The sequence below is a fragment of the Bufo gargarizans genome, chromosome 6, assembly GCF_014858855.1.
Source record: "Bufo gargarizans isolate SCDJY-AF-19 chromosome 6, ASM1485885v1, whole genome shotgun sequence".
Classification (NCBI taxonomy): domain Eukaryota; kingdom Metazoa; phylum Chordata; class Amphibia; order Anura; family Bufonidae; genus Bufo; species Bufo gargarizans.
This window is the reverse complement of record NC_058085.1, coordinates 240,664,672-240,736,760: the sequence shown is the minus strand read 5'-3', so window position 1 is coordinate 240,736,760 and position 72,089 is coordinate 240,664,672. Positions and strand designations below refer to the sequence as shown.

General features: G+C 43.8%; 1 protein-coding gene across 3 annotated transcripts; it reads right to left on the bottom strand.

Annotated features, from left to right (window-relative positions):
- Positions 1-11,580: 11,580 nt before the first annotated feature.
- On the bottom strand, positions 11,581-67,650 carry LOC122941338 (gastrula zinc finger protein XlCGF26.1-like). Of its 3 annotated transcripts, none has more exons than XM_044298480.1 (9): positions 67,548-67,650; positions 66,058-66,194; positions 61,320-61,481; positions 61,153-61,234; positions 36,690-36,778; positions 36,104-36,218; positions 34,206-34,748; positions 31,578-31,634; positions 11,581-13,733 (listed from the first exon to the last, which is right to left on the bottom strand). In XM_044298480.1, exons 2-9 carry the CDS (start codon positions 66,136-66,138, stop codon positions 13,009-13,011), a joined length of 1,854 nt encoding a protein of 617 aa, XP_044154415.1. In that variant the 5' UTR covers positions 66,139-66,194; positions 67,548-67,650; the 3' UTR covers positions 11,581-13,008. The 3 variants fall into 3 exon arrangements, with proteins under 3 accessions (XP_044154415.1, XP_044154416.1, XP_044154417.1); XM_044298481.1 differs by lacking the exon at positions 67,548-67,650 and adding an exon at positions 66,394-66,659; XM_044298482.1 differs by lacking the exon at positions 31,578-31,634.
- Between the last annotated feature and the right edge of the window lie 4,439 nt (positions 67,651-72,089).

Genomic DNA, 72,089 nt, shown 5'->3' with positions numbered 1-72,089 from the left:
GCCCAAAAGCGTGAGAAGAAGTCTGGGATCCAAATGTCAAAAAATGCCCTCCTAAAAGGAATTTGGGCCCCTTTGCGCATCTAGGCTGCAAAAAAGTGTCACACATGTGGTATCGCCGTACTCAGGAGAAGTTGGGAAATGTGTTTTGGGGTGTCATTTTACATATACCCATGCTGGGTGATATAAATGTTTTGGTCAAATGCCAACTTTGTATAAAAAAATGGGAAAAGTTGTCTTTTGCAGAGATATTTCTCTCACCCAGCATGGGTATATGTAAAATGACACCCCAAAACACATTCCCCAACTTCTCCCGATTACGGCGATACCAGATGTGTGACACTTTTTTGCAGCCTAGGTGGGCAAAGGGGCACACATTCCAAAGAGCACCTTTAGGATTTCACAGGTCATTTTTTACAGATTTTGATTTCAAACTACTTACCACACATTTGGGCCCCTAGAATGCCAGGGCAATATAACTACCCCACAAGTGACCCCATTTTGGAAAGAAGACACCCCAAGGTATTCCGTGAGGGGTATGGTGAGTTGGTGAGTTCCTAGAATTTTTTCTATTTTTTGTCCCAAGTTAGCGGAAACTGGTTATTTTTTTTTTTTCTTACAAAGTCTCATATTCCACTAACTTGTGACAAAAAATAAAAAATTACATAAACTCACCATACCCCTCACGAAATACCTTAGGGTGTCTTCTTTCTAAAATGGGGTCACTTGTGGGGTAGTTATACTGCCCTGGCATTCTAGGGGCCCAAATGTGTGGTAAGTAGTTTGAAATCAAAATCTGTAAAAAATGACCTGTGAAATCCTAAAGGTGCTCTTTGGAATGTGTGCCCCTTTGCCCACCTAGGCTGCAAAAAAGTGTCACACATCTGGTATCGCCGTACTCGGGAGAAGTTCGGTAATGTGTTTTGGGGTGTCATTTTACATATACCCATGCTGGGTGAGATAAATATCTCGTCAAAAGACAACTTTTCCCATTTTTTTATACAAAGTTGGCATTTGACCGAGATATTTCTCTCACCCAGCATGGGTATATGTAAAATGACACCCCAAAACACATTACCAAACTTCTCCCGAGTACGGCGATACCACATGTGTGACACTTTTGCAGCCTAGGTGGCCAAGGCAGTATAACTACCCCACAAGTGACCCCATTTTGGAAAGAAGTCCCCCCAAGGTATTTTGTGATGGGCATAGTGAGTTCATGGAAGTTTTTATTTTTTGTCACAAGTTAGTGGAATATGAGACTTTGTAAGGAAAAAAAATAAAATAAAAAATCATTTTCCGCTAACTTGTGACAAAAAATAGAAAGTTCTATGAACTCATTATGCCCATCAGTGAATACCTTAGGGTGTCTACTTTCCGAAATGGGGTCATTTGTGGGGTGTTCGTACTGTCTGGGCATTGTAGAACCTCAGGAAACATGACAGGTGCTCAGAAAGTCAGAGCTGCTTCAAAAAGCGGAAATTCACATTTTTGTACCATAGTTTGTAAACGCTATAACTTTTACCCAAACCATTTTTTTTTACCCAAACATTTTTTTTTATCAAAGACATGTAGAACAATAAATTTAGCGAAAAATGTATATATGGGTGTCTTTTTTTTTTGCAAAATTTTACAACTGAAAGTTAAAAATGTCATTTTTTTGCAAAAAAATCGTTAAATTTCGATTAATAACAAAAAAAGTAAAAAATGGCAGCAGCAATGAAATACCACCAAATGAAAGCTCTATTAGTGAGAAGAAAAGGAGGTAAAATTCATTTGGGTGGTAAGTTGCATGACCGAGCAATAAACCGCTAAAGTTGTGGAGTGCCGATTTGTAAAAAAGGGCCTGGTCACTAGGGGCGTATAAACCTGTGGTCCTTAAGTGATTAATTGATGCACAACACATTCTTTCATTCAATGCTGAAACTTTAAAAAGTTGTCCCACATTTAAGCTTTAATACTTTGTCCCATATTTCCACTCTATCATTTTAAATTTGAAACAATTAATCCTCCCTTTGATGTGGTCTCTCTTTCTCATGCTCCCTCTCCGGCGTGGAATCCTGATTCGCCAATAACCATGATCAACATGGTCAGCTCAGAAAAGAACATCGAAAGTTGATAAAGAAGATATCCAAATGGACCTTTCCGAATAAATATAGACTAGCATTGGCAAATCTATTTCTCGCTACAAAAATGTCCATCACCTGTAATTGGAAAAGCAACATTATCCTGTCACTATCAGAGATACTCCAGAGAGTTAACACTACATTTATGTATGAAAAAACCTTATCCTAAGTGAATCCCCAGATGGCCCTCTGAAGGCCTGGTCCAACTCACCATATTGTAACCTCACTTGACTGCTGTATGCCCGCATACCTTTATTGTACGATTTCATATCTCAGAATTGTGCTTGTGCCGTTATTCTTCTTGTTACCCCCTATGTTTATTACCTTTTACTGATTGTTCCCACAATATTATGTAAAATGTAATTGCATTTTAAGACTTGATGTTTACATATGTCAAAATACAACTCCTTTAAAAATGTCAATAAAAAATTATTGATAGAAAAAAAATAAGATATCCAAATGGATGGTGAATGTCACAGGGATGTGCGATCAGGCAGAAGTTATCTAGAGTCAACAAAACAGCAGCAGGGCCTCTCCTGTGTAACGTTTACAAATCATAAATACCAGTGACATTCTCTATAATTTTTTATTAATCATTCCAATAACAGGGCATCTTAAGAGTCCTGTATTGTTATTTATCGTCACTACCGCCCCAAGTCAGGAGTGGGTAATTGCCTCGCTCCCCCTCCTTAAAGGGGTTCTGCACCTTCATTTAACTGATGATCTATCCTCTGGATAGATCATCAGCTTCTGATCGGCCGGGGTCCGACACCCGGGACCCCCGCCGATCAGCTGTTTGAGAAGGCAGCGGCGCTCCAGCAGCGCCGCGGCTTTCTCACTGTTTACCGCCGGGCCGCCCGCCCACTGACGTCATGACTGGTATCAACTAGAGTGGGCGCGGCTAAGCTCCATTCAAGTGAACAGAGCTTAGCCGCGCCCACTCTAGTTGATACAAGTTGTGACGTCAGTGGGCGGGCGGCCCGGCGGTAAACAGTGAGAAGGCCGCGGTGCTGCTGGAGCGCCGCTGCCTTCTCAAACAGCTGATCAGCGGGGTTCCCGGGTGTCGGACCTCGGCCGATCAGAAGCTGATGATCTATCCAGAGGATAGATCATCAGTTAAATGAAGGTGCAGAACCCTTTTAACTTGAAAACTTATGCTTCAATACTTTGTCCCACATTTCCGCTCGATTACATTTAATTTCATCCATTGACCTGCCTTGCATGTGGTATCCTTTTCTCAGGCTCCCTCTCCGGTGTGGAACCCCGATTCCCCGCCACCTGTGATCACCATGGTAGGCGCATAAAAGAACATCGAAAGTTAATAGAGCAGATATCAAATTGGATTGTGAACATCACGGGGACGTGCGACATGGTGGGGCAGTAAGTGTGCACACGCCTACACAAACTGACTGACAGGGGTCAACTCCTGCAACTTCTCGGTCTCCAAATTGGAAACATGGGCTGAGCTTGACCTTTACCCCTTGGAGGTGCTGGCCTGCCCTGCAGCCAGTGTATTGTCTGAAGGTGTGTTTAGCACGACTGGAGGGGGGGTTATCACAGGTTATATTTCCCAATGTTTTGGGGTGTACCCTAATTTAAAAAAATTAAAATAAATGTAAAACCAAAACGCAGTGTAGGCAACCGCCTCCTCCACCACCGCTTCCATATACACCGCCACATCCACCGCCTCCTCCATATGGATCTCGTCCTCCTAGATCAAGATTATTATTTTGTATTTTAAGATATTTAAAGTAATTTCCCTATCCACATTTGTTTGAAGAGCACTTGCCATCCTCTTAACCACATGTTTATGCCATTTGCAGCCCTCTAGCCCTTTCCATGACATTTTTACAGCCATTTTAGTGCTCAAAAGTTTGGGTCCCCATTGACTTCAATGGGGTTCGGGGTCAAGTTCAGGTCCCGAACTCAAACTTTTTTGTGAAGTTCAGCCAAACCCGTCGAACCCGAACATCCAGGTGTCCGCTCAACTCTAACTATAACCTATAATATTACACTCCAGAAATACATCCAGGCCCCTTTTGAACTCTTTTAGCGAACTCACCATCACCACCTCCTCAGGCAGAGAGTTCCATAGTCTCACTGCCCTTACCGTAAAGAATCCTTTATGTTTGTGTACAAACCTTCTTTCCTCCAGACGCATAGGATGTCCCCTTGTCACAGTCACAGTCCTGGGAATAAATAGATGATGGGATAGATCTCTGTACTGACCCCTGATATATTTATACATAGTAATTAGATCTCCCCTCAGTCGTCTTTTTTCTAAAGTGAATAACCCAAATTTTGATAATCTTTCTGGGTACTGTAGTCCCCCGTTCCAGTTATTACTTTAGTTGCCCTCCTCTGGACCCTCTCCAGCTCTGCTATATCTGCCTTGTTTACAGGAGCCCAGAACTGTACACAGTACTCCATGTGTGGTCTGACTAGTGATTTGTAAAGTGGTAGGAATATGTTCTCATCACAGGCATCTATGTCCCTTTTGATGCAACCAATTATCTTATTGGCCTTGGCAGCAGCTGCCAGACACTGGTTTCTACAGCTTAGTCTACTTTCACACTCGCGTTTTGGCTTTCCGTTTGAGAGATCTGTTCAGGGCTTTTACAAGCGGTCCAAAACGGAACAGTTCTGCCCTAATTCCTGCTGCTTGCAGCGTTTTGGTGTCCGTCTGATGAAACTGAGCCAAACGGATCTATCCTGGCACACAATGTAAGTCAATGGGGACGGATCCGTTTTCACTGACACAATATGGCACAATAAAAAACTGATCCGTCCTCCATTGACTTTCAATGGTGTTCAAGACGGATCAGTCTTGGCTATGTTAAAGATAATACAAACTGATCCGTTCTGAACAGATGCAGACGGTTACATTATCTTAACGGATCTGTCCATGAGGGATCGGCACAAAACACAAGTGTGAAAGTAGCCTTAGGCTCCTTTCACACTAGCGTTCGCTGGTCCGCTCGTGAGCTCCGTTTGAAGGAGCTCACGAGCGGACCCGAACGCAGCCGTCCAGCCCTGATGCAGTCTGAATGGAGCGGATCCACTCAGACTGCATCAGTCTGGCGGCGTTCAGCCTCGCCTCCGCACGGACAGGCGGACAGCTGAACGCTGCTTGCAGCGTTCGGGTGTCCGCCTGGCCGTGCGGATCCGTCCAGACTTACAATGTAAGTCAATGGGGACGGATCCGTTTGAAGATGCCACAATGTGGCTCAATCTTCAAGCGGATCCGTCCCCCATTGACTTTACATTGAAAGTCTGGACGGATCCGTCCGAGGCTATTTTCACACTTAGCTTTTTTTTTGACATTTTAATGCAGACGGATCCGTTCTGAACGGAGCCTCCGTCTGCATTATTATGAGCGGATCCGTTCAGAACGGATCCGCCCGAACGCTAGTGTGAAAGTAGCCTTAGTTTGCTCTTCACTAAAATTCCTACTCCTTTTCCATGTCAATGTTACCCAGTGTTTTACAATTAAGGCTACTTTCACACTAGCGTTCGGGCGGATCCGTTCTGAACGGATCCGCTCATAATAATGCAGACGGAGGCTCCGTTCAGAACGGATCCGTCTGCATTATATTAGCAAAAAAAAGCTAAAGTGTGAAAATAGCCTGGGACGGATCCGTCCAGACTTTCAATGTAAAGTCAATGGGGGACGGATCCGCTTGAAGATTGAGCCACATTGTGGCATCTTCAAACGGATCCGTCCCCATTGACTTACATTGTAAGTCTGGACGGATCCGCACGCCTCCGCACGGCCAGGCGGACACCCAAACGCTGCAAGCAGCGTTCAGCTGTCCGCCTGTCCGTGCGGAGCGGAGGCTGAACGCCGCCAGACTGATGCAGTCTGAGCGGATCCGCTCTATTCAGACTGCATCAGGGCTGGACGGCTGCGTTCGGGTCCGCTCGTGAGCCCCTTCAAACGGAGCTCACGAGCGGACACCCGAACGCTAGTGTGAAAGCAGCCTTAGTATGTACAGGTGACTTGCATTATACCTTCCCATGTGCATAACCTTACATTTGCCAGTGTTAAACCTCATCTGCCACTTCTCTGCCCAAGCCTCCAGATCCATCTGTAGCAGTATACTGTCCTCTTCCGTGTTAATTACTTAACACAGTTTAGTGTCATCTGCAATTTTTTTTATTTTACTGTGCAAGCCTTTTACAAGATCATTAATAAATGCATTGAAGAGGATAGGGCCCAATACTGACCCCTGAGGTACCCCACTAGTGACAGTGACACAATCTGAGTTTGTACCATTAATAACCACCCTCTGTTTTCTATCATTAAGCCAGTTACTTACCCACATACAGACGCTTTCTCCCAGTCCAAGCATTCTCATTTTATATACTAACCTTTTATGTGGTACAATGTCAAATATTTGGAGAAGTCCAGATATACGACATCCATTGATTCGCCGCTGTCAAGTCTAGAACTTACCTCCTCATAGAAACTGATTAAATTAGTTTGACATGACCGATCCCTCACGAAGCCATGCTGATATGGTGTTATTTGCTTATTTTCATTGAGGTACTCCAAGATAGGATCTCTTAGAAAACCTTCAAACAGTTTACCCGCAAAAGATATTAAACTTACCGGCCTATAGTTTTCGGGCTCTGTTTTCAGACCCTTTTTGAATATTGGCACCACATTTGCTATGTGTCAATCCTGTGGAACACTCCCTGTCAGTATAGAGTCCTTAACTGTCAGAAATAAGGGTCTGGCTATGACATTAATTCTCTTAGTATACGGGGGTGTACGCCATCTGGTCCTAGCGATTTGTCCATTTAAATTTTTTTAAGACGTCGCTGTACTTCTTCCTGGGTCAGACAAGGCACTTTTAATGGGGAACTTACTTTTACATTCTGCATTTCATCTGACAGTTTATTTTCCTCAGTGAATACAGTGGAGAAAAAAAATATTTAATAGCTTTGCTTTCTCCTCATCGCTCATTACTCTGTAAAGGGCCGCCACCTTCAGATTTATACTTTTTACCATTTATATAATTGAAGAACATTTTGGGCTAATTTTGCTCTCTTTGGCAATTAATCTCTCGGTCTCTAGTTTGGCTGCTTTTATTAGTTTTTTACATATTCTATTTTTTCCCTTATAGTTTATCAATGATTCCTCGCGATCCTCCTGTTTTAGTGCTTTAAATTCTTTTTGTCATTTTTTTGCTTTCTTTACAGTTCTATCCACATTGTTTTTTTTCCTTTTTTCCTTAACCCTTTATTCCCATAAGGTATGTACCTCTCAATTAGATTTTAGGATGCTTTGTAATGTAAATTGAAGAATAACTGTAGGCAAGGGGTATGGCTACAGGAGACTTTACTGTGCCTGTCAGCCTAGCTATTGAGACCCCGTTTACATGTTAATCTAAACCAGAATTGATTGGATGAAAGCAGAAGCCACGGTCTTCAAAGACAGTTTTGGAAGGCCAGACAGTAACATAATTTGTCGTCCCCGATTAGAAACCGGAGAGCCATTTTGTCAGGGATGGAACTAAACTCAGTTTACAATGTCTGGGAATCACAAGTCTGGTAGCCTAAATAAAGAATCCCAGGATGCTTTTTTAGTGTATATATTCCCTGGCACTGGCAGCATAAATAGGAAGGTTATAGAATAGTTCTAAGTAATCTGACCATCCATGACCTGTGAGTATAGTTCATTCTGCCAGAAGGTGGAAATTCTGCAGGACCACCATGTGCAGGCTCGGACTGGCCCACAGGGGTACAGGTGAGTCCGCCGATGGGCCCCTAGTCTCCGACCCCCTGCACAAGTGGCACACAGTAGACTTACTGCACTACATACATATATTCAAATGTACAGCTCCTCAACCAGCCCATGTTCATATAAAAAAAAAAAACTGATGGATAAAAAAATAAAAAATTCCCAGTATATTATTATAGACACGATCAGATAGCTGAGAGGACTTCTCTAGAGAAAAGCTAGCCAGTGTCCTCTTTTCCCCAGGATCTACCTTCTCAAAGTTGCTGCAGGGTACCCTATATTCAATCATCTGGTAGCATAAATATATCTGCATAAATCACCAGTTTACATGAGGAAGCATCTTCACCCATTTTATGGATTTACCGACTCTCAGAGCTCTAGCCAAATATTTCAGAGCTAGGATATACAATAGAGACAGGGCTGAATAGTCAGAGAATTTTACATTTTCTTTGAGCTCAGACTCTGGGGTCACTACATTTACCTGAAAATGAGTTTAAAGAGGACCTTTCACTGCTCCTGACATGCCTGTTTTAATAGATACATGCATTCCCAATGTAATAACAATTCTGGAGCATCTATTCTCATGGCTCTATGTTATGTATGAATTGTTAGCAGTCTGCAGTAAGGGTACAGAGGTGTGGTAACCAGTTGGGGGTGTACCTGCATAGTATGAAAATGGCAGCACTGATTGGATAGAGTCAAACTGTGCAGGTACAACCCCCCCCCCCCCCCCCAAACTGGTTACCACCCCTCTGTACCCTTACTGCATACTGCTAGCAATTCATTCATAACTATTAGCAGAAATAAAAAAGGAAGGGCACAACATAGAGCAATGAGAATAGATGCTCCAGAATGGCTATTACATGGGGAAGCTATTAAAACAGGCATGTCAGGAGTGATGAAAGGTCCTCTAAGTTTCTTAACAAGAATAGAGCTCTTGCAGAATATCTTTATTTGTATGTATCCTACCTTTGGACTAGATATGTAAATACATAAGTCATATATAGTGTATTGGTGTATACTTTGCTTTTCATATGAATCCCATAGTTGTATGTAATAGGTAGAGAAAAAAATATAAATATTTGTTTGCCAACAAAATTGACATTAAAACTATTGTACTATATAAAACATGTTTTATTAAATAAATATATAGAAACTTTTACATCTTCCATCAGTTATACAAAACACTTCACTTCATAGCACTAAGTACACTATATTAGCACATCATTTAACATATAATTTTTATAGTCACACTAAATTCATACTGCTTCACTTGATGTTGTTATATGTGTGGCATGTGAAAACTGCAAGTTTGAGTAGCATCGATTATTCAATGACTCAGTCTCCTTAAAAAAATAACATGCTGAAATACTATTTTATTACACACAAAATTCTACAAGTTCTTTTAATAAATATCATAGCAATTTAAAATCTATAATTGCAATTGGACTAAACCCTGGACAGACGAATTGTACCATGAAGAGGAACTAATCTATTGCATACATTGGTTACACATTCTAGAAAAAAAAAGAAATCACTACACTGCACTGGAAGAAATTTTGATGGTCTGCCATTACGATCTAATAGACTAATACAAAAAAAAAAATAATAATTGAGGATGCCTTATATTTAACCTGTAATATTCAACGTGGTGTCTGAGCTGCAGGCAGCATGTTCTAGTGCAGGAGAAGCGGAGCAGATAGAGACAGTCTGGTCCATAAATATTTGGACTTCAACACAATTCTAACATGTTTGGCTCTATACACCACCACAATGGATTTGAAATGAACAAGATGTGCTTTAACTGCAGACTGTCAGCTTTAATTTGAGGGTATTTACATCCAAATCAGGTGAACAGTGTAGGAATTACAACAGTTTGCATACGTGCCTCTCACTTGTTAAGGGACCAAAAGTAATGGGACAGAATAATAATCATAAATCAAACTTTCCCTTTTTAATACTTGGTTGCAAATCCTTTGCAGTCAATTACAGCCTGAAGTCTGGAACGCATAGACATCACCAGACGCTGTGTTTCAACCCTGGTGATGCTCTCTCTGCCAGGCCTCTACTACAACTGTCTTCAGTTCCTGCTTGTTCTTGGGGCATGTCCCCTTCAGTTTTGTCTTCAGCAAGTGAAATGCATGCCCAATCGGATTTAGGTCAGGTGATTGACTTGGCCATTGCATAACATTCCACTTCTTTCCCTTAAAAAAACTCTTTGGTTGCTTTTGCAGTATGCTTTGGGTAATTGTCCATTTGCGCTATGAAGCGCCGTCCAATGAGTTCTGAAGCATTTGGCTGAATATGAGCAAATAATATTGCCCGAAACACTTCTGAACTAATCCCGCTGCTTTTGTCAGCAGTCACATCATCAATAAATACAAGAGAACTAGTTCCATTGGCAGCCATACATGCCCACGCCATGACACTACCACCACCATGCTTCACTGATGAGGTGGTATGCTTAGGATCATGAGCAGTTCCTTTCCTTCTACATACTCTTCTCTTCCTATCACTGTGGTACAAGTTGATCCTGGTCTCATCTGTCCATAGGATGTTGTTCCAGAACTATGAAGGCTTTTTTAGATGTAGTTTGGCAAACTCTAATCTGGCCTTCCTCAGGCATTGACATACTAGGGGACATTATGTATGGGCACAGGCATTATTACCTGGAGCACAATATATTGCATTATTATTATGGGGGGCACTCTAGGGGACATTATAATTGCTGTAGACACTATAGGGACCTTTGGGATAATTTATCAAACTGGTGTAAAGTATAACTGGCTTAGTTGTCCATAGCAACCAATCATTCCACCTTTCATTTTTGACAGCTAATTTGTAAAATGAAAGGTGGAATCTGATTCAGTTCTACTTTACACCAGTTTGATAAATGACCCCAACTAGGTCTACTGGGGTCACTATTTTTTCAGCCGTATAGTATAGGACATTGGGGAGCAGAACGGGGACAGTACTGGGAGTGGCACCAGAATGGGGAGGTTGATGGAAAAATTGAGAAATCTAACATGTCTGTGTAACAAACTCTGCAGAGATGAGATGCAGCTGAAAGAATTAGTCATGGCGGTCTGGATCAAACGGAGAAGAAGAAGAAAATGAAATAGAAAGTCTACATGATGTATGTAAGAGGTATGTGTTGCTGTACTCTCTAGAGATGGCTCACTACTGTGACCTGCATCTCATCTCTTCCTCCAAGTCATTTTTATTATAATCATATGTATTTTAAATTTGGCAACTAAAAATTTTATTTGTAGATGTCACCTGCAGCCCTATGTAACAGCCCAGATAACTGTGATAACTTTGTGTGCAGACAATGTAGTAGATGTTCGCTGCAGTCCTATGTAACACCCCACACAACACAATAATTTACTGTGTTATGTGGGGTGTTACATAGGACTGCTGGCAACATTTATGACATCTGTACTCAGAGCTATGAGATGGTGGGGGTCCGAGCTGTTTGAGGAGACCGCGATGTCCCAGTGAGCGCTGCAGCCTCTGCTCCTTACCAAGCACAGCTCTGTCCATTTGATAGCACTGCGCTTGGTATTACAGCTCAGCCCAAATCACTCAAATGGGACTGAGCTGCACCTAGACCACGTGAACGATGAATGTGATGTCATATGGCCTAGGAATAGACTGTGGCGCTCACGAGGCACCGCACTCTCTTCATACAGAAAAAAACACGACCTAAAATGGAGGGAGGGGCCCAAGTTGGGTAGACAGCCCCGAGCCTATCATGCACTTAATCCGCCCCTAGCTCTGTATACACAGTCATTGAGGGAAGCCTCATCTCACCTGTTCTATAACATGCTGCCTATAGATTGAACTGCACTTTCAGTGTGACAAATTGGGCTTAAGTTAATGGAAGTGTCAGCTCTTGTTCTAAGTGCACTTTTCAATTAAAGGATTTGTCCAAGTTTAATAAAATGTCTGGCAACCCCTGTTAATATGCTACAATAACAGATGAGAACAATACGAGATACCTAGCCCCTTTTTCCCCCTGCTTCTTCCAGCGCCATGCTCGGGTCCTCAGGACTTTAAAATGATATGGTTGTTTAGAGGACTAAAACTTAGGCCTGTTTCACGCTGCCATTGTCTTACAGTAGGCTGTTCTGGTAGAGAACAGCCTGCCAGAGAGCTCTGTATCCGGCATTGCCGGATGTTACCAGAATACCCGTTGGCCAAATTGATTAGAAGGGGGTCCAGCTGAGATCCGGCTCCTGCCCAGCAAATCTGCGGGAATTTGGCCAGACAAAAAACAGAACTCATAATGGCAGTGTGATACAAGCCTTACATTATAATGTTGGTCTCTTGCATCTACCTTAACTGCCTGTTACTGATTGTCTTTGTCTATACCGATAGCAACAAATCACATAAGACCATTTGTAAAGGGAAAGCAGCATGTCTAATATCATTAAAATGTTCTAACTTGGTGCATGTAGTTTTAAATAAAATCACTATACCTACCCAACATTTTGGCACAAATTATGTTACAAAGCCAAACAATAGAGAATATAAAGTCAATCAAAAAAGTCTCTAGCCCAGGCATGTCCAAAGTGCCGCCCCCCAGCTGTTGTAAAACTTCAACTCCCAGCATGCCCTAATACCTGTAAGCTATCCAGGCATGCTGGGAGTTGTAGTTTTGCAACAGCTGGAGGGCCGCACTTTGGACATGCCTGCTCTAGCCACTCACCAAATTCATCATCCAGCTTGAGCTGCAGTGAGAAATCTCCCACGTCTTTAGTAACATGCGTACTGCAGGACGTGCCGAACTTCTTTTTCAAATACCAATTATTTACACATCCACAAATTTCTCAAATATCGGACATCAGACTTTAACAGTTCATTAAAACATCATGGAATATCCAACCGACCGTGGTTAGTAGGCAGTCCGTAAGTAGCATCCAAAAGCAGTTAGAATTCACCTGGAGGCATTGCCGGTAGTCACCCCTCATTACATGCAATGCTCAGCACATATGGCCTCCACACTTATTCTCCTTAAGCAACGTCTCCAGATGAATTATTTGGATCTGTAATATCTATGCCTAGTAAGAGGAATTTAAAAAATAAGTTCCACGCATCCTACATTTCACATGTTGGTGGTTGATGTTGTGACCAGTTTTATAAACAGTATTTATTCCTGTTCCAACCAAATGCCATAATTGGCACATTTAAGTTGTCCATTTTCACTCGGTTATGAATTTTCTGATGCTTTTTAAGATCAGGTCGGTGTGTAAAGCATTTTCCACATTCTAAACATGCAAAGGGTTTCTCCCCTGTGTGAAATCTCTTATGCCTTAAAAGAGCTGAATTCTGGGTAAAGCATTTCCCACACTCAAGGCAATTAAAAGGTTTCTCTCCTGTGTGAGTGCGCAAATGTTTAATTAAATCGGCTTTCCGCGTGAAACCCTTGCTGCATTCTGAACATATAAAGCGTTTCTCACCCGAGTGGATTCTCTCATGCTGAATAAGGTTGGATTTTTCAGTAAAACTTTTCCCACAGTAGGAACATGAAAACGGCTTTTCACCTGTGTGACTTCTTTGATGTGTTAGAAGTTTGGCGTACTGAGTGAACAATTTATCACATTCCAGACAGGGGAATATTTTGTCACTTTTTGGAGTAGTACCACAGGCAGCAAAATCAGATTGATCAGGAGAACCGTCCTTACGAAAAGAAAGATCACCAATGATATCTGCATCCTGAAGGACTGGCTGCGTATTGGCAAAACTAGCATTTTCTCCTGCAAATCTTTCAGGTTTATCTTGTATTTTAGGTTTATCTTGTATTTTAGAATCTCGAGATAAGATAAGTTGGTCTTCCAAGGTATTCCTGATATGGTGTCCATCTGTTGGGAATAATAAAGCTATCAGTATGGGTTTTTAAGAGAAACAATGAAAAACAATTGTAATACTAGTGATTTTTTTTTTTTTAGGCTACTTTCACGCGCGTTTTGGCTTCTGTCTCTGAGATCAGTCATGGACTCTCACAAGTGGTCCAAAACGGATCAGTTTTGCCCTAATGCATTCTGAATGGAAGAGGATCGGCTCAGAATGAATCTGTTTGCCTCAGTTCAGTCTCCATTCCGCTCTGGAGGCGGACACCAAAATGCTGCCTGCAACGGTTTGCTGTCCGTTTGATAAAACTGAGCCAATCCTGGCACACAATATAAGTCAATGGGGACAGATCCGTTTTCTCTGACACAATCTGGCACAATAGAAAACAGATCCGTCTCCCGTTAAATTTCAATAGAGTTCAAGACGGATCCGTCTTGGCTATCTTACAGATAACACAAACGGATCCATTCATGACAGATGCATGCGGTTGTATTATTGTAACAGATCAGTTTTTGCAGAACCATGACGGATCCACCAAAAACGCGAGTTTAAAAGTAGCCTAAATCAGCATGTTATTATTTTAAACTATAATTAAATTAAGGAATTCAATGGGCTGTCCAGGATTTAAGAAAGTCAGCAAGAAAAGACAAAAAAATTAATATAAAATTCACTTTTGGTGGCACCAGTTTTGTTGACTTGTCTTGCAGTGATGACATGTACACTTGACCACTGTGATCACAAGTGCATATAGATTTAATTAATTGTATTACTAAAGCTGTGGTCCAGAAAAAGCAACACCTGTGCTGGCAAATGGGGGCCCTGTGGCCCACACCGTTATGGGGGCCCTGTGGATGTCTTTTAACCACACACACAAACTACAAATTAAACAGATCAGTGCAAGGCAGGGCCAATCAGCTAATATGTGTGTATATATACAGGTCCTTCAAAAAAGATTAGCATATTGTGATAAAGTTCATTATTTTCTGTAATGTACTGATAAACATTTTTTTTAATATATTTTAGATTCATTACACACCAACTGAAGTAGTTCAAGCCTTTTATTGTTTTAATATTGATGATTTTGGCATACAGCTCATGAAAACCCAAATTTCCTATCTCAAAAAATTAGCATAGTTCATCCAACTAATAAAAGAAAAGTGTTTTTAATACAAAAAAAGTCAACCTTCAAATAATTATGTTCAGTTATGCACTCAATACTTGGTGTGAGGAATATGGATTAATATTTACTGTCAGCCATGTCCTCACACCCCCCATTTGCTGACAGACAGCAGAGGTACGGAAAATCCACAGGATTTCCCTGCTTCAAAGCCCCCCAGCCCTGATTGTAATTTTATGCACCTCTTGGCATGATTCAGTGTATATGCAAAATAAGTTTCCACCCCCCCCCCCCCAGCCATCTGAGTGTCAGTGGGCCAGGAAGATGCCCCAGGGGGTCCAAGCTTCAAGGAGAAGTTCACACCTCCAGGCACCAGTTTGGAGCCACCTGAATCCGGCAGGAAAACTCTCAGCAGGGGGTATCTGCTCTTGCCCGGATCAATGAAACTTCCCAGACATGTTGGCACCTACCTCTCATAAGGAATTCTGAAGCGCCCGGCCATCGCAGGCGCAAACCGGATACATATTTGTGTCCCGGTGGCCACGAGGTACGGTCCCATGGTCTTTGTTTACTCGTACCCAGTCGGGGTAGGGAGATACCCATATCTCCCCATAGAAACCATCTACCGGTACCAGGTTTGGGCTCTACTTGTAGGCGGAACCCAGGCAGGTCCATTAGTCCCAGAACCATCTCCCTGTGACCCTCTGGTCTGGAGCTATGAACCCTAAAAGGGTTTTGTGGGTCATTCACCGTCAGCCCAGAAGAGGGGGAGTTGACCCCTCCCTGAGGCAGGGAGGGGATGGGCCGGCTACAGGTTAAAAGCCTGGTGCCAGCAAGTAGGCGCGGTCTTTCTCTGAAGAGGGGTCACATTCTACACATGTGTTTAGAGGGACCCAGGAAATAGCAGGAGATCACAGCCCTTCATGTGGCCTCCAGCTCAGGACATAACAAGGAACTTTCATCATACTTGGTAACTTACTTTTACACTGCTTCACCCTGTTGTACCCATATAATCTGTATCTGTAACCTCAGACCACTGTATATATTGTCTGTGTATATTGTGTCATATCTAGTGTGCTCTTACAGCGATTAAAATCTATAATTTAATCTTGTGCTATCTTGTATCTCGATCACGAATCCCCACGTCCGTGTTTTGGCCTAGTTATAAGCTACCGCGGGTTGGTTTCTGACCCTATATAATCCCGTTAGCGGACCGGGCTTATATCAAACGAGAAACTGGTGGCAGTTACCCGGGCTGAGTGTGGGTTGTTTTCACTGTGGCAGTGAAAAGGCTCTCCCAGCTTTGCCTCTCTGTGCCCGCGTGGACAGGAGGTGTGTGTGTAAACTATACCAGCCTGACCTTACGTGCTCCTCTGGAGGGCGTAACTTCACGTTTTTGGTAAACCCTGTGATCATACCGGGTCTCGTGAGCTCGACGTGGTTGACGTCAGCGGGCACGAGGGGTGGTATTCATCACACTTGGTCAGGAATCCTTTTGCAGAAATCACTGCTTCAATGCGGCGTGGCATGGAGGCAATCAGCCTGTGGCACTGCTGCGGTGTTATGGAGGCCCAGGATGCTTCGATAGCGGCCTTAAGCTCATCCAGAGTGTTGGGTCTTGCGTCTCTCAACTTTCTCTTCCCAATATCCCACAGATTCTCTATGGGGTTCAGGTCAGGAGAGTTGGCAGGCCAATTGAGCACAGTAATACCATAGTCAGTAAACCATTTACCAGTGGTTTTGGCACTGTGAGCAGGTGCCAGGTCGTGCTGAAAAATGAAATCTTCATCTCCATAAAGCTTTTCAGCAGATGGAAGCATGAAGTGCTCCAAAATCTCCTGATAGCTAGCTGCATTGACCCTGCCCTTGATAAAACACAGTGGATTCAGCAGCTGACATGGCACCCCAGACCATCACTGACTGTGGGTACTTGACACTGGACTTCAGGCATTTTGGCCTTTCCCTCTCCCCAGTCTTCCTCCAGACTCAGGCACCTTGAATTCCGAATGACATGCAACAGTCCAGTGTTGCTTCTCTGTAGCCCAGGTCAGGCGCTTCTGCCGCGGTTTCTGGTTCAAAAGTGCCTTGACCTGGGGAATGCGGCACCTGTAGCCCATTTCCTGCACACGCCTGTACACGGTGGCTCTGGATGTTTCTACTCCAGACTCAGTCCACTGCTTCCGCAGGTCCCCCAAGGTCTGGAATCGGTCCTTCTCCACAATCTTACTCAGGGTCCGGTCACCTCTTCTCGTTGTGCAGCGTTTTCTGCCACACTTTTTCCTTCCCACAGACTTCCCACTGAGGTGCCTTGATACAGCACTCTGGGAACAGCCTATTCGTTCAGAAATTTCTTTCTGTGTCTTACCCTCTTGCTTGAGGGTGTCAATGATGGCCTTCTGGACAGCAGTCAGGTCGGCAGTCTTACCCATGATTGCGGTTTTGAGTAATGAACCAGGCTGGGAGTTTTTAAAAGCCTCAGGAATCTTTTGCAGGTGTTTAGAGTTAATTAGTTAATTCAGATGATTAGGTTAATAGGTCGTTTAGAGAACCTTTTCATGATATGCTAATTTTGTGAGATAGGAATTTTGGGTTTTCATGAGCTGTATGCCAAAATCATCAATATTAAAACAATAAAAGGCTTGACCTACTTCAGTTGGTGTGTAATGAATCTAAAATATATGAAAGTCTAATGTTTATCAGTACATTACAGAAAATAATGAACTTTATCGCAATATGCTATTTTTTTTTAGAAGGACCTGTAGTCCGTGTGCAATCAGCATTTTTTACGCAGACCCATTGATGGAATTGGTTTCGTGGTCCGCATTTTGCAGACCATAATAGGACATTATATTTTTTTCAGAACAGATGGATGTGAAAAGCACAGGGATGGCGTTCATGTGCTTTCTGCATCCGCATATTTGGCAAAAGATAGATCATGTCCTATTCTGGTCTGCTAAAAGGTTGTGTGCGTGAGGCCTTGGAAAGTTTTTCTGGCTGGGTTTGGGTAACCAGCAGTACTGTGTACCCATATACCAGTTAGTAAGCCACTTTTTATTTTTTTGGGAATATCATTAATGTTCCCATCAGGCAGAATGTATGCTACCCAAAACATATAATTACCTCCAGCAACCAATATGTCTGTTCTACAGCACCATTTATACTTTTGCACCTCAATTAAAGCATTTTTTAAATTAAAGGCTGGATACAGTAGGTCATCAGTATCTGATCGATAGGGGCCCAACACCCGAGACCCCTGCCGATCAGCTGGAGCGCACACAGCTTTCCCTAGGCCAGAGAGGACACGTTCATCGGTCACATGGCCTAGGCGCAGCTCAGCCCCATAGAAGTGAATGGGGCTGAGTGAGATACCAAGCACAGGCGCTATCGAACGTACGGCGCTGTGCTTGATAAGCACGGAGAAGGCAGCAGCGCTCACAGGAGCACTGGAGCCTTCCCAAACGGCTGATTGGCGTGGGACCTCGGTGTCGGACCCCCACCGATCAGATACTGATGTCCTAGCCAGAGGGTAGGTCATCAGTATTAAAATCTTGTAAAACCGTTTAACTGGTTTATGACCCTGGACGATATCTGTGAGCATGTATGGGGTGAGGTCTTGAGGCGATTTCCCTCTATATTCAGCGGGTGCCAGTTAAGTAATACATCTGACGCCCGGCCACAATGACTGGGACTGGAGGTAATCCCAATCCGTCACTTAACCCCTCCGATGCCACAGTCAATAGCAACATCTGAAGAATTAAACAGAGGAAGTGGCTCCCTTCGTCCTCCCGGTGGTTGTTATGGCAGCCTGGGGCTTTAGTGAATAAGGCTACATGCAGCACGGACAGCCATTAATATAACTGCCTGTTCTTGTCCGCAAAACGGACAAGAATAGGACAGGTTATATATTTTTTTGCGGATCACGGAATGGAGCAACAACTGCCGAAAGCACACGGAGTGCTGTCTGCATTGAAGTGAATGGGTCCGCATCCAAGCCGCAAACACTGCGGCTCAGATGCGGACCAAAACAATGGTCGTGTGCATGTAGCCTACGTTTGTGGCAGGGATTAATGGGAAGCCTTTATAAATCCCATAGACTGCAATAATATTCTATTGCAGTCTATGGTAGAAATGATCAGAGGACTGCATGCTCAAATCCCCAAAGGGACAAAGAAAAAATAATTCAACAAAAATAAAATAAAAATTGTTTAAAAAAATAAAATCAAAAACATGAAAATATTTTACATTTTAATCAGTCCTCTTTCCAAAATTTACATGTAAAAATAAACCATAATTGGTATCACCATGTTTGAAAATGTCCAAACTATAAAAATATATCATGCATGGTGAACACCGCAATTATATATTTAAAATATAATTATAAAATAAATAAAAAAAAAGCCCAAACTGACATTTATTGGTCACCTCACTCAGCCCCCAACCCAAACTGGTACCATTAAAGATATTTTAATAGAATTATGGTGTGTTGGAATATGGCAATGCAAAGAAAATTTCTTTCAAAGCCGTTTATGTTTATTAAAACTAATCAAAAGCTATATAAATTTGGTATCCATGTAATTATACTGACCCATAGAATAGGGCCCCATATAATTTTTAGTGCACACTGAAAGACGCAAAAACAAAAGCCCCAAAAATCATGGTGGAATTGAAGATTTATTTTTTCTGTTTCATGTCCCATTTCCAATAGATGACATGGTAAAATAAATGGCACCATTAAAAAGATACAACTTGAGGTGACTAAGAATCCAATGGTCACTCTGGCTGAGCTTTAAAAAATCCTGTGTTCAGAAACTTCCAGAAAGTCAACTATTACTACAATACTCCACCAATATAGGTTCTATAGCAGAATGGCCAGAAAAGGTCTCTCCTACTGGAATTTGCAAATGGACTACAAGACTGTGAGAAACAAGATTGAACTTTTAGGCCTCAAAAAGGAAACCAGGGACTGCTCATCACCTGCCCAATATCACCCCTGGAGTGAAGCAAGGTGGATATATCATCATGCTGTGGAAGCGTTTCTCAGTGGCTAGGACAGGGAGAATGGTCAGGGTTGAGGGAAAACTGAATGGACAGAGATATGGACTGGACTAGACTGGGCTGAAAGTACACCTTCCAACAAGACAAGGACCCCAAGCACACAGCCAAGACAACACAGGAGTGGCTTACGGACAACTGTGTTAACGTCCTAGAGTGGCCCAGCCAGAGATGACTTAAAACCAATCAAGCATTTCTGGAGAGGTCTGGTAATGGAAATCCACCGCCAGTCCCCATCCTACCTGACAGTGCTAAAGAGTCTGAATACTTATGTCAATGCAATATTTTAGTTTTTCCTATTCAATAAATTAGCAAAGATCTCTAGCATTCAGTTTTTTTCTTCGTCATTATGGGGTATTGCATGTAGATTGATGGAGGAAAATGTTTGGACTTTGGTCATGGATCCAAAGAGGGATTGCAACCTGTAACGGTATTAACCGTTGGCGACGTCCCTCTCCCCTGGTCAGCGTGGCACTGTAGAGCTGCTCCCGAGACTTCTAAGCAGAGCTGCGATTTTCCAGTAGCTGTGCAGCTCTTACAAGAGCTAGTAATGATATAGCTATTCCCTACAACACGAGACAAGGCTGTGAGTTGAGGGTAAGAAGAACAACATTTATTGGTGCCACCCTTGGCCTTATATATCAGTCTCCATGGACCTCCCCCGTGGACCTGATGGAGAAACACACAGACCAATGGAAATAATCACACAATCTGGGACAGTCCCACACAATGTCTCCCTTCTGCCTGGGAGATAATCAGTTTAGACACTGTAGGTAACCTAATCATCTCCAGACAGTAAAACCACTTTTTTTTTTTTAACGCATTAAAAAGTACCCCAAAATCCACAATATTTCAACAGACTGTTACACAACCATTATTGAAGTGTGTTGCTTTTTAATTTTTCTACATGGTGAAAAATACATTTTTTTTAATTTATTTTAGCATAAGACCCTCATGTAACCACTGCTCCCAACAGCTCCAAAATTCATCAAAACGACCATCCTGCATTTCTCAGTCCAATGATACACCCCCTCTCAAAGTCTGTCAACTGGTCAAAATATCTTAAAGTGCATTGTAGAGGCATGTCTCGCAATCAATTCTCTCTCAAGATGTACACCACCTAAAAATAGCCTCGAGCCTTTTTTACAGGGCAGCAGGAAAAGCACTTTTACGCTCTTTCGTGGCAAGACCTAGCGTATAATTAGAACACAGCTGTAATATACCTGCTACCTGGTCCTCTGGTGGACCCTTTTACTTGGATCGACCACCAGAGGACACAGGCAGCTCTGTAAAGTAGCACCAAACACCCCCCCGTCACTTATTAACCCCCTGATTACCCCATATAGACTCCCTGATCACCCCCCTGTCATTGATTACCCCCCTGGAAGGCTCCATTCAGGCGTCCGTATGTGTTTTTCGGATCCGCAAAACAGACGTCTGAATGGAGCCTTACAGGGGGTTTGATCAATGACAGGGTGGTGATCACCCCATATAGACTCCCTGATCACCCCCCTGTCATTGATAACCCCCCTGTAAGGCTCCATTCAGACTTTTGGCACAAGTTAGTGGAAATTGATTTTTTATTTGTTTTTTGTTTTTTTCTTACAAAGTCTCATATTCCACTAACTTGTGACAAAAAATAAAATATCACATGAACTCACCATACCCCTCACGGAATCCAAAGGCATACATTTTTTTAGACATTTATATTCCAGACTCCTTCTCACGCTTTAGGGACCCTAAAATGCCAGGGCAGTATAAATACCCCACATGTGACCCCATTTCGGAAAGAAGACACCCCAAGGTAATCGCTGAGGGGCATATTGAGTCCATGAAAGATTGAACTTTTTGTCCCAAGCAGAAAGGGAGACTTTGTGAGAAAAAACAAAAAAAAATATCAATTTCCGCTAACTTGTGCCAAAAAAAAAAAAAATTCTTCTATGAACTCGCCATGTTCCTCACTGAATACCTTGGGGTGTCTTCTTTCCAAAATGGGGTCACATGTGGGGTATTTATACTGCCCTGGCATTTTAGGGGCCCTAAAAGCGTGAGAAGAAGTCTGGGATCCAAATGTCTAAAAATGCCCTCCTAAAAGGAATTTGGGCCCCTTTGCTGCAAAAAAGTGTCACACATGTGGTATCGCCGTACTCAGGAGAAGTTGGGCAATGTGTTTTGGGTGTCTTTTTACACATACCCATGCTGGGTGAGAGAAATATCTCTCTATAATGACAAGTTTGTATAATAAAAATGGGAAAAGTTGACTTTTAGAGAGATATTTCTCTCACCCAGCATGGGTATATGTAAAAATACACCCCAAAACACATTGCCCACCTTCTCCTGAGTATGGAGATACCACATGTGTGACACTTTTTTGCAGCCTAGGTGGGCAAAGGGGCCCACATTCTAAAGAGCACCTTTAGGATTTCACAGGGCATTTTTAACACATTTGGATTTTAAACTACTTCTCACGCATTAGGGGCTCTAAAATGCCAGGGCAGTATAACTACCCCACAAGTGACCCCATTTTGGAAAGAAGACACCCCAAGGTATTCCGTGAGGGGCATGGCGAGTTCCTAGAATTTTTTATTTTGTTTGTCACAAGTTAGCGGAAAAAGATTTTCTTTTTCTTACTAAGTCTCATATTCCACTAACTTGTGATAAAAAATAAAAACTTCCATGAACTCACTATGCCCATTACAAAATACCTTGGGGTGTCTTCTTTGCAAAATGGGGTCACTTGTGGGGTAGTTATACTGCCCTGACATTTTAGGGGCCCAAATGCGTGAGAAGTAGTTTGAAATCAAAATCTGTAAAAAATGACCGGTCAAATCCGAAAGGTGCTCTTTGGAATGTGGCCCCTTTGCCCACCTAGGCTGCAAAAAAGTGTCACACATGTGGGATGGCCGTACTCAGGAGAAGTTGGGGAATGTGTTTTGGGGTGTAATTTTACATATACCCATGCTGGATGAGAGAAATATCTTGGCAAAAGACAACTTTTCCCATTTTTTTATACAAAGTTGGCATTTGACCAAGATATTTATCTCACCCAGCATGGGTATATGTAAAATGACACCCCAAAACACATCCCCCAACTTCTCCTGAGTACGGCGATACCAGATGTGTGACACTTTTTTGCAGCCTAGGTGGACAAAGGGGCCCACATTCCAAAGAGCACCTTTAGGATTTCACCGGCCATTTTTTACAGATTTTGATTTCAAACTACTTCGCACACATTAGGGCCCCTAAATTGCCTGGGCAGTATAACTACCCTACAAGTGACCCCATTTTGGAAAGAACACACCCCAAGGTATTCCGTGAGGGGCATGGTGAGTTCCTAGAATTTTCTATTATGCATTTGGATTCCGTGAGGGGTATCGTGAGTTCATGTGAGATTTAATTTTTTGACACAAGTTAGTGGAATATGAGACTTTGTAAGAAAAAAAAACAAAAACTATTTCCGCTAACTTGGGCCAAAAAAATGTCTGAATGGAGCCTGACAGGGGGGTGATCACCTCATATACACTCCCTGATCACCCCCTGTCACTGATCACCCCTGTCATTGAGCACCCCCCTGAAAGGCTCCATTCAGACGTCCATATGTTTTTTACGGATCCACGGATCGGATCCGCAAAACACATACGGACGTCTGAATAGAGCCTTACAGGGGGGTGATCAATGACAGGGGGTGATCAGGGAGTGTATATGGGGTGATCACCCCCCTGTAAGGCTCCATTCAGACATCCGTATGTGTTTTACGGATCCACGCATCTATGGATCGGATCCGCAAAACACATACGGACGTCTGAATGGAGCCTTACAGGGGGGTAATCAGTGACGGGGGGGGGGGGGGGGGTGATCACCCCATATACACTCCCTGATCACCCCCTGTCATTGATCACCCCCTGTAAGGCTCCATTCAGACGCCGTATGTGTTTTACGGATCCACGCATCCATGGATCGGATCCGCAAAACTCATTAAAGGGCTGCTAATGCATCAAACTTACCCCCGCGGTTCCCGTGTAGCCGCTGAAGGAGTATGACAGTGATAGAGGTCTTGGTCATTGTGGAATCTGTGTAGGCGCAGCTGGAGAGGTAGTCGGGTGAAGAAACTAATAAAACCTGGTTTCACATGGAGGACCCCCTGTAAGGTAAAGGTGGAAAAGGTGACTAAAGTGATTAAAATAAACACAACAATTATCTATTGTTGGGCACTCTACTTATGATAAAATCGTCCGTAGCAAAGTCATGAATAGAGATTGGGCAGGACATAACCTGGGGAAAAAATAATTAATGTAAGAAGATGCTCAAATTAAAGTCCCTATTGAGTCCCTTCGGTTCCAGCGTATCAAGTCTGTTGATCCATTTTAGTTCTAATTTCTTAAGTAGAGTCTCTCCATCCCCACCTCTCCTCAGTTGTGGGACTCCATCGATGACTTGAAATCTCAACTGTGAGATATTTTGTCCGGTTTTTACAAAGTGTTCTGGGACAGGTAGTTCAAGGACGTGTTTGCATATCTTAGATTTATGTTGGGTGAGTCTTTTTTTGATCTCCTGTGTGGTCTCGCCCACATATAGCAGTCCGCAGGGACATTGTAGAATATAGATAACAAATGACGAGTTGCATGTGTATAGCTGTTTAATACGGTTTCTAGTACCTGTCCGGGGATGTACAAATGTATTGCCCTTCATCATGCTGTTGCAATGGCAACATCCTAGACAAGGGAAGCTGCCCGTTCTTTTATTTTGTTGTTTTGGGGTATGTGCATCTGCATGTACTAACCTGTCTCGTAGGTTCGTTCCCCTTTTGTAGGAAAATAGGGGGGGATTCTGGAACTCAGGAGTTTCTGGAAAGGCCTGGGTTAAGAGTTTCCAGTTCTTTTTAATGATGGATGAGATTTGGTTGCTCAGGGGGGTATATGTAGACACAAATGGGATTTTTTTGAGTTGTTCTCTAGGTTTTCTTTTTTCAATCAGTTCCCGTCTGGACATACACTGTACTCTGTCTTTGTGTTTTTGGACCAGTTTAGGGGGATACCCTCTCTCCGTGAATTTTTGTGTAATTTCTTTTAGTCGGGTATGTGTATTCTGTTCCTTACTCACTACCCTCCTAACCCGTAGGAATTGGCTGTATGAGAGAGATTTTACCATCCCGCGTGTGTGTGCACTGTCAAAACGCAGGAGGTTATTTCTGTCAGTTTCCTTGCGGAATAAATCTGTTTGTAGAGTGTTGTTTTCCGTATATACCCTCACGTCCAGGAATTGTAGTTGTTCAGCTGAATATACCTTTGTGAATTGTAATTCCTGGTGTATCCCATTGAGGAAGTCATTGAATCTCTGCAATTGTGGTATACTTCCTGTCCAGATGAAGAAGATATCATCGATATATCTCATCCAGCCTCTCACGTACTGGAAGAAGCTGGATGGATATATGTGGGCCTCCTCAAAATCTGCCATATACATATCTGCGTAGGCTGGCGCCACATTAGATCCCATTGCGGTTCCTCTACACTGGACATAGAAATCCTCTTTAAACAGAAAGTAATTGCAAGTCCGAAAAAACCATGAGGGACACACTGGTGGTAAATATATCATCACATATGTTTTCTGACTCAGAACTCTCTCTCCTTGAAAGGGGACTGTCATATTGCCCTACGACACAAATTGACTGGTTTAACTATGAAGTGGACCTGTTCGCCTTCTTTAGGCGACTTAGACTCAAAGCCCACTTCATGGATCAACCACAGGGGGACACGATGAAGACGGCCCAGCCTAGCAACAATGAAATAATGACACAAAAAAATCTTAGTCTACCCACTAGGAGTACTTTTAGTCCACCCCCGAACAATAATGTGGATCTAATGTGGCGCCAGCCTACGCAGATATGTATATGGCAGATTTTGAGGAGGCCCACATATATCCATCCGGCTTCTTCCAGTACGTGAGAGGCTGGATGAGATATATCGATGATATCTTCTTCATCTGGACAGGAAGTATACCACAATTGCAGAGATTCAATGACTTCCTCAATGGGATACACCAGGAATTACAATTCACAAAGGTATATTCAGCTGAACAACTACAATTCCTGGACGTGAGGGTATATACGGAAAACAACACTCTACAAACAGATTTATTCCGCAAGGAAACTGACAGAAATAACCTCCTGCGTTTTGACAGTGCACACACACGCGGGATGGTAAAATCGCTCCCATACAGCCAATTCCTACGGGTTAGGAGGGTAGTGAGTAAGGAACAGAATACACATACCCGACTAAAAGAAATTACACAAAGAGAGGGTATCCCCCTAAACTGGTCCAAAAACACAAAGACAGAGTACAGTGTATGTCCAGACGGGAACTGATTGAAAAAAGAAAACCTAGAGAACAACTCAAAAAAATCCCATTTGTGTCTACATATACCCCCCTGAGCAACCAAATCTCATCCATCATTAAAAAGAACTGGAAACTCTTAACCCAGGCCTTTCCAGAAACTCCTGAGTTCCAGAATCCCCCCCTATTTTCCTACAAAAGGGGAACGAACCTACGAGACAGGTTAGTACATGCAGATGCACATACCCCAAAACAACAAAATAAAAGAACGGGCAGCTTCCCTTGTCTAGGATGTTGCCATTGCAACAGCATGATGAAGGGCAATACATTTGTACATCCCCGGACAGGTACTAGAAACCGTATTAAACAGCTATACACATGCAACTCGTCATTTGTTATCTATATTCTACAATGTCCCTGCGGACTGCTATATGTGGGCGAGACCACACAGGAGATCAAAAAAAGACTCACCCAACATAAATCTAAGATACGCAAACACGTCCTTGAACTACCTGTCCCAGAACACTTTGTAAAAACACAATATCTCACAGTTGAGATTTCAAGTCATCGATGGAGTCCCACAACTGAGGAGAGGTGGGGATGGAGAGACTCTACTTAAGAAATTAGAACTAAAATGGATCCACAGACTTGATACGCTGGAACCGAAGGGACTCAATAGGGACTTTAATTTGAGCATCTTCTTACATTAATTATTTTTTCCCCAGGTTATGTCCTGCCCAATCTCTATTCATGACTTTGCTACGGACGATTTTATCATAAGTAGAGTGCCCAACAATAGATAATTGTTGTGTTTATTTTAATCACTTTAGTCACCTTTACCTTACAGGGGGTCCTCCATGTGAAACCAGGTTTTATTAGTTTCTTCACCCGACTACCTCTCCAGCTGCGCCTACACAGATTCCACAATGACCAAGACCTCTATCACTGTCATACTCCTTCAGCGGCTACACGGGAACCGCGGGGGTAAGTTTGATGCATTAGCAGCCCTTTAATGAGTATGTATGAACAGGGTGGCGTCGCCCCCGGTCGCTATCTAAACAATGAGCGGCCGGGGGGACACTACCATGTTAAGCAACCCCTGTCACAGAATAAACACACTCAAGGAATTCTGTGGTTTATGCTGTACACAGATGGGGGATGTATGAATGTCGGCATGTGGCCCCTCTTCTAGGGACTGATGGCTAACCTAGTGTTGGCCATGTCCATGTAGGGGCCACAGCCTAGTATGAGTACCCAAGTGACAGCTGGAATTGTCTGAACAACGATCCCAGCCAGATGGGATCCTCAGGCTTAATATGCTATCATCACCCCGGTTCTCCCCCAGTTGCATATATGTATGGCATGTACAGTTGCTGTGAAGGGGAAGCGATCCTAGCTCAGCTTTGGACTGCTGACTCTCCCTAGCAACAATAGACGTCATCGGTGCCTGTGCTCTGATTGGCGCCGCGGCCGGAGGACATTCCCGTCACTGGGATCTGCCCCCCGCCCCCGGCAACAGCAGACGTCACGGGCACCCGATTTTTCTATTGGCCGCCTTAGAATCCTTCCCCCTGTGGATGTGGGGACTCGGCGCAGGCGCATATGGAATTGGAACATGCCGGTTTTTGGCGCCATTTCACCTCCTGACTGAGCGCGGTTTTCACATGGTCCCTCCCCCACCAGTAAGTATTATGTCATTTTATGCATAAACAATAAGTTAATGATTCAATTAACTACACCCAGCCACCTGATAGGCTGAATCTTAAACACTGAAGTTATCTCACATGTTGATTTTTGCTGTTCTATTGATGGGAGACACACCCATTGAGTCACTATTTAAAGGCACATGTCACTATATGATCTCATAGCTTGATAAAGACCAGAGATGGTTGAAACGTTGCTATTCCAATGCTGCTGTTACTAATAAAGTAACCAGCTTATTCACCAGAACTGAGGAGTGCTGTGGATTTTCTTCTTTATTTGAATAAACCCACAAGAATATTCATCAAGCGAGTGCCGGTCTTTATTTACGAGGTAGCCACAGTTAGTGTCCATGGGCTCAACCTAATGGGGACAGTCAGCTCTTACGTGGCCAGGCTCCTGACACCGCCAGCAGACTATCGGAGCCAGGTTCGCCGTGGGTACATCCCGGGCGGGTTTTATCGGCTCAAATCTTCGGGCCTGGGGTGGAGATTTCTGGGGTTTGCTGACCCCCCTCCCGACAGAACCCTCCTTTAGATTCCTGGTAGCTTCATAGCGTTCCACCAGGTCCACCATCTCAAGGGCATTGCCAGGAGACACCTGACCGATCCAGTGCTGGAGAGGGTATGGCAAAGCCCTCCAGAACATATAGGCTAACAGATGATCCAACATAGCAGTGGGACTCAGCACATCGTGCTATAGCCATTTTTGCAAGAGGTGAAGTAAGTTAGAATACTGGGATCTTGCAGGCTCAGCCGGGTTGAACCTCCACTGATGCACCTATTGGGCCCGGACCAACACATTCACCCTCAAGTCTTGCCGGAATCTCACCCTTGACTTTCCCGTAGTTGGCCGCTTGATCGTCCGGAAAGTCGAAATACACCCGCTGGGAATCGGAGGAACACGAATGGAGCGACGACCTCAGCCCACTGGTCACAGGGTAGCTTTTCCCTGATGGCCACTTTCTCGTACATCGCCAGGTAGGTTTCAATGTAGTCGTCTCGGGGCCATCTTAGGAATTTGCGGCACGGACTGCTTTCCGGGCATTGTGGACGCTCGAGGTTGCTCCTGCAACTGATTAGTCTCCTGCTGTTGCTTATTAGCCTCCCGTTGCTGCAGGTTTGTCTCTCGCTGCTGCAGATTAGCCTCCACAACAGCCTCCATTTGGTCGTGGGGTACTGGTTGTAATGCAGCTGGTTTAATGTACGAAAAATGCAGAAACCAAAAATATTGGCGTTCTCGCCAGCCTCACTGCTTTTGCAAACATCCTCCACCATTTGTGGGGACTTGCTCTGGTAGACAGGATTAGCGGGCGCAGTATAGAGGCTACAACAAGTTCTTTGGATCAAACAGTTCAGTGTTTTATTCACACTTTAGGCAAGTGACAGAACAAGCATATTCAAAACTAAAAAAAAGTCACCTTGCGGTGTTGGTGGCAATTCACACCATGCGGCAATTCTGCCTCAAAGAGGCCTTGCTGATAGCAGCACCAACCTCTTTTCACGCCAAACAGGTAGCAAGGCTTTAATTTGAGGGTATTTACATCCAAATCAGGTGAACGGTGTAGGAATTACAACAGTTTGCATATGTGCCTCCCACATTGTCCCATTACTTTTAAGGGACAAAAAGTAATGGGACAATTGGCTTCTCAACTGTTCCATGCCCAGGTGTGTGTTATTCCCTCATTATCCCAATTACAATGAGCAGATAAAAGGTCCAGAGCTCATTTCAAGTGTGCTATTTGCATTTGGAATCTGTTGCTGTCAACTCTCAAGATGAGATCCAAAGAGCTGTCACTATCAGTGAAGCAAGCCATCATTAGGCTGAAAAAAAAACAAGAAAAAAAAACATCAGAGAGATAGCAAAAACGTTAGGCGTGGCCAAAACAACTGTTTGGAACATTCTTAAAAAGGAAAGCACTTGTGAGCTCAGCAACACCAAAAGACCCGGAAGACCACGGAAAACAACTGTGGTGGATGACCGAAGAATTCTTTCCGTGGTGAAGAAAACACTCTTCACAACATTTGGCCAGATCAAGAACACTCTCCAGGAGGTAGGTGTAGGTGTGTCAAAGTCAACAATCAAGAGAAGACTTCACCAGAGTGAATACAGAGGGTTCACCACAAGATGTAAACCATTGGTGAGCCTCAAAAACAGGAAGGCCAGATAACCCCTTTACAGTTCTGGAACAACATCCTATGGACAGATGAGACCAAGATCAACTTGTACCAGAGTGATGGGAAGAGAACAGTATGGAGAAGGAAAGGAACTGCTCATGATCCTAAGCATACCACCTCATAAGGGAAGCATGGTGGTAGTAGTGTCATGGTGTGGGCATGTATGGCTGCCAATGGAACTGGTTCTCTTGTATTTATTGATTATGTGACTGCTGACAAAAGCAGCAGGATGAATTCTGAAGTGTTTCGGACAATATTATCTGTTCATATTCAGCCAAATGCTTCAGAACTCATTGGATGACGCTTCACAGTGCAGATAGAGAATGACCCAAAGCATACTGCAAAAGCAACCAAAGAGTTTAAGGGAAAGAAGTGGAATGTTATGCAATGGGCAAGTCAATCACCTGACCTGAATCCGAATGAGCATGCATTTCACTTGCTGAAGAGAAAACTGAAGGGGAAAATGCCCCAAGAACAAGCAGGAACGGAAGACCGTTCCAGAGAAGGCCTGGCAGAGCATCACCAGGGATGAAACTCAGCGCCTGGTGATGTCTATGCGTTCCAGACCTCAGGCTGTAATTGACTGCAAAGGATTTGTAACCAAGTATTAAAAAGGGAAAGTTTGATTTATGATTATGATTCTGTTCCATTACTTTTGGTCCCTTAACAAGTGGGAGGCACGTATGCAAACTGTTGTAATTCCTACACCGGTCACCTGATTTGGATGTAATTACCCTCAAATTAAAACTGACAGTCTGCAGTTAAAGCACATCTTGTTAGTTTCACTTCAAATCCATTGTGGTGGTGTATAGAGCCAAAAACTTTAGAATTGTGTTGATGTCCCAATATTTATGGACCCGACACACACACACATATATATATATTTATATATACATACATACATATACACACACTCACCTAAAGAATTATTAGGAACACCTGTTCTATTTCTCATTAATGCGATTATCTAGTCAACCAATCACATGGCAGTTGCTTCAATGCATGTAGGGTTGTGGTCCTGGTCAAGGCAATCTCCTGAACTCAAAACTGAATGTCAGAATGGGAAAGAAAGGTGATTTAAGCAATTTTGAGCGTGGCATGGTTGTTGGTGCCAGACGGGCCGGTCTGAGTATTTCACAATCTGCTCAGTTACTGGGATTTTCACGCACAACCATTTCTAGGGTTTACAAAGAATGGTGTGAAAAGGGAAAAACATCCAGTATGCGGCAGTCCTGTGGGCGAAAATGCCTTGTTGATGCTAGAGGTCAGAGGAGAATGGGCCGACTGATTCAAGCTGATAGAAGAGCAACGTTGACTGAAATAACCACTCGTTACAACAGAGGTATGCAGCAAAGCATTTGTGAAGCCACAACACGCACAACCTTGAGGCAGATGGGCTACAACAGCAGAAGACCCCACCAGGTACCACTCATCTCCACTACAAATAGGAAAAAGAGGCTACAATTTGCACAAGCTCACCAAAATTGGACTGTTGAAGACTGGAAAAATGTTGCCTGGTCTGATGAGTCTCGATTTCTGTTGAGACATTCAAATGGTAGAGTCCGAATTTGGCGTAAACAGAATGAGAACATGTATCCATCATGCCTTGTTACCACTGTGCAGGCTGCTGGTGGTGGTGGTATAATGGTGTGGGGGATGTTTTCTGGGCACACTTTAGGCCCCTTAGTGCCAATTGGCCATCATTTAAATGCCACGGGCTACCTGAGCATTGTTTCTGACGATGTCCATCCCTTCATGACCACCATGTACCCATCCTCTGATGGCTACTTCCAGCAGGATAATGCACCATGTCACAAAGCTCGAATCATTTCAAATTGGTTTCTTGAACATGACAATGAGTTCACTGTACTAAAATGGCCCCCACAGTCACCAGATCTCAACCCATTAGAGCATCTTTGGGATGCGGAGGAACGGGAGCTTCGTGCCCTGGATGTGCATCCCTCAAATCTCCATCAACTGCAAGATGCTATCCTATCCTACCAACATTTCTAAAGAATGCTATCAGCACCTTGTTGAATCAATGCCACGTAGAATTAAGGCAGTTCTGAAGGCACCGTATTAGTATGGTGTTCCTAATAATTCTTTAGGTGAGTGTATATACATACATCACACACACCTGGATATACCCATATTTTCACTCAGCCCCCCTGATGCTAGCATTGGAGCATCTCATACTCCGATGCGCTCCCTTGGCCTGTGCTGGATCGCGCAGGGCACGGGCTATTTTGTTTACAACACCACACTGCCGGGGGAGGGCTTCCGCCCGGCAGTGTGTTCGGTGAAGTCACCGGCTCTGATGGAAGTGCTTTAGCGCTGCCCAAGACGTTTTACTGGCTAGGGCAGCGTTAAAGCCAGCCCATCAGTGCCGGTGACGTCACCGGGCTTCCTGGCAGCCCTATTGAGAGCCCAGTTCCTCACCGGAACTCCTAAAAATGCCTTTGCCCTGCAAGATTTAGCGCAGGGCAAAGGAGAGCATTGGAGCATGAACTGCTCCGATGTTCAAGTCAGGGGGGCTGCGTGGGTGAAAATAGAGGCATGTCCAGGTTCAGCTCTTAACCCGGACAACCCCTTTAAAATAACAATTTGGGAGCATCTTTTCTGTATCCCAGTAGAACAGTCTAGTGGGATGGGTGTTGGAATTCATAGCCTGCAAGATTCTCAAACCTGGTTACAACCATTCAAAGCGGACAATATAGTCATGGAGTACATAAAGCTAGATGGGCCACAGATTATTACTGCTCTTTATGATTCGACTTACCTAGACAGCTGTTTATGGCAATCATAGAAGCTTCCTCTACATGCTTAGTGACAAAAATTAACGTAACTAGAAAAAGTTTTATCCAAACAAGGCTAAAAAGACACCTTAAAGGGATTCTGTCACCAGGTTTGACCCCTGTCAGATAAAAATATGCTGATGTTCAGGGTGTCTTCACGATTCCTAATGTGGGCTTATAAATGTCATCTGTAGGCTCATTTTGCTAAAAAAACAGCTATTACTAACCTGTCAGTCAAAAAAATAAGGTGCCCAAGGGGATGTAAATGGATACAAGGTGCCGGCCGCACCCGCCGCCGTTCGTGCCCAGCGCCGCCTTTCTTGACCTCTGCGCCACCTCCTAATCCTCTGTGCCGCCTCTCGCTCTCCCTACCTCCCCCCTCCTTCTGCTGTAACATCTTGCGCTTGTGCACAGGGCTCTGCCTGATGCGCCCGTGCGGACTTCTCCATTTGGATTCATACAGCGAAGTGCGCATGCGCCGGCACTTCGCTCAACCCCTGTATGCGCGAGATCTTACAGCAGGAGGAGGGGGGAGGGAGGGAAAGCGAGAGGCGGCACAGAGGATTAGGAGGCGGCGCAGAAGTCTGGAAAGGCGGCGCTGGGCACGAACGGCGGCGGCGCCTTGCATCCATTAACATCCCCTTGGGCACCTTATTTGTTTGACTGACAGGTTAGTAATAGCTGTTTTTTTTAGCTAAATGAGCCTACAGATGACATTTATAAGCCCACATTAGGAATCGTGAAGACACCCTGAACATCAGCATATTTTTATCTGACAGGGGTCAAACCTGGTGACAGAATCCCTTTAAAGACTCAAACATTGACAGAAGTCTTTAGACTCATTTTACTTAAAATTTCCAAAAAATTTAAAATGGCATAACTGAATACTACTGAGAGAACATAAAACTAAAATACTGATATAAAGGAGAGGCATTGATTTCAATAGTACAGTAGCACAAGAGCTAACTTGGACAACTCCAATGATGGGGATTTCAGACTATGCCCAAACCAAGTATTGCCACTGCCAGCGCCAGCTATTTTCCACTACCCAGTCTGTTTTCCATTCTGGGTCCCACCGTTTACCCAAGGACTTAATCTGAGCTTTAGACATAATTGTATTATAATTATTTTAAGTGGATTTAAAAATAATACTTTACTGGTTTAAAAAAATAAATAAAATTTTCGCATCCATGTAAAACTTTCAAGCGAAAATGTTCCCCTCTATCCCACACATGAGTTTTCTGAAATCTCATTGGAGTTTGTCTATATATTAAGCAATTCCTAAAATCAGGACATGGAAAGGGTTTCTCACCTGAATGGAATCTCCGATGTCTTATTAGAGCGGATACCTGGGTAAAACATTTGCCGCACTCAGAACATGGAAATGGCTTCTCTCCTGTATGGATTCTCTGATGTTTTACGAGATCAGCTTTCCGCGTAAAACTTTTACCACAGTCAGAGCAGAGGAACGGTTTCTCACCAGTGTGGATTTTCTGGTGCTGAATAAGGTTTGATTTCTTCTTGAAAAACTTCCCACAGTTAGAGCATGGATATGACTTCTCCTCCACATGAGCCCTCTGGTGTATCAACAGTGCATCATGCTGGGTGAAACACTTACCACAGTCTATACAGGTGAAAATTTTGTCACTGTGAGCTGCACCATACAGTGAAAAAAATGCTTTATCAGGAGTCATGTCCACATCATAGGAAAGCTCATTAATATCATTTATATCGACATCCTGGAGTCCAGAATGCCTGTTTTGAAAACTGCAGCTTTCTTCTGGGGAATTATCCAAGTCATTGTTATCTTCTAATTCCCAATCTGCAGAAGAATTCCTGATGTTGTGTGCATTCGCTGGGGATAAACAAATAGCAGTTCTTAAAGATGACAAAAACTTTACTCAAAAACTAAAAATTAAGAATACAATAGAATACAACCCCCATGTGGTACAGCAATTCAAGTAAATGGGCTGAAGTACCAGGCACAGCCACATGTATGATAAGGGGGAGATTTATTATCCCCTACACCAGGGATTTGGAGTTAAAAAGTCGCAAAACCTGGTTTTGCAGCATTTTAAATGCCATTGCGATTAGATTAGTTGCAATTGGCATTTTTACGCAATTTCTGAAAAGAGGGCAAGGCGATGGCAGGATTTGTGGGTGGAGCCTTTGGCCATGGCTCATTTATCATTATTTAAGCCAAAAACTGGTGTAAATAATGAATGATATTTACGCCAGCTGCAAGCTGGTGTAGAATTCAATCTGGCACACAGAGGAGGCATTTAAAGGGGTGTTTCCACAGCATAGGGGATAACTATTAGGTCAGTGGGCCTCCTACAGCTGGGACCCCCACGAATCACAATCATTGAACAGAACAGTGGCGACAATTCCAACCAGCCACTCCATTCATTTCAGGGGAGGCTTCATAGTGTAGAGGTCCCTGTTCTTGTGATCTGTAGGGGTCCCAGCAGTAAGACCATCACCGATCTAATACTAAATAACTTTTTCTAACTGGAATACCCCTTTAATGTATCACAAGGCCAGCACCTCGTCAAAAATTAAATGCCTCCTCTGGCTGACCTGGTCCTATCATGACTAGTGTAGCACATTGGTCTTGATAAATCAGGGACTTTGTGTGAAGAATAGAGATGGGGTGCTCCATCGGCCCCTTCAGATAGGGTCCTAGCAGTATGACCAACACTAAGGCAACTTTCACACTAGCGGCAGCCTCCTCCGGCAGGCTGTTCTGGTGGGTGTACAGACTGACTGCTTCATGCTGCCGCTAGGTCCGCTCCGGCCCTATTGACTATAATGGGGGCGGGCTGGAGTTCTGGCTGCAGCACGGCATGGTCCTAGTTTTATTCCGGCGGCCTCTCAGCATGTTTGCTGTGCTGCCACCATTATAGTCAGCCTGCCGGAGAAGGCTTCCGCTAGTGTGAAACTAGCCTAAGTTAAGTTCTGTAAAACACCTTTTTATTTTAATTGCACATGCAACACCAAACTCCACTAAAATATTCCTTAAGAGGAATGGTCTTCTAAAACAGAATGAAAATAGGATATTATAGCTTATTGTACTGTACATGTATATCTATCAATTTACTATTACCCTACTAGTCACAGTCATTCACTGAAAACAATATACTGTAAATGAATGAGAAGGGGGGGGACTTTGCTATCTCAGACAATGGTGGTTTCTGATTTATTCCTCACCTGCAGCGATGTCTACTGGGACTTCCTCCTGCTTGCACAGCACATCACCACTACTGTACAACTTGTCTTCTTCCTCCTCTACAACTTCAACCTTAATCTGAAGTGATTCCTGACCCTAGTAAACCGGGAACAATAAAGAAAAAAGTATGACATAGCGTACCAAAGTAAGATCTGAAACTATATGCTTCCAAATGTATAGAAACATAGAATGTGTTGGCAGATAAGAACCATTTGGCCCATCTAGTCTGCCCAATATACTAAGTACTATGGATAGCCCCTGGCCCTATCTTATATGAAGGATGGCCTTATGCCTATCCCATGCATGCTTAAACTCCTTCAGTGTATTTGCAGCTACCACTTCTGCAGGAAGGCTATTCCATGCATCCACTGCTCTCTCAGTAAAGTAATACTTCCTGATATTAATTTTAAACCTTTGCCCCCCTAATTTAAAACTATGTCCTCTTGTAGCAGTTTTTCTTCTTTTAAATATTCTCTCCTCTTTTACCTTGTTTATTCCCTTTATGTATTTAAAAGTTTCTTATACTTCTATATGACTGCATTTGGCAGCATTTTCAGTTCAACCTACCACATCATCATGTGGACCACTTTTCTCTTCCTCTGTATAATCTGAATGGAGAGGACTGGAAGATGTTTGTCGTTTGTCACTGGATCCGTCTGAAAGAAATATACGCATTGCTGAATACACTGTCCCACATCTACCAATGTGATGGCACGTGGACAATGTCAAACAATTTAGCACTGCAGCACTCGATGTCTTCAGTGCAATTCCTAATTTATTCACCAAAGATCCAACGTTTCGACTACAGTGAGTCTTTTTCAAGCAGAGTGACAATAGACACCAGTGTTCAGTATATATATATATATATATATATATATATATACACACCTGTTAAAGAGTGTATACGCTGTGGTCCTTGGCCCACCCCTTGGGGCTAGAACCACCCCTTGAGTCATGTGATAAACCATTAGGTACATAAAAATATATACAAATATAATCATACTTTGTAAAAAAAAAAAAAAAAAGGAAACGTGAAGCATACATATGAGAGGTGTCTGAGGGGAGATCGGGTCCATGTATCACTTTTGTGGCGTCGACCCAAGACATCCGCGTGTGTATCAGAGCAGGAATCCAGATATTAGTTTGCCCGCCAAGTAGGATAAACTGCACATATCCAAATCAGGTATGGCTATCCGCGCATGTCAATACATGCTGGGTAGCCCGATAGCCGGGGCGCTGCACGCACTCCCTTCTGCAGTACTGCACGTCCCGACGTCACATTGCGAGACAGAGAAGCCATCTGCCTCAGTAAAATGTATGGGTAAACAGGAGGTGCCTTATGGTGAAAATTATTATCTGTCCGGGCCGTGCATATATTGCAGAGACAAAATTAGATGTTAATTAGTTACTAAACATAGTGTCCCAATATAGTATATGTAAAGATGGGAGTGACCTACCGCCTATTCACTGTATGCATTATTAGGGGGCCCAAAGTAAACAGATCTGCTACTGGGTTCTGTACTGCTGCGGAGCATAAATGAGTCTGCTGCTTGTGGTATCATTAATTAGGTCTATAAGGTGTGGATATACACCGGGGTAAGGAGACCAAAGACCATCTCTGCGGCAATGTAACGCATCTAAATAAACCTATACATCTAAGAGTCAGCCATAGTAGGTCATATCTGGACCCTAAAATTGCAGTCCGTTATACGGGCTATGCTGTGGTCTCCATTCTATAGCGAATATAGTAAGAGAATATACTAAAGGCCACAATAAACTAGTGACCAGTAAGGTGCACGCTCCTGTCCACTAGCTTTCACCCTCGACAAGGGGACAACCTGTCACCATCCGCGCCCTGGTCCTTATAAATCCCGAGACTAGGCAAATCCCCAAATAGAGGAACTGCTCTCGTCCAAGGGTCTTCCCAGTCCCACCATACATACACTCAGCTCTCTGTACCAAATGAGTATTGTTATGTCAGCAAGGAAACCCCATACATACTCTGGACTTCAAACTTCTAAGGGTGTTGATGATCTCCATCTAGAGGACCAGCATCGCCCTGGAGTAGTTCCAGCACAGAACATACATAATTATATCCTGAAAGTCCGGAGTATGTCTGGGGCTTCCTTGCCAACATAACAAAACTCATTTGGAACGGACAGCCGAGTGCATCACTATCACTCTCTTCATTCACAGTATATTCACGCTGTCACTCATTCGTCTCTCTTTTTCTCACAACTTTAATACTATTATAATAAAAAAAAATATATACTAAAGTATGCTAATCACTGTAATATGTGCCTATTGGTATATATATATATATATATATATATATATATACACACACACACACACACACACACAATATGGATTTTAATTGATTTATAAATATATTGCTATACATTGTGTGTGTGTGTATATATATATATATATATATATATCTCAATAGGCATATATTATAGTGATTAGCATACTTTATTATATATTTTTTTATTATAATAGTATTAAAGTTGTGAGAAAAAGAGAGACGAATGAGTGACAGAGTGAATATACTGTGAATGAAGAGAGTGATAGTGATACACAATCCTCCGATATTTCCGACTTGATATCCCGATTTATTTACAATAATCATTTAGTGAGTAGTTTTACAACCCGATCGTTCGCTGTTTGTTCCTTTTTTCTCCTTTTAGGCTCCACTGCTGTGCTCTTACTGGTCCTGTGTTTTGCGGTGCTCTGGGGGGGTAAGCGCTTCCCAGTAGCCAGGCTACGACTCACGTGACTAGTCATGTGACCGAGAGGCCAGACAGGGAGACGCTGCCGCCTGCATCGTCATGCATCGGAGGTGGTGCCTGGCGGCCGGTGTGCACGTCATGACCAGCGTCATGATTGGGCGCGGTTTTTGAGTGTATACGCCGGTATCCAGGTTACAGAGCTTGCGCAGTGGGACCTTGGGGACGCCAAGACGGCAGCCGTCATGATACCACACACTATACGTTTTTTAAAGTATGCGACCTATTGACTGCCCAATTAGCACTTTCAGGTGATCACTGACACAAATGCACGAGACACTAATAATTAGGCCTATTTGTTTGCGGTCTTTTTGTAAATCACTTATGAGGTTTGACTATGTATACAAAATTGTGATCCATGTATATGAGATACAATGAATTCACGTGTAATCATGTAAAAAACTTTTAATGTAATGTATGCTTTATATATTTTTCTAAATCTTTGATCATGCTATTGTCAATCACTTGTTAATTAACCCACTAAGCATTATGGGTATAATGTAGATGCTGTGACACCATTGTTATGCTTGAGAAAGACTGCACTGAGCAGTTGAAACGTTGCACAGGGGAAATAAAGCGGGTCAATTCACTTTTTATCCTGGAGTGCTGCCTCTTCTTTGAGAGATCTACAATTATTTTGACCAACCAGCCTAAGGTCAGAGGATTTTGCACCCGGCTTCACAAACAAGTGCTGCTGTCCTTTCTTTGTGTGTGATATATATATACACACACACACATACATACATACACACACACACACACCTAAAAAATTATTAGGAACACCATACTAATACGGTGTTGGACCCCCTTTTGCCTTCAGAACTGCCTTAATTCTACGTGGCATTGATTCAACAAGGTGCTGATAGCATTCTTTAGAAATGTTGGCCCACATTGATAGGATAGCATCTTGCAGTTGATGGAGATTTGAGGGATGCACATCCAGGGCACGAAGCTCCCGTTCCACCAGATCCCAAAGATGCTCTATTGGGTTGAGATCTGGTGACTGTGGGGGCCATTTTAGTACAGTGAACTCATTGTCATGTTCAAGAAACCAATTTGAAATGATTCGAGCTTTGTGACATGGTGCATTATCCTGCTGGAAGTAGCCATCAGAGGATGGGTACATGGTGGTCATGAAGGGATGGACATGGTCAGAAACAATGCTCAGGTAGCCCGTGGCATTTAAACGATGGCCAATTGGCACTAAGGGGCCTAAAGTGTCCCAGAAAACATCCCCCACACCATTACACCACCACCACCACCAGCCTGCACAGTGGTAACAAGGCATGATGGATACATGTTCTCATTCTGTTTACGCCAAATTCGGACTCTTCCATTTGAATGTCTCAACAAAAATCGAGACTCATCAGACCAGGCAACATTTTTCCAGTCTTCAACAGTCCAATTTTGGTGAGCTTGTGCAAATTGTAGCCTATTTGCAGTGGAGATGAGTGGTACCCGGTGGGGTCTTCTGCTGTTGTAGCCCATCTGCCTCAAGGTTGTGCGTGTTGTGGCTTCACAAATGCTTTGCTGCATACCTCGGTTGTAACGAGTGGTTATTTCAGTCAACATTGCTCTTCTATCAGCTTGAATCAGTCGGCCCATTCTCCTCTGACCTCTAGCATCAACAAGGCATTTTCGCCCACAGGACTGCCGCATACTGGATGTTTTTCACTTTTCACACCATTCTTTGTAAACCCTAGAAATGGTTGTGCGTGAAAATCCCAGTATCTGAGCAGATTGTGAAATACTCAGACCGGCCCGTCTGGCACCAAAAACCATGCCAAGCTCAAAATTGCTTAAATCACCTTTCTTTCCCATTCTGACATTCAGTTTGGAGTTCAGGAGATTGTCTTGACCAGGACCACAACCCTACATGTATTGAAGCAACTGCCATGTGATTGGTTGACTAGATAATTTCATTAATGAGAAATAGAACAGGTGTTCCTAATAATTCTTTAGGTGAGTGTAATTATATATATATATATATATATATATATGTATATGTATATACACACACACATACATACACACCCCATATATATGGGTTCTGTACTTACAGTACTTTATGCAGTTTGCACATCCTTATTATGTCTTGGTATGGGTGCTCATTGTTTTGCTTCAATCATGTATGCATAAATTAAATATGTTAATCATGTCTATAATAATGCTTAATTATGTATTTTGAATTCCAGTTATGTTATAATTGTTTTTATTATTTTGTATTAGGATTGCAATATCTCTCATTGCCATCACGCTAACCTAGGCAGCATACCACATTAAATATAGCTGCCTTGGTGTGCGCTCTCCGCATGTGCCAGCTCATGACGTGTCCCTGGCTCTGAGATGACATGGACTGCACAACATCACACGCACAGACTAACTTAGCGCGCCATGCAATAAAAGGCAGCAGCCTATGTAATTATTATCTACAGGTATGTTTGATGCATTGGTGGCAATTATGAATATAATCATATACCTCTTTGCTTATTGGTTTGACTTCTCATAATTGTCTACACCTAATGGTTAATGTCCCTGACCACATCAATATATATATATATATATATATATATATATATATATATATATATATATATATATATATATATATATATATATATATCTGCGTCGCACAAAGACACAGTGGTTGGAACCAAAGATCTCAAATTTGGACTCATCAGACCAAAGCACAGATTTCCACTGGTCTAATGTCCATTCCTTGTGTTCTTTAGCCCAAACAAGTCTCTTCTGCTTGTTGCCTGTCCTTAGCAGTGGTTTCCTAGCAGATATTCTACCATTAAGGCCTGATTCACACAGTCTCCTCTTAACAGTTGTTCTAGAGATGTGTCTGCTGCTAGAACTCTGCGTGGCATTGACCTGGTCTCTAATCTGAGCTGCTGTTAACCTGCAATTTCTGAGGCTGGTGACTCGGATGAACTTATCCTCTGGCTCCTGGGGCAGTCCGCATGTGAGCCAGTTTCTTTGTAGCGCTTGATGGTTTTTGTGACTGCACTTGGGGACACTTTCAAAGTTTTCCCAATTTTTCAGACTGACTGATCTTCATTTCTTAAAGTAATGATGGCCACTCGTTTTTCTTTACTTAGAATTTGTATTATGGCAAGAAAAAAGCAGCTAACAGTCTATTCAGTAGGACCATCAGCTGTGCATCCACCTGACTTCTCCACAACGCAACTGATGGTCCCAACCCCATTTCTAAGGCAAGAAATCCCACTTATTAAACCTGACAGGGCACACCTGTGAAGTGAAAACCATTTCAGGTGACTACCTCTTGAAGCTAATCAAGAGAATGCCAAGAGTGTGCAAAGCAGTAATCAAAGCAAAAGGTGGCTACTTTGAAGAACCTAGAATATGACATATTTTCAGTTGTTTCACACTTTTTTGTTATGTATATAATTCCACATGTGTTAATTCATAGTTTTGATGCCTTCAGTGTGAATCTACAATTTTCATAGTCACGAAAATAAAGAAAACTCTTTAAATGAGGAGGCGTGTCCAAACTTTTGGTCTGTTATATATATATATATATATATATATATATATTTGTTTATTTTTTCATTCCGCACTGCTACTCCACCAGTCATGGTGGTGGTTTGCTACAATACCGTTTTTTTTATTGGTTGGTATTATAATTAGGTTTTGTCTTTTTAAGTTGATTATTCCCCTTTTGTTCAGTGGCCATAGGTTCTGTGTGAACCATGTTTATATAAAGCTTCTTAAGTTATAGGAAATTTTCAACAGTAAAATTTTTTTAACTACCTCTTCCACCAGTTTATTTAGTATTGCACTGGCACTTTCTTCATGTATATGCCATTTCCAGACCACCATCATAGTGTTGTTTTTTTATCTTTAATTTGTCTATGTCTTGCTAATTACAGTGAAGAACAGAAGTATTTGAACACCTGAGAAACAGCAAGAAATCTGGTTCTCAAAGACCTGTTACTGTGACTTTAAAAAGTCCACCTCTACTCCACTCATTAATCTAACTTAGTAGCACCTGTCTGAGCTCTTTAAAGACACCTGTCCACCCCACAATCAGTCAGATGACAACTACTACCATGGGCAAGACCAAAGAGCCGTCTAAAGACACCAGTGACAAAATTGTGGACCTCCACAAGGCTGGAAAGGGCTACGGGGCAATTGCCAAGCAGCTTAGTGAAAAAAGATCAACTGTTGGAGCAATTCTTATAAAATGGAAGAGGCTTAATACGACTGTCAGTCTCCCTCGGACTGGGGCTCCAGGCAGGATCTCACCTCGTGGGGTATCACTGATAATAAGAAAGGTGAGGAATCATCCCAGAACTACAAGGGAGGAGCTGGTCAATGACATGGAGAGGTGGGACCACAGTTTCAAAGGTCACTTGTCGGTAGAACACTACGCAGTCATGGTTTTAAATCATACATTGCACGGAAGCTCGTCGTGTTTGGAGGAAAAAGAAGGATGAGTTGCACCCCAAGAACACCATCCCTACTGTGAAGCATGGGGAGTGGTAACATCATGCTTTGGTGGTGCTATTCTGCGAAGGGGGCAGGATGACTGCACTGCATTAAGGAGAGGATTAATGGGGCCATTGTGAGATTTTGAGCAACAACCTCCTTCCCAGGATAACCAAGGAGTGACTCCGTAAGAAGCATATCAAAGTTCTGGAGTGGCCTAGTAAGTCTCCAGACCTAAATCCAATAGAACATCTTTGGAGGGAGCTGAAACTCTGTGTTGCTCAGCGACAGCCCCGACACCTGACAGATCTAGAGGAGATCTCTGTGGAGGAGTGGGCCAAAATCCCTGTTGCAGTGTGTGCAAACCTGGTCAAGAACTACAGGAAACGTTTGACCTATGTAATTGCTAACAAAGGCTTCTGTACCAAATATTAACACTGATTTTCCCAGGTGTTCAAATACTTATGTACAGCAGTGCAAGACAAATAAATGCTATAAAAATCATACAATGCGATTTCCTGATTTTTTTTTTCTAATTCTGTCTCTCAGAGTGGGAATGCACCTACAATGTGAAATTCAGACCCCTCCATGATTTCTAAGTGGGAGAACTTGCAAAATTGCAGGGTGCTCAAATACTTCTGTTCCTCACTGTATGTTTACATTTTGATGTCAATAAAATGAATTGTTTAACCATGCTTATTTTGTGGTGATGTGATTCAATTATAATATCTGATTCCATATGCCTGTATTGGTTCAGTTCCTGTGAAAGGATAGCACAACATGGAGGATTTCTTAACACTCTGTCTGACCAGAGATGTTAGGGGTGATGAGTGCTATTACCTTAATACACAGTGTCCATGACAGTGACCGTTATGATCTATGGCTATACAAAGCCCCAGCCCCTTACCCATCCCCCACACAGAATAATGAATGACTCCCCTGGGCTGCTCGGCTCTCAGCTGCAGGTACAGGCAGTGGTGCACGCTAGGTTACTGCTCCAGTCAATATGGGTATGGCTTTACAGCCTAGTACAGGTGAGCACAGGCAGAGTAGTAAAGCTTTGACTGCCCCACCCTGTGGATCACCAGGTGCCCGAAAGACAGGGTGTGAGATACCACACCTCGTGCCTGCTCGACGTCAACTACGTTGAGCTCACGAGACGCGGTATGGTCCCTGGTTACCAAGACGTGACGTTACGCCCTCCTGGAGGAGCCTGTAAGGTCAGCTTGGTACAGTTTACAACGACACCTCCAGTCCATGCGGGCACAGAGAGGCAACAAGCTGAGAGAGCCTTTTCACTGCCGCAGTAAAAAACAGCGCTTTCTCAGCCCGGGTAATCTGCCACCAGCTTATCGTTTGATATAAACCCGGTCCGCTAACTGGATTATATAGGGTGAGAAACCAACCCGCAGTAGCTTATAACTAGGACGAAACACGGACGTGGGGATTCGTGATCGAGATACAAGATAGCACAAGATTAAATTATATATTTAATCGCCTTAAGGGCACACTAGATATAACACTATAACCACACAATATATACAGTGATCTGAGGTTACAAATACAGGTAATATGGTACAAACAGGATTACACATAGTTCTAGTCAGTTACCGGGTAAATGAATGTTCCTTTGCTGTATTCACATGGGAGGCAGTGATGAGGTCCCTCTAAACACATGGTACGATGTGACCCTCCTTCAAAGAAAAGACACGCCCGCTTGCTGGCACAAGCCTTTTAACCTGTAGCCGGTCCCTCCCCTCTGGGCAGGCAGCAAATGACAAACAAAACCCTTTAGGCTCCAGGCCAGAATGTACTGTCCCGGTGGTACAATAGTAAAAAATAAAGGGAAGATTATAACAGACAGACAATAGTCACTTCCAGCAACAGCAGGAGATTAAAAACACGAGGTTAAAAACAAGAGAGATAAAAGCATGAGATAAAATGGATGGGAAACATCCAGTGTGTCACTTACTTCACGGGGGGGGGGGGGTCGTCAGCAGGATAAGCACATGACACCTGTGACGGATCCCCCCCAGCCAGGATCGTGTGTAGAATCAGTGAATGATGGCAGCGAGGCACAGCGCTTCTGATCAAATTACCTTTAATGTACAATATATGGCTCAACACGTTTCGGGGATCAAGGTTTCCCCTTCATCAGGAGAAAGTAAAATACAGTGGTACTGTTGGCATGTCAGGCCTATAAATACACAGATCAATTACCTGGTAGTTTACAAATTTGGCGCGCTGAGGTCCACTCCACCACTTCCCATACATTATATCTCATGCTTTTATCTCTTGTTTTTAACCTTGTGTTTTAATCTCCTGCTGCTGCTGGAAGTGACCATTGTCTGTTCTAATTTTCCCTTTATTTTGTACTACTGTACCACCGGGACAGTACATTCTCCACCTACTCTCAGCTTGGATTGGCGCTTTCGTACATTTCTCCATTTCCCTTGGTCTGTTGAACCCCTTTCAACTCACCTTCTCCCTTGTATATCTCATTTTTACATTCTCTTGGTGCTTGTCAGCTGGAAAAGGTGTGACTTTATCCACCTGGGGCCTCCTTGAAGCCTGGACCCATGGGGGGTTTTCTCCCTTGCTATCCAACAGCAGATGGCTGGGAGGTGAGAACATATTTTGCATGTACACCGACTGTGTACATGAAAAAGGTGAATCCAATGAAAATCAGGGCTGCCAGTAAATGATAATCCATATTCCTCACACAGGGTATGAGAAAGTGCTGCAGGCTGACAACCTAAGGTGGCGGTGGCCAGGGCTTCAGCTCAATGGCTGTCTGTGAAGGAAGAAACCACCTTTAAAATGACCGGCTCATTCAGGTCACTCATTTAGCTGAACTACCAAGCAGCATTGAAGTTATGGAGACAGGAGACATGGACTTGAAAGTAAAACCAGCTGCTCTGCAGTAAACCAACAATAGGACAAGTTCTTTGGTATTTGACATCTCTGGTCTTTGATTCCAAATTCCTTGGTTGACAGGACCACTGTGTATTTATTGCTCCTGATGTGCAGGCTCCACATCAATATATTACCTTAACAGTCTCACAAGGACAAATTTGTTAGACTGCAGTGCATTGGTGCATAACATCACATGTAATTTAATGTTCCCACAAGTTTGTAATCACCCATACTGCCTATAATAGAAATGAACATAACACCAATTTGCATCTGTGCTAAACATAGCAGCTGAGATGGTGCCATGGAACCCTTTGCTAAATAAGCAGATTGAGTGGAAATCGTGCAGTGGCTGTATATATCTGAAGAACTTACATTCCCTTTCTAAACCCTCGTGCCTTACCTACAGCTCTATAAGAGACATATTATCATAAATGCATTATCAGAATTCACCTCTTCTTGCTGCCAGTATCTCTCCTTGTGTGATGAATAGGTGCAGTAACATGGTGTTCATAGTGACATAGTGACCTAACACTTGACCACACTGTCTAATGTTGTACTAGGGCACCACAAAAAGTTTTCCAAAACTCAAACCTAGCTCTGCCACATCTATATTACTGATGGGGCACATGAGGGTAACCTGTAAAATTTGCATTACATTTGCATAGGATAGGTTATCAGTATAAAAGTCCCAGAAAACCCCTTTACTTTTTCCAATGTACAAAATCTTGGAATAGATACCTAAGCTCCCTTACACACTGCTTGGCTTATTCTTTGCTTTTTCTTTTTCATATTTTCCACGTGTCATTGCCCCCATCAAGACCATCTTTCAAAAATTCCACAAAATAAAGTTTTCTATTAATATTAAAAGATTGGTTCGAAATTTTGACACTGTTGGCCATCAACATCAGTTCAGCGGGCATCCAACACCCTGCACCCCCTTCCGAATCTGATACTGTTGGCCTATCCAGAGGAAAGGTCAGCAATAGCAAAATCATGGAAAATCCCTTTAAAGTGTCGTTTGAAGGGTATGTCCACAAGACACTTCAATGCTGCAGATTGACATGCAAAAAAGTATTTTATAGTACCAGGAAACACCTGTAATAGGGCCCAATAACAGCACTGGTAGTAGGTGCAAACCTCATACAACAACCCAATGCTTCCAAATGTCATTAAAAATATTGGATTACAATTACCGGTAATCGGTTTTCTGTGAGCCTATGACAGCACCACTGGAGAGACTGCCTCCACCTACTCAGGACAGGAAACAGAACCGCCTTTTAAAAAAGAGGGACCACCCCCTCTATCCCCAGTCCTTTCTCAAGAACTAAGGAACATAACATCCCAATACATTTAAACATTATATATTCCTCTTTTTTTTTTGGGGGGGGGAAGAATTAATCGGCTCATAGAAAACGGATTACCAGTAAGTGTAATCCAATATTTCTCTTTCGTCTATGACAGCACCCCTGGATAATAGGCAAGATACGCTATCTATGGTGGGACAAGTCTGAAGTACCTTATGGTCAAAAGGTAAGGCACGCATTAGAAGGTTATAAGAAGTTTATAGTGGCTAAAAAAAAAATATATATATATATTTATGCGGAGAGCTCCAGTTGGCCACCCCACAAATCTGTTCTATGGAAAGACCATAATTAGACTTACCGGTAATTCTGTTTCCTTGAGTCCACCATGACGGCTCTACTATGAGATTGACCCTTGACCTCTGTAGCAGCAGGAACACACAGAGTTTAAAAGGCCACCACCCACACTCACCCTCGGTGCTTTCCAAATTACCAAGTGGGTGTAGCCTTAACCTAGGCAAGTATATGAATTTTTTTTTTACCAGATTATTAAACAGGGTGGGTAACCGCTTGTAGAACCTTCTGACCGAAGGTTAAATCCGTAGAAGCTGACACATTGATCCGGTAATGTTTGATAAAAGTACTTATATTCGACCAGGTGGCTGCTTTACAGATCCTGTCAAGGGAGACACCACCTCTTTCTGCCCATGAGGACGCCATAGCTCTTGTAGAGTGAGCTTTTATATTTGTGGGGCTGTCTAGACCCGACTTCTGGTAGCAGCAAATAATAGTAGATCTGATCCATCTTCCGATCGTGGCTTTGGATGCCTTTTTCCCTTTGTTTGGACCCCCATACTGAACGAAAAGGTTATCATCTTTCCTAAATTCTTTTGTTGAGTCCAGGTATTGTATGATAGTATTCCGGACGTCCAGGAGCTGGAACTGATCTTGTGATGGGTCGCCCTTGGGAAAAGATGGAAGGATGATCTCTTGGTCTCTGTGAAAGTCCGACACTACTTTAGGGAGAAAACCAGGGTCTAAACGTAAAACTATTCTGTCCGGGAAGATCGTGAGGTATGGTTCCCTGCAGGACAGCGCTTGGATTTCACCCAGACGTCCGGCTGAAGCGATTGCCACTAGGAAGGCTGCTTTTAAAGATAGGTGTTTGAGAGACATCTCTTGCGTAGGAGAAAAAGGCGAATTCGTAAGGTTTTTTAGGACCAGGTTTAGATCCCATTGAGGCGTCCTAGGGGTTAAGGAAGGTCTCAGTCTTGAGGCAGCTTTTATGAACCTCCTTATCCACCTGTGACTGGCCAGGTCTGTATCATAACAAGCCCCCAAAGCAGAGATCTGTACTTTAAGAGTGCTTGGTCTAAGGCCTAGATCTAACCCACGTTGGAGGAAGTCTAGCACTTTTTTGATATTGGGGGAAGAGTTTACGGGAGGAGTCTGACCTAGCCAACTACAGTATTTCTTCCATATCTTCAGATATATTGCAGAAGTAACTTCTTTTCTACTGGACTTAAGGGTGTTTATGACCTTCTCTGATATCCCCTTGCTCTTTAGAATTTCGCGTTCAGGATCCAGACCGAAAGTCTGAAAAGACCTGGATTCTGGTGAAGAATTGGACCCTGAGAGATAATGTCCTCCTGTGGGGGGGATTATCCAGGGTTCTTCCAGAGCTAGTTCTTTTAACACTGGGAACCAATTCCTTTTTGTCCAGTACGGGACAACTAGTATTACGGTTACTGGGTCCGATCTTATCTTCTGCAGCACCCTGGGTATTAAAGGCCAAGGGGGGAAGTCATAGGCTAGATCCCAAGACCACCTGACTGAGAATGCGTCTGTCGCCCACGGGTTGTCTCTTGGGTTTAGGGAGCAAAAGGGATGGACCTTTGCGTTCTTTTTTGATGCAAACAGGTCTATCCTGGGGGTTCCCCATCTCCTGGTAATATGCTCGAAAACGATTGAGTTTAGGGCCCATTCCCCCGGATCTATGGTTACTCTGCTGAGAAAATCCGCCTGTATGTTTTCTGTACCCTTTAGATGGATAGCAGTGATGGATAGAACGTTCTTTTCCGCCCAGGAGAATATTTTTTCTGCCAACTCCTTTAAGCCTAATGATCGTGTGCCCCCCTGATGTTTTAGGTATGCTACGGCTGTTACGTTGTCCGAGAGGATCTTTAGGTGTTTTCCGGAGACGCTGTCCCGTGATAACTTCAGTACCTCCCAGATTGCCCTCAATTCTCTGTGATTTGAGGAACATTTTTTCATGGCGTCTGACCAAGTGCCCTAGTAATTTATTGAGCCTATTTTTGCTCCCCATCCGGTACCACTTGCATCTGTGTATATTTGAATCTCCGGATCTTTTACCCAGGGTACTCCCTTTTGCAGGTTTTCCTCTTTCGTCCACCATTTTAAATCTGATTTCACCTGATTCGGGATGGGGATTTTTTTCTCTAGAGAGCACTGTCTCTTGTCCCAAACCCTCAGGATCCAAGATTGGAGAATCCTGGAGTGGGCCTGAGACCAGGATACCGCTGTTATGCAGGAGGTCATTGTGCCTAGGAGGCTCATGGCATTGCGAATGGAGCACTGGGATCGACTTCGGAATTTTTGTGTTTTTTCCATAAACGACGTGATCTTTTCCTGAGGGAGGGATGTCACCTGGGAGACCGAGTCCAGTATTACCCCCAGAAACTTCATTCTGGTTGAGGGGACTAAGCTTGATTTTTTCAGGTTTATTACCCACCCCAGGTCTGAAAATCTGTGCATCAGGTCTCTGGTGATGCTGTTTGTCTCCTGCTCCCAAGGTCCCAGGACCAGAAAGTCGTCCAAATATGGGAACATTTTTATCCCTTCTGCTCTCAGGGGGGATATCATTTCTACTACTAGTTTTGTGAATACCCTTGGAGCAGATGAGATCCCAAAGGGTAACACGGTGAACTGGAAGTGTCTTACAATTCCTGAGCTGTCCACTAGGGCAAACCTGAGGAATTTTTGCGATGATCTGTTTATGGGGACGTGATAGTACGCGTCCTTTAAATCTATGGACGTCATGAAATCTCCTGTTTTGATCAGGGGAATGATGGATGTTACAGATTCCATCCTGAATTTTCTGTATGTGACCGCTTTGTTTAATCCCTTTAGATTTATAATGGTGCGGGAGGAACCATCCGGTTTTTGTACCAAAAAAAAACTGGAATAATAGCCCCTTCCCCTTTCTGCACTTGGGACTTCTGTCACAACGCCTGAGTCTATAAGTTGCAGGATAACCTGCCAGATTTTTTTTATTATTTTTGGACTGTGAGAGGTTATTTTGAACCTCTTTGGGGGGACTGAGGAAAATTCTATCCGGTAGCCTTCCCGAATTATATTTAGGGCCCATGGATTTTTTGTGATGGACTCCCACTGGGACAGAAAATCCCGCAGTCTTCCCCCTACTCTGGCGTCATTGTTTATCTTTATTTTGGGGGTTAAGAAGGAAACCTCTGCCTTTTCCCCCCTTCTGGTAACTCCATCTACCCCCCTTTCCCTTGCCCCTATAGGGTCTAGTTTGGGGGTTGGAAGAACAAAAGGGCTTCTTTTTGGTCTCTTCTGGGAACCCCTTTTTTTAATCTGCAGCCTTTTCCAAGATAGAGTCTAATACGGGTCCAAAAACGTATTCCCCAGAAAACGCTATGGAGCATAGTTTTGCTTTTGATGCTCTATCCCCTCCCCAGGCTTTCATCCACAAAGCTCTCCTTGCGGAATTGGTGAGGGCCGCATCCCTAGCGGCGAACCTCACCGACTCCGCCGAGGCGTCCGCCAGGAAGGCCGTGGCAGATCTGAGGAGTGGGATAGAACCCAAAATTTACATATACCCATGCTGGGTGAGATAAATATCTTGGTCAAATGCCAACTTTGTATAAAAAAATTGGAAAAGTTGTCTTTTGCCAAGATATTTCTCTCACCCAGCATGGGTATATGTAAAATGACACCCCTAAACACATTCCCCAACTTCTCCTGAGTACGGCGATACCAGATGTGTGACACTTTATTGCAGCCTAGGTGGGCAAAGGGGTACACATTCCAAAGAGCACCTTTCGGATTTCGCAGGCCATTTTTTACACATTTTGATTGCAAAGTACTTCTCACACATATGGGCCCCTAAATTGCCAGGGCAGTATAACTATGCCACAAGTGACCCAATTTTGGAAAGAAGACACCCCAAGGTATTCCGTGAGGGGCATGACGAGTTCCTAGAATTTTTTTATTTTTTGTCGCAAGTTAGTGGAATATGAGACTTTGTAAGAAAAAAAATATATTAAAAAATCAGTTTGTAAACGCTATAACTTTTACCCAAACCATTTTTTTTTTGCCCAAACATTTTTTTTTAATCAAAGACATGTAGAACAATAAATTTAGCGAAAAATTTATATATGGATGTCGTTTTTTTTGCAAAATTTTACTGCTGAAAGTGAAAAATGTCATTTTTTTGCAAAAAAATCGTTAAATTTCGATTAATAACAAAAAAAGTAAAAATGTCAGCAGCAATAAAATACCACCAAATGAAAGCTCTATTAGTGAGAAGAAAAGGAGGTAAAATTCATTTGGGTGGTAAGTTGCATGACCGAGCAATAAACGGTGAAAGTAGTGTAGTGCAGAAGTGTAAAAAGTGGCCTGGTCATTAAGGGGGTTTCAGCTAGCGGGGTTAAAGTGGTTAAAGGGGCCGGCCACCATACGCATAAAAAAATAAATAAAATAAAAATAAATGGCCCCAGATAATAACTAAAGCCAAGAGGTATTAGTATAATGAAAGATATACACTGTGTATGTATATTTTTTTCTAATGTGTTCGGCCTAGTATGCTCCCATAGATGACAGGCTGTGTGGGCGGAACAGCTGCAAAGTGAAAGAAAAAAATCCCATCACTGCAAGCATCTTCAGAGGAGTGGCCACATGACATCCCTGGCCAACTGTCATACCATAGTAACAACAGCACCTCAGGCGTCATTTAATCGCAGATAAAGAAGTGATTTTGACATCCAGGATATGGTCAAAAGCAGGGGCGTAGCTATAGGCTCATGGGCCCTGGTGCAAGAGTTCAATTTGGGCCCCCCCTACCGCACAGCAGAAGTATTTGCCAATCGTCCACCAGCAAGGCAGCTGGCACTGGGATCTCCATGTTATTGGTCAGTTAATACATCAGGGACCCCCTGGCATGGGGCCTGGGCATAGCCAAGTGCAAACTGGGTGATCCATAGGCAGGACCGGGTGGCTGCCCTCATCCACCAGCCTGTCCCTAGGAAGTTTCTCATCAGATGTGAGAGCAGCAGCGATCGATCAGCCACGATTAATGCCCCCCCTCCCCCCCTAAGTGACAAACTCATCTCTGCTACATCTACAATGAGCAACTACAACTAATGTAATACCAAACTGCAGTTCCTCTATGTGATGCCTTGGATAGCTTCCACTGGACTCACAGGCTGTGTGGGTCCAGTGGAAGCTATCCAAGGAATCACATAGAGGAACTGCAGTTTGGCATTACATTTGTTGTAGTTGCGCATTGTAGATGTAGCAGAGATGAGTTTGTCACTTGCCTAAGATTGGGGGGGGCGCAGTTTGTCACTTGCCCAAGACTGAGGGGGGGGGGGGGGGGGGGGTGTTCAGCTTGTCACTTGCCTAAGGGGGGCCTCCCAGGCTGTGCACATTAATCCTGGCTGATCGATCGCTGCCTGCTGCAGTCACATGATGCATGATGAGAATACTGAGATTTCCTAAAGGCTGTATTGACTGGTCTAGTCTGGGCTTATGATCATGATCTTACCGGCGCTCCCACCAGACGGGTCAGAGCCCGGATTCACTCAGGACAGACACAGAGTCACAGTCGCAGTCACTCACTCACTGGACCGACCGGACCAGGACCCCGGTCGGTCGGACGCTCACCTCAGTAAGTCAGTCAGGTCAGTCAGTGTGTCTCGCAGCTGCAGTCACACTCGCAGGATAGGAGAGGAGTCAGTGAGTCGCTCTCCTCTTCTGACCTCAACTGAAGCCGCTCCCCCGGCCCCTCCTCACTTTGCCTGCCCAGCTGACCTGCACAGTGCGTGTCACGCAGGGCCTCTCCTCTCGGCCTCCGCTCCGTCCCCTGTAAATCTTATTTTAGTTATCAGCTGCAGCTGCGTTCTCCTGGCTTGAGGGGGCCCTGTGGGCCCCCCTGACTCAGGGGCCCGGTCGCAATTGCGACCCCTATACCTACGCCACTGGTCAAAAGGTTATCAGTATGGTCAATACATTACCAATATATATATATTGCCACTAAACTAATAATATCAGGAGCAATATCTTATTGTCCCGGCCCCCAGGATGGTACAGACTGATTTCCGGCCAGTGCACGAACACCAGCTTGTGCTCCCCCAGGAGGGTCAGGTTCCAAACAGATGCGTCTTGTAGATGTCTCTTAAGCGAACCCATATCTTCAAAAGGAAGTGCTGCTTTTCTGGACATCTTGGCTACTGGAGCATCAAGCTTTGGGACCTATCCCAAGGAGCAGAGATTTTCTCATCAAAAGGATATTTTCGCTTCACAGAAGGAACAAAAAACTTCCTATCCATTTTTTTCCCACTCTTTGGCAATGACCGCTTGAATGTTTTTATGGACGTCAAACACCTTTTTTCTTCTGTGACCTAGACTCTCAAACAGAGTCCTGGACTAACTGCAGTGGCTTCTGATCATCCAACCCCATGGTAACTCCAACAGCCTTGACTAGGGAGTTAGTGTTCTCAACATAAAACAGTGGTTTCCCGGTGGATTCGCCTTAGAGGACTCATTAGATGAAACACATTCTCCTTCTTTTAAACCAGAAAGCACATCACTGTCACTGGAGGGGACATCTTTAGATGCAGCCACAGAAGTACTGGGTCGGCTTCTAATTAAACCGCTAACAGACATTCTGACCTCTTCTCAGATCATCTGTTTAATGCTGCCCATAAGAGACGGAGCTTACTCCTCCATTAACTTGCTTATACACACTTGGCATAGGTGTTTTGCCCAGGCAGAGAGTAGCTTCTTTTCACACACAGCACATCCCCTTTCTCTCGATCTGGAGATCTTCCTGGAAGACTCCTTAGACACCTAAGCACAACACAGGACCCCATGAGTCTATACTATAAAACATGTTGGGGTACAACCCCCTCTTACCCCACCCTGGTATCGGTGTATCATTGGTGGCTTCAGCGCGCTGAGTCTGCTCCATGTTCATAAGCTAAACCAGCCAAAATAATGAAGATTACTTTTACCGGTAATTGGATTTTCCTGAACCCACGACAGAACCATGAGAAAGAGGCTTTGCCCCCCAAAGACAGGAAACCTGAAGTACAAAAAGGGCGGAGACTCCCCTCCAACTTCAGCATGTCCTTTCCAAGGATTTTTTTTTTTACTGCAACAACCATGTGTAATATCCAGCACCAAAAGAAAGAGGGTAGGGAACACATGGGTGCTGTCGTGGGTTTAGGAAAATCCAATTGTCGTTAAGAGTAATCTTCATTTTTCCCCTCACCCACGACAGCACCACAAGAACCAAGGAACTCTTAGGGCTGTTTCACACGAGCGGATGCCGTGCGTGACATCCGCTCCGTGAATGACAGCCAAGACCCGATGCAGACTGCAGAGGCACGGAGCATTAACATGATCGATAATGCTCCGTGCCTCTCTGTGATCTCTTTACTACGAAATCACAATGACAACTTTATCTCACTGTGATTTCGTAGTAAAGAGATCACAGAGAGGCACGGAGAATTATCAATCATGTTAATGCTCCGTGCCTCTGCAGTCTGCATCGGGTCTTGGCTGTCATTCACGGAGCGGATGTCACGCACGGCATCCGCTCGTGTGAAACAGCCCTTAGGGTGGGATACCTTAGAACCAAAAGACAGATCAGTAGGCGAGTTTTACTGTAGACTATAGCGATTGAAAAAGGTAGACGGAGAAGACCAGACCGCTGCTTTGAAGATATCTTCAATAGAGACTGCAGCCTTCTCTGCCCAAGAAGTAGAGACAGCCCTAGTAGAATGTGCACGAAGGCCTTCTAGGGGTTCTTTTCCTGAAGATACATAGGCTTGAGACACTGCATACGTAATCCACCTTGCCAGGGTTTTCTTAGAGGCTTGTAGACCCTTATTCTTTCGCTGAAAAAGAATGAACAACGAGGAGGATTTCATTCAACACCTCTGGACATCAAGGCAATGGAAAGCCTTTTCTCTCTCAGATGTCGGATTCTCAAAAAAGGATGGAAGGATAAATCTCTTGAGATTTGTGGAACCTAGAAGCTGCCTTTGGTATAAAAGCTGGGACAGGTTTAATAACTACTCTATCATCTAGAATGGTAGTATAAAGGAACATTAATCAAAATTGCCTGGAGTTCACCAACCCTTCGAGCTGAAGTAAGGGCCACTAACAGACATAACTTCAGAGACAGAAATTTAACCGAAATCTGCTCAATAGGTTCAAAGGGATGAGTAGAAAGGGACTCTAGAACTAAATTTAAGTCCCAAGGAGCAACCCTTTAAGACACATTCAGAGATGTTTTAGAGACTTGATTTAAAGAAACGGGTCAACCACGGATTAGATGCCAACTGTTCATTAAAGAGAGCCGAAATCTGTACTTTTAAGGTATTAGGAGATAATCCAATCTCCAACCCCTTCTGGAGAAATTCAAGAATCTTGTTTACTGGAGAAGGACATGGAAGATCTCTGACATGTAAATCTGCGAAGAAAAAACAATTTCTTCCAAGTCTAGAATATATGGAAATGGTTACCTACTCCCTACTTTTTAGCAGGGTATTTATCAATTTGTGGGGAATTTTTTTTTTTAGCTAAAAGCTGCCTCTCAAGTTCCATGTCATCGACCTGAGGATGAACTACTGGTCCCTGCGACAGAAGGCACTTGGTTGCTGGAAGAGCCATGGATCCGTCACAGACTGTTTTCTCAACCATGTGAACCATGGTCTCTTAGGCCAAAATGGGGCTATCAGAATTATTCTTGCTCGATCTTCCCTTATCTTTTTTTTTTAGAACCCTCAGGATCAGGGGAAAGGGGGGGGGGCATATACAAGAGGAAAATCACACCTTTGGAGAAAGGCATCTAGATCACATGGGGATCCCTTTAGAGACAGGGAAAATAACTTTTTCACTTTGCTGTTCTCTGCTGAAGCAAAAAGATATATGCATGGCATCCCCCAGCCGTCCACTATCTGTCTTTTGGATCCAGGCCCCATTCCCCCTGATATATTATGCGACGGCTCAAAAAATCTGCCTGGATGTTATCCTTTCCCTTTATTTAAAACTGCCGAAATGGATTTGCAATTAGTTTCTACTATCTGGATAATAGAACTTAGCATTGACATCAGACTCTGGCTTCTGGTTCCTCCTTGTCTGTTTATATATGACACCACAGTTTTGTTGTGTGACATAATTCTCAAGTCCTTCCCTAATACTAGCGGAAGTACTTTCAGGATTGCAAACTTTACTGCCATCAACTCTTTCATATTGGAGGAGACCAGCTTCAGACTTCTTCCCTATAGCGCCTGGACTGATAGATCCTGAATGTGGGCATCCCAGCCCCAAGGGCTTGCATCTGTCATCAGGCAAACTAAGTTGCTTTTTAACCATGGAACTCCCCAATTCAAATTGTCCGTCTTCATCCATTTTAGAAATTCTAAGGGTTGTATCGCTTTTTGCATGAAGTCAGGCTTCCTAGGATTGACATACCTTTTCGTAAGGAGATCTTTGGATGATTGATTAACATCTGTATCTTCCCTCTTTATATTCCAAATCTTGTCCTCTGGCAACAGGCACGTCTGCTAAGATTAAACCTAGAAATTGTTGACACTGAAGAAGGTAAAGGTTTGACTTTTCCTCGTTTAAGATCCATCCCAATTCTTTCAAGATCTTCATCCTTTCTTGCACCGCTCTGCTGCATGCCACTCTATTCTCTACTACAATCAGAAAATCATCCAGGTATGGGATAAATATTATATCCTTTTCTCGAATTTAGGCCGACATTTCCGCCACTATCTTGGTAAACACCCTGGGTGCCATTGATACCCGAAGGGAAGAGCCTGGAACTGCAAATGGTAGATGACTCCTATTTCCACTGCTACTCTAAAGTACTTTTGATGATCTTGATGGATAGGAATGTGAAAGTAAGCGTCTTTTAAATCCAGTACAACTATAAAACACTCTGTAAACAGTACATTTATTACCGACCTTATAGTCTCAATTCTGAACTTCTTCCAATAGAAGGAACCAGTTTAACTTTTTAAAATGTATATTAGTCCTGAAGGAACCAACAGTTTTTTGTTTTTTTTTACTAGGAATAGTGAAGAGTAAAAACCCTGGTACTAATACCCTTTTTTTCTATTAAGAATAGTACTTCTGAAATAATTGCTATTTCTTCTGTCTGTGATGATCTTGTTATAATGAATCTTGGAGGAGGTAGGGAGCAAAATTCCAGTCTCAGGCCCAGACTCAATGTATCCAAGATCCAGGGACTCCTGGAAATAAGTGTCCATGCAGGAAGAAAACTTTTTAGTCTGCCTTCTACATGGCACCTGGCATAATTACTGACCTGGTTTTCTGTCCTCTCTAGAAGATCTATTAAAAGAAGAACCCTTTTGGGGGGGGGGGGGGGGGGGGGTAAATTTAAAGAGGACCTTTCACTACTCTACAAATGAAAAACTAACTATACCTGTGGGCAGAGCGGCAGAACGGCTATGAGCTGTGCGCTGCGATTGGCCAGCAGTGCAGCAAGGGACACGCCTCCTACAAGAAAACAGTCAGAGGGAGCGCAGACACCGGAGCCTATACCGGGCGAACGGAGCGGTAAGTGCAGGGGGACCCCTGGGCGCCGCTCTGCCCACAGGTATAGTTAGTTTTTCGTTTGTAGAGTAGTGAAAGGTCCTCTTTAAAGCCCTTATCTCCTCTTTCTCGCTCCCTTTTTTTCCAAAAGGGGCGACTGAATCTTTCTCTTGAGGAAAAGAAAGTCTGTACAAGAAACTACTTTTTTTTTGGCCACTTTTTCAAATAATTCATCCAATGATGAACCAAACAAGTACTCCCCTTCACAGGGCATTGCGCAAAGCCTCTTCATTGACTGAATGTCTCCACTCCAGTTTTTTAACCATAAGACTCTGCGTGCAGAATTAGTTAGGCCGGAAGAACGTGCTGCTAATCTTATGGCATCCGCTGATGCGTCAGCCAGGAAATCTACAGCCTTTTAAATAGTCGCCAATCCTGCCAACATATCCTCCCTGGGACACTTATTTTTTTAACTGGTCTTCTAGTTCTGATAAGATTAGTGATCTAGCTGTGCAGTTTGCAGCAATGGAGGGACTAAAGGAAGAAGTTAAAGCTTCCCAAGCCCCCCCTTCAGAAAACCCTCTGCTTTCTTAGGCTACTTTCACACTTGCGTTCGAGCGGATCCGTCTGGTGTCTGCACAGACGGATCCGCTCCTATAATGCAGATGATGGGATCCATTCAGAACGGATCCGTCTGCATTATATTTCAGAAAAAATTCTAAGTCTGAAAGTTAGTCAGACGGATCCGTCCAGACTTTACATTGAAAGTCAATGGGGGACGGATCCGTTTGAAATTGCACCATATTGTGTCAACTTCAAACGGATCCGTCTCCATTGACTTACATTGTAAGTCTGGACGGATCTGTTTGCCTCCGCACGGCCGGGCGGAGACCCGAACGCTGCAAGCTACGTTCGGGTGTCCGCCTGCTGAGCGGAACGGAGGCCAAACGGTGCCAGACTGATGCATTCTGAGCGGATCTGCATCCACTCAGAATGCATTAGGGCAGTACGGATGCGTTCGGGGCCACTTGTGAGAGCCTTCAAACGGAGCTCACAAGCGGAACCCCGAACGCAAGTGTGAAAGTAGCCTTATCCGAAGGGTCTTTTAATGATCCCAGATCTTTAAAGGGCAATGATTAATTCTTAGCTACCTTTGAAATGGCCACATCAATTTTGGGAGCTTTATTCCAGGTAGCCGCTATCTCTTCAGAAAAAGGGTACTTCCTTTATAATTTTTTTAAGATAAAAACTCTTTTGTTAGGTTTTCGCCATTCTTCCTTAATCAATGCTGATACAGTTTTATGGACAGGGAAAGATCTGATATGTTTAGTCTCAAGACCGCCAAACATAATATCTTGTACCGATTTAGGCTCTTTGGCCTCTTCTATTCCCATAGTAGATTTGACTGATTTAAGTAATTTATCTATGTCCTCAGTCGGAAAGAAGGGTTTCCCTATTTCGCCTTCTTCATTTTCAGAAGAACAGGATGACATATCCGAAAGGGGATTTTCTACCGACTGGACATCCTCCCCCTCTTCTGACTGAGGAAACCATCTCACACACCGTATGCTCGCTCTTCATTTTAGGCACACTTTTCCTTGAGGCCAAAGATGAATCAATTTCAGATCTACCAAAGACTGTAAACACTTATAAAACAATGGTGATTCCTCCGCCACTGTCCTATCAATACATGGCTGACATAACTTCTCATAATCGGAGGCCAAGGCACATCTACAGATAACACACTCTTTATGGTGTCTCTTAGTCCGGGCCTTTTTGGGCTTTCCCTGCAAAACATGTATATACATATACACCAGTCAGGAGTACAAATAAACATATGTGGCTATAAGTGTCTCACCCCTCCAATAGGTACCAAGGCTGGGTTGGACACTGGTTCTTCAGTATTGTCCCTCTTTTCTTCCTCCATAGTGATCCCCGGAGCACACTGTTTCTGTTCTTACAGCAAGCACATGTAAAGGAAGACGCCGGCAACTCACTTTCGGGTTCCTGTGCTATTAAGCACCTCCCCCCAAAGCACATGATGAGTGGTCGCGCATACGTGCGCTCCATTCAGAAAACGCTCCTCCACCCTCCGGCTTCAAGTCTTCCTTCCAGTGCGCGCGATACTTACTAGTGCTTTGAATTGCACTGAAGTATCATGCCCCCAGCGCTCAGGAACTCAGCCGTCACGTCTCTTCCAGTCCACCACCGTGTCGCGATAGTTACCGGGACTGCCGGTAATCATAAGGGCCGCCATGGGGAGAAACAGGTGCATCACAGGCTTCCCCTCTAAAGACAGGAAACCTTACTGAAGTTGGAGGGGAGTCGACACATGACCATGGCTGTGCACGACCAAGTGGTCTTGGATGTCAATACCATGTTTATGTTGGTTTTATATGTCTAGTTTGGAAGCAGTGTGCCAATTCTTGATTTGGCACGGCTCTTTTATAGTACCAGCAAAATAGATAAGATTTTAAGGCTTTAAATCTGCAGCATATGAAATTATACTATGGATTTCACTTTTCGCAATGCACAGTGTGAAATCTGTGGCAAATTTGCCGCAGAATTCACAACAGACTTGTTTTGGATTCCTATTGATTTCGCTGTCGCAAATTACTAATTGGAACTTAGATTGTGAGCCCCATTGGGGACGGTGTGATGCTAATCTCTGTAAAGCGCTGCAGGATATAGTACCGCTATATAAGTGCATAAAATATTAATAAATAAACTTACCTGGAGATGAAAGGGGCTCATTATTGTCCATATCATCCAGATACAGGTCTGTGGGTTCTTCTATATACTGTCTTGCAGGAACCTGACACACACAAAGATACAGTCATCATCCAGTCACTTCTCATGGTGTTACTGTATAATGTTCCATCACACCCAGCAGCGCTCACCTCTCCAGCCAGCAGCTCAATGATCTTGTCAGTAAGTCCCAAGATCTTCTCACTGTTTCTCTCAAGAATCAGTGATATAGATGGAGGCATCTTAATAGGGCTCTGGATCCTGGTTCTTCTTCCTGATGACTCCCCACTTTTCTTCTTGACTACCGTGTAAACCTGTAGATTTAGAAACAGAATAATAACGCAGTCATCACAGCTGATATTGCCAAGGATACCTGCGAGCCACCACGCATGTGTTGTTACAAAGGGCATCAAAGCATTGCTGTGGGAGTCCTCCAAAAATAAAGTAGCGCTTTTCAGAGATATTTTTTTTACTGATGACCTATCCTCAGGATACGACATCAGTATCTGATTGGTGTCAGCCCCCCGCCAATCAGCTTATCAACCACAGTTCCATACATTGAATAGCGGCCGTGATTGGTATCGCGCTCAGCCCCATTCACTTGAATGGGGCCTAACTATTCCTAGGCCATGAACTTGTTGTCACATGGCCTAGGGAAAGCAGAGAGAAGGCTGTTCCGCTTAAACAGCTGATTGGCAGGGGTCCCGGGTGTCGGACCCCTACTGATCAGATATGGATGACCTATCCTAAGGATAGGTCATCAGTATAAAAATCTCAGAAAACCCCTTTAACCTCCTCAGGACCGCCGTACGCAGGATTGCGTCCTGCCGGCGGTCCTGCTCTTCTGGGTGGACGCATATACGCGTCCTCCCGCGAGAGCCGAGATTTCCTGTGAACGCGCGCACACAGGCGCGGGCGCTCACAGGAACGGAAGGTAAGCGAGTGGATCTCCAGCCTGCCAGCGGCGATCGCTCGCTGGCAGGCTGGAGATCCGAATTTTTTAACCCCTAACAGGTATATTAGACGCTGTTTTCATAACAGCGTCTAATATACCTCCTACCTGGTCCTCTGGTGGTCCCTTTTGTTAGGATCGACCACCAGAGGACTCAGGTAGCTCAGTACAGTCGCACCAAACACCACACTACACTACACCCCCCCCCCCGTCACTTATTAACCCCTTATAAACCCCTGATCACCCATGATCACCCCATATAAACTCCCTGATCACCCCCCTGTCATTGATCACCCCCCTGTCATTGATCACCCCCCTGTCATTGATCACCCCCCTGTCATTGATCACCCCCCTGTCAGGCTCCGTTCAGACGTCCGTATGATTTTTACGGATCCACGGATACATGGATCGGATCCGCAAAAAGCATACGGACGTCTGAATGGAGCCTTACAGGGGGGTGATCAATGACAGGCGGGTGATCACCCATATACACTCCCTGATCACCCCCTGTCATTGATCACCCCCCTGTCATTGATCACCCCCCTGTCATTGATCACCCCCCTGTAAGGCTCCATTCAGACGTCCGCATGATTTTTACAGATCCATGGATCGGATCCGCAAAACACATGCGGACGTCTGAATGGAGCCTTACAGGGGGTGATCAATGACAGGCGGGTGATCACCCATATACACTCCCTGATCACCCCCCCTGTCATTGATCACCCCCCTGTAAGGCTCCATTCAGACGTCCGCATGTGTTTTGTGGATCCTATCCATGGATCCGTAAAAATCATGCGGATGTCTGAATGGAGCCTTACAGGGGGGGTGATCAGTGACAGGGGGGGTGATCACCCTGATCACCCCCTGTCATTGATAACCCCCCTGTAAGGCTCCATTCAGACGTCCGCATGTGTTTTGTGGATCCGATCCATGTATCCATGGATCCGTAAAAAATCATGCGGATGTCTGAATGGAGCCTTACAGGGGGAGTGATCATTGACAGGGGGGTGATCACCCTGATCACCCCCTGTCATTGATAACCCCCCTGTAAGGCTCCATTCAGACGTCCGCATGTGTTTTGTGGATCCGATCCATGTATCCGTAAAAAAATCATGCGGATGTCTGAATGGAGCCTTACAGGGGGGTGATCAATGACAGGGGGGTGATCAGGGAGTCTATATGGGTGATCACCCCCCTGTCATTGATCACCCCCCCCCCCCCCCTGGTAAGGCTCCATTCAGACTTTTTTTGGCACAAGTTAGCGGAAATTTTTTGTTTGTTTTTGTTTTTTCTTACAAAGTCTCATATTCTACTAACTTGTGTCAAAAAATAAAATCTCACATGGACGCACCATACCCCTCACGGAATCCAAATGCGTAAACATTTTTAGACATTTATATTCCAGACTTCTTCTGACGCTTTAGGGCCCCTAAAAAGTCAGGGCAGTATAAATACCCCACATGTGACCCCATTTCGGAAAGAAGACACCCCAAGGTATTCCGTGAGGGGCATATTGAGTCCATGAAAGATTGAAATTTTTGTCCTAAGTTAGCGGAAAGTGAGACTTTATTTTTTTAATTTTTTCTTACAAAGTCTCATATTCCACTAACTTGCGACAAAAAATAAAAAATTCTAGGAACTCGCCATGCCCCTCACGGAATACCTTGGGGTGTCTTCTTTCCAAAATGGGGTCACTTGTGGCGTAGTTATACTGCCCTGGCAATTTAGGGGCCCAAATGTGTGAGAAGTACCTTGCAATCAAAATGTGTAAAAAATGGCCTGCAAAATCTGAAAGGTGCACTTTGGAATATGTGCCCCTTTGCCCACCTTGGCAGCAAAAAAGTGTGACACATCTGGTATCGCCGTACTCAGGAGAAGTTGGGGAATGTGTTTTGGTGTGTCATTTTACATATACCCATGCTGGATGAGAGAAATATCTTGGCAAAAGATAACTTTTCCCATTTTTTTTATACAAAGTTGGCATTTGACCAAGATATTTTTCTCACCCAGCATGGGTATATGTAAAATGACACCCCAAAACACATTCCCCAACTTCTCCTGAGTACGGCGATACCAGATGTGTCACACTTTTTTTGCTGCCAAGGTGGGCAAAGGGGCACATATTCCAAAGTGCACCTTTTGGATTTCACCGGTCATTTTTTACACATTTTGATTGCAAAGTTCTTCTCACGCATTTGGGCCCCTAAATTGCCAGGGCAGTATAACTACCCCACAAGTGACCCCATTTTGGAAAGAAGACACCCCAAGGTATTCTGTGAGGGGCATCGTGAGTTCCTAGAATTTTTTATTTTTTGTCGCAAGTTAGTGGAATATGAGACTTTGTAAGAAAAAAAAAAAAAAAATAAAAATCATCATTTTCCGCTAACTTGTGACAAAAAATAAAAAGATCTATGAACTCACTATGCCCATCAGCGAATACCTTAGGGTGTCTACTTTCCGAAATGGGGTCATTTGTGGGGGTTTTCTACTGTTTGGGCATTGTAGAACCTCAGGAATCATGACAGGTGCTCAGAAAGTCAGAGCTGCTTCAAAAAGCGGAAATTCACATTTTTGTACCATAGTTTGTAAATGCTATAACTTTTACCCAAACCATTTTTTTTTTTGCCCAAACATTTTTTTTTTATCAAAGACATGTAGAACAATAAATTTGGCGAAAAATTTATATATGGATGTCGTTTTTTTTGCAAAATTTTACAGCTGAAAGTGAAAAATGTCATTTTTTTGCAAAAAAAATCGTTACATTTTGATTAATAACAAAAAAAGTAAAAATGTCAGCAGCAATGAAATACCACCAAATGAAAGCTCCATTAGTGAGAAGAAAAGGAGGTAAAATTCATTTGGGTGGTAAGTTGCATGACCGAGCGATAAACGGTGAAAGGAGTGTAGTGCCGAAGTGTAAAAAGTGCTCTGGTCATGAGAGGGGTTTCACCTAGCGGGGCTGAAGTGGTTAAAGGGAGTCTGTCCCCTCCATATGGCCATATACAGTGCTTACATGGCTCTGTAGCACACCTATACAGGATTGTAACGGTACCTTTGTTATTTTCTTTAGACTTGAAGAAGCTGGAAAAACAGAAGTTTAATCCATATGCAAATAAGCACTCGCAAGTGCCCAGGGGCGGCTTTCACTGTGTTGGAGCCCAGGCTGCTCTGCCTTTTTTCATTGTTTCCCCTCCCTCCTATTCCCTTGTGTCATCCTTCGGTCCATCCGAGATCCAGCGCCTGTGCACTGCCTCGTCAGGCCGGAGCATGCGCACCGCGTTGCCCATTGTGGGCATGGCATCGCTTTAACTACTGCGCATGCCACATTGCGGCTGGTTTCGCACTGTTCTCTGGCGTATGCGCAGTAGTTAAAGTGATGCCGTGTCAACAATGGTGAGGCAGTGCACAGAAGCAGGATCTTGGCCGGAATAGGAGGTCGGGCAGAGGTGGGGAAGCAATGAAAAAGGCAGAGCAGCCTAGGTTCCAACTGAGTGAACGCCGCCCCGGGCACTTGCGAGTGCTCATTTGCATATAAATCAAAGTTCGTTTTTCCAGCTTCTGCAAGTGTACAGAAAAAGACAGGTACCATTACATTCATGTATAGGTGTGCTATAGGACAATGTAAGCACTGTATATGGCCATATGGAGGTGACAGACTCCCTTTAAGGCTCTCAAGCTCATATCCTTTATTAAGTGATATAAACAATGGTCTCATGTCCCCAAATCCTCTGATCATATCCCTATCTTATGACATAAGTGAAGCCATGCATTATTGTCAATATCCATCTCGTTCATTAAATAGAGAAAACAGTGATGTCACATGACACCAAGCCTAGAATCCAGGACATCTCCAAGCAGATTGCGATAAGAGGGAGTTCCCACATTCAACGCTTGAGTCATGGCGTACGTTTTATCAATCCTGTGCTCAAATCCCTCACCTCTCCAGTCAGCAGGTAGATGATCTCCAGGGTGATATTTAATATCCTCTCAGCCACTAGTCTCTTGTCTTGGTCCATCATGAAGTATGCAATGAGAAAATATTGTCTTTACAGGAAAGCTTGAGCACAAGGTCCCACTATAAATAGAGAACAGAATATATGTTAAAGGATCACCCCATGGAAATGGATGTGGTGGTTGGTCAGAAATGCATGCTGGCGCCTCATTTATCTCAATGGGAGCGCCAGTGATAGACGAGCAGGTTGTACAAAGTAATACCAAGAATATTACATAATGTATATTAATGCCACAAGTAATCAATTAATATGTATACTTACACATGCAAAAACCTTGCAGGGTTTGTTACAGGCAAAACGCTTTTCAGCAAGCTTCATTTTCACAAGCTGTGCACCAGCCGCCAAATTGCAAAACTGTGGTAAAATGTCAGATTCTGCTTCCACACAGCTTATCCATGGCTTCACAGTGCACGGTCCACATGAATAAGGAGCATGATTCATTATTCTGCGCCAAATGAATGCATGAAGCATGTGAACAGGGCATAGAATACCCCAGTCACATGAACGTACTGCCTAAATCCAGACCAAATCCGCAATCTCATCACGTTCTTTGAGGTGTTTCCCACAAGCCTATGAAAATGATTTCTGGGCCAACAAAAAAAAAGGGCAAAATGGCTACCACAGCCCCGATTTTGTTTAAATGTATTAACCGGAACCGTTTTCGCAGTCAGCAAAACACAGATAACGGCTGTGTGCATCCCACCCTTTCCACGGACCCTATGCTGTGCCATTCCTCTGTTATTCCTACTAGAAGTTATGAGTGAATTGCTAGCAGTCTGCAGTAAGGGTAGGGGGGGGGGGGGGGGGGGCTAGAAGTTATGAGTGAATTGCTAGCAGTCTGCAGTAAGGGTAGGGGGGGGCTAGAAGTTATGAGTGAATTGCTAGCAGTCTGCAGTAAGGGTAGGGGGGGCTAGAAGTTATGAGTGAATTGCTAGCAGTCTGCAGTAAGGGTAGGGGGGGCTAGAAGTTATGAGTGAATTGCTAGCAGTCTGCAGTAAGGGTAGGGGGGGGGCTAGAAGTTATGAGTGAATTGCTAGCAGTCTGCAGTAAGGGTAGGGGGGGGCTAGAAGTTATGAGTGAATTGCTAGCAGTCTGCAGTAAGGGTACAGGGGGGGGGGGGGAATGGCACAACATAGAGCCGTAAGAATAGTTATTACATGGGAATACATGAAGCTATTAGACAGGCAGGGCAGGATCACTGTCATGGCAATGACTTCTAGACATTCCTAGAGGTGAAACATCTGCAACTACACTAAAAAGAATAATGGTAGGTTTTAGTATTACAGCTTAAAACCTCTGCAGTTAGAGCGAATTATTACACCCCAGACCGGCATAATAATAAAGCCCCCCCCCGGGATCGGAGAGAAGACGGATACGTCTCCGTATATTAATATCATCATAGACCCCATTCCTACCTCTCACTGGACGCGGGTCGCGAATAAAGAGCCTCGACATCTGCCTCACAGGAAACACGGGGATTAGGGAAGAAGGACTCGGACAGCACGGGGTTGTGGGTAGGATCTAGAGTAGATTACAAGTCACATGGTATCGGAGGTCACATGATCGGGCTCAAAGGGGAGGGGCTTACACCTAATGGCGGAAGGGGAGAAGACTGCGGTTTCAGCCCACAGTGGGACATCAGTCAGTGAGGGAGAGGAGGGTGTTTTGTAGCAGAACCTGCACCTTTTTGTCGTAAAAAGTAATTTTTTTTGTAGAAGGAATGTCACCCAGGCCAATGTCCCATATACTAGTTCCCCTCAGGTCATAGGCTCTATATCAGAAATCAGCAACCTTCTGCACTTCTGCTGCTGTGAAACTACAACTCCCAGTATGCACACTCACTCAGCTCTTTGTAACGCCCATAGCAAGGAGGATTCTGGGAGTTGTAGTTTTCAAACAGCTGGAGTGATCTCTATTTATAATGTGTCTGAGCATGGTCCAAGGTGTCATTTTTTTCTTCTCTTAAAAGGGAGAACCCAGACATACCTGCATTTTCACCCAGTTCATGCTCCGATGCTCTCCTTTGCCCTGCGCTAAATCGAGCAGGGCAAAGGCATTTTCAGGAGTTCCAGTGACAAACCGGTCAACATGAGATGCTCCGATGCGAACATCAGGGGGGCTGTCTGGGTGAAATTATGGGTATGTCCAGGTTCAGCTCTGAAAAAACACTACTGGCCAGTTTATGGTTTCCTTCACACATAAATTTGGTTTCGCTTAGCTTTTTTTTTTTTTTAGTAAAATGTCCGTGTTTTTTCCACAAATGTCTTTTATGGCATTTTATTGTCATCTTTTTATAAATAGGTTCAACATGGTGTCTCGGTGGTAGCGCTGCAGTCCTGGGCTTGAATCTGATCAAGAGTCACATCTATATGGAGCTTGTATGTTTCCCCCTGGTTTCGCTCACACTCCAAAAACCCACTGACAGGGAATTGAGATTGGGACAGCAAATATTGATTGTCTAAGTGCAGTGACCAATGGTTGACTACTAAAGAGGTTTAGAGTACAGGTCGCGGCCAGGATCGCAGGGGCATGGTAGTGTGGTGGTGATCCCATAGAAATAAATGGGGTTGCACATGTGCCGCGACCCCTGAATCGCAGGAAAATTGGATTTTTTTTGCAATACAGGGGTCGCAATCGCGGTACACATGCGACTCGCACTGCAATCCCATCCATTTCTATGGGTTCACCACTGATGCCTCTGTGATCCTGGCCATGACCAATGTCGCCATGTATCTGTACCCTTATACTCAGGTTCTCCACTTCAAATGTTTAACGTGATGATGATCTATGCACTATGAATCCTAAAAGGTTATATATAGGTGGTAATTAGTTATTCTGGAAGTCTTTGTTGGTTGCTAGGAGACAGGCTGTTCCTGCTCAGACCCCCCCCCCCCCCCCCTCCATCGAGTGTGCCCTAAGGCCAAATGCACACGGCCGTGAGCGGTCCGTGGTATTCTGGCCTGGCATCCTGCTCAGAGCAGGAGCGCACAGCGTCATTGGTTGCTATGACGCCGTGCACTTTATGCCGCCACTGCACTACAGTAATACAATGACGGCTCACGGCCGTGTGCATTCGGCCTAAAGAGAAGAAGGGTTGCGCCCCTCCAACCACAGCCTAGGGAAGAGTTGGAAATAGCTACTGCGAAGACTATTACCACCCTCATCTGCCTCAGCCTTCACTCCCATCCTCTCCAACTGCTTCCACCACACCTCCCCTAGGGGGCCAGCGCCTACTAATATGAGTGCACCTACATTTTGGGGTAATTGTGGCGCTATTTGGTGCATCTAAATTCAGAGAAAGTTTATGAGCCTAGTCTGAGAAAGGCTTCTAGCTCACATTAAGCCAACCTATAGTTGGCATGGAGTTAGACAAAAGTGTCTACCCCTAGTGCTGGTTTAGTGACTATCTTGAGTTTAGGCAATCTACAGTCTGCCTTAGTGTGTTTTAGTATTTATTTATTTTTTGCAAGCTATGCATTGATTGACTTTTGAACTTTTTTAAGAGGGGCGAAAAAACTATGGATGTCTACTGCACAGAAAAGCCGCACTCAGAGCATGCAGTGGTTTTCAAAAAATGACATGGAATTAATAAAAACAAAAACTCATTGCTGAAAAATGTCACTACAAAAAAATCTAGTGTCTGACATCCAGACGGGAATGCTGAGGCCAATAATTGGCTGCAGCGGTCATGAAGTAAGAATGTGCATAGTCAGCTGCTGAGAAGTATATACAGACTGGTGGGGACCAGTAGGAGCAGTGGGGGATTAAACTGGTGAATGCTGTGTTTTTTGTTTCACACCGGCAGGCTATTCTAGCATAGAATACTGGGAATCGGATAGACAAAAACCGCTGCATTGGTATTTGTCCAACCGATTTTTGGCATATTTGCCAGGTTGCGTCGGACCCTATAATAATCAATAGCACCGGAAGGCATTCCGGCAGCGTCTGGCAGGCTGTTTTTAAAAGCATTTACTGTCATTAGATGTACCTATGAAACCGGCAGGCCAGTTACATGTGCACTTGGCAGCTGAAGGCATCTGTGCTGGTCCCATGTTCATATGTAAGATTATATATATATATATATATATATATATATCTATCTGTTGTGAGAAGGGCATGGTTTGGTAGAACCGATATCTGCCTTTGAAATTATTAAATAGTGGCTGGCAAGCCTTGGGTGTGTCTCTGGGAACTGAAAGCTAAACTCCAAAAATATGGATGACGTCCGTGTGCATTACATATTTTGTGGAACGGAACAGCTGTCCCTTAATAGAACAGTCCTATCCTTGTCCGTAATGCGGACAATAATCGGACATGTTCTATTTTTTTGTGGAACGAGAATACGGACATACGGAAACGGAATGCACACGGAGTACCTTCAATTTTTTTTTAGGACCCATTGAAATGAATGGTTTCCTTATACGGTCCGCAAAAAAACCTGAACTGATACGGAATGAAAATACGTTTATGTGCATGAGGCCTTAGACACAGGATAAGCAGGGTTGATAGACAAAACAGGCTATGTTAGCCATAGCTAACATAGACAGATTGGAAAGTATGTACTGGGACCTGCTTTTACTGGAGTGAGTGAGGTTGGCAGTGGGACGCTCACTCCATCCGGGCTTCGGTCCTAGGCTTCCATAGCCAACAGCTGCGGGTCACATGGTTCGCTAGGGCCTAATTTAAAGCTCAGTGTAGAGCTGAGCAGTGTGGCCATACCTGGAGAAGCTGGACTACAGAAGGTATTGCATGTGGCACCCAATACTTACCATTTGTACCTGTGGGCCGGGCAGCTGGTCCCACGTATAGTCAGGGACTGTCTTTTTGTATTAGGTACTTGCTCAGCTGAGCAGGATTAAGGCTAGGCTTTTGTTGGAATATCTTGCAGATGAGCGTTCCTCCCGCAGTGAGTCCGCAATGCAGCTCCTGGCGTGACCTCCCGGTATGGCCGGGGTTCACATAGCATTATATTGATTTATGATGCTATGTACCCCTTATAGTTCTGGAATGTATTGGATAACACTGGCATAATCCTGCCAGTGTTATCCAATACATTCCAGAACTGTAAGGGTTACATAGCATCATAAATCGATATAATGCTATGTGAATCCCGTCAGTGCTGGGAGGTCAGGCCGGGTGCTGAGATGCGGACTCGCTGCGGGAGGAACGCTCGTCTGCAAGGGGCCTAAGTGTGAAATAAAAACCCTAAGGCTACATGCACACGAAAAATGTCCGCCTAAGTAACGTCCGTCACATGGCCGTTTTTAGCACCAGTGAAAGTCTATGGGGCTATTCACATGGTCATTTGTGGGTTGTTTTTTTTTATAGGCTTTATTTTTCATTTTCCAGATGGAAAATAAGAGTAAACAACATACATCAGACTTGCAGGTCTCAAGACTAGTGCCATCGGAGTTTCATAGACAGTACATTATTAAAGTGTTACAGGAGACTCCATGACAGTGAAAAATATCAGAGTACATCACCCCACATTGTATTGTTTCGCATCCAAAGCACTTTCACACTCACAATCACACCCACCACAGCGCTGCAGCTTCCCCCCCCTAGGGAAGGAAAGATTTGTCGGCCGAACCACTCATATGCATCACCACCTATGTAAGAGTACGGAGGAGACTCGTCCTTCTAACATAAGACTGCATTCTTCTTTTCATATTAATAATAATAAGCCCACTGCTCACCACATTTCCCCTTACCTGTAGGTAATATTTTTACTCATGCTATTTCAGGCGCTCGCCTCGCTTGTAGCCAGAGTCCCCAAATTTTCTCAAATTTCTCTGCGTTGCCTCTTGCCATAAACGTTAGTTTATACATCGGCAAAACCGCATCTATCATTTGCATCCACTTTTGTACCAACGGAGGTTTCCAGTTCAATAAAATGACCTTCCTGGTGTAGAACATCAAGTGTCTATACAGCATCCTAGCATGCTTAGTTTGGATCA

What these genes read in the sequence shown, in the direction of transcription:
- LOC122941338 (XM_044298480.1), bottom strand. Translation starts at nt 66,138, where the DNA reads ATGATGGACCAAGACAAGAGACTAGTGGCTGAGAGGATATTAAATATC. An exon ending in TCTACCTGCTGACTGGAGAG is followed by an intron (nt 61,482 to 66,057) that starts GTGAGGGATTTG and finishes CTAAATCTACAG; the next exon opens with GTTTACACGGTAGTCAAGAA. An exon ending in TTGAGCTGCTGGCTGGAGAG is followed by an intron (nt 61,235 to 61,319) that starts GTGAGCGCTGCT and finishes TGTGTGTGTCAG; the next exon opens with GTTCCTGCAAGACAGTATAT.